General features: G+C 44.7%; 1 protein-coding gene across 1 annotated transcript; it reads right to left on the bottom strand.

Annotated features, from left to right (window-relative positions):
* Positions 1–45,881: 45,881 nt before the first annotated feature.
* LOC142584273 (uncharacterized) lies at positions 45,882–71,830 on the bottom strand. Its single transcript, XM_075694414.1, has 5 exons — positions 71,713–71,830; positions 67,308–67,349; positions 64,325–64,348; positions 56,069–56,458; positions 45,882–46,181 (listed from the first exon to the last, which is right to left on the bottom strand). Exons 2-5 carry the CDS (start codon positions 67,345–67,347, stop codon positions 45,970–45,972), a joined length of 666 nt encoding a protein of 221 aa, XP_075550529.1. The 5' UTR covers positions 67,348–67,349; positions 71,713–71,830; the 3' UTR covers positions 45,882–45,969.
* Positions 71,831–72,089: the final 259 nt, after the last annotated feature.

The raw sequence follows: 72,089 nt of genomic DNA, 5'->3' as shown, positions 1-72,089 counted from the left end.
AACGTCGTTCGTGTAATTCTTATACATTGCTATCACCAATTCTGCTTCGCCTTTTCGATGGAACTGCAGCCCCTAAGTTGTGTCCGACTACAAGCGCTGCTGCGCATGACTGCCAATTGATTCTGATTTCAAGTAAATTCTTTTTGGCCTGACTTCGGTTACTCAATGAATTAGATATATTTATGACCTCTGCGTGAAAGTGGCGATGTTTAATTACATCCATAATGTATGCTGTGAATTATTAAAACAGATTTTTTTTCAGGAGTTGTTAGCACTGCGTTGTGTAAAGCCATACAGAGGAATATAATTCACGTGTAGCGATGGCCACTTGTTGCGTTCTGCACAGCACAAGCCTTCAACACCCTAATCCTGGCCGTCCAGCGCGCCCACGATAGGGCCGGTAGGGTAGACCCATTGGTCCCCACGTAGGAGTAGCCTGGTGGCGTGCGACAACCTAAGCGTCTGCACTGGACTCTAATAAAGTTTTACTCACTCACTCACTCACTCACTCACTCACTCACTCACTCACTCACTCACTCACCCACTCATATTTCACGTGCATTTCACATGCCGTTGATAAAAGATTTTGCCGAAGGAGTCACTGAAGTCTGCAGGTTTTTTTCTGTTTTCAAAGTGATAAAGGCAGGGAAAGTAGTTTGCAGCGAGTCGAACATACACCAACATATTGATGCGGGCTTTATTAAACTAACATATTGCTCGAACTCATTTTCCTGAAGCGCTCTTTAGGCGTCTTCACGCTGCCGGGTTATGTTTGGCCCTTGCTGCAATAATTTGAAAGACAGACATGTCTCTAAACCAACTTCATCCAATCTTTAGAAGTTAAATTTAATGCGAGGCCGCATAAGGCCCGCAGACAAAAATTATTCTATGTACAAGACTGGAAGACCTAGCTGCATCCGAAGCAGCACTGCCTAATCAAACAAGCAATAAGGTCAATGCAGTCCAAATATTTTACATTGTATTGATGCCTACCAGGTTTGAACATTCCTCACGACCATCACTGAGTCTACTTAATCCCTGCTACGGCGGCCGCATTTAGATGGTGACGAAATGTGAAAATACCCGTGCACTTAGATTCATGTGCACGCTAAAGAACCCCACTTGGTACCAAAGTATTACGGAGCCTCCTCTTAGGTCATGCCTCATAATGAGATCGTGGTTTCCGGCATTTAAAATCCCATAATATATTTATGTATATATTTCTTTATTTTCTTTCTATTTCATTGTTACATTGAAAAGAGAGAGCCAGAAAAAAAGAGCAGGCTTTCAGTTGGAACACGCTGAAGTATACCTGATACGCAAGTATTGCTTTTTGTCGGTGGTTGATACATAGCACTGTTGTCGTTGCGCTCCTGCTTTTCTTTTATGCTTTCTGAGTAGTTCGAGGCCAATGACCTCTAAAGCTTGTGTTTTATCCTGTTGTTTCTTTCTTATTTGAGAGGTCCTACCTTGGAAAATTGTTTCTTGGCCCTTGTTTCCGGCCCCTGTGCATACAAATTACGTGTGAGCGTTTATGTGCGGCTTATATCAATGTGAAAAGATTCCCTTTTTTCGCATTTTTTTACACGTGCATCAACACATGTAACACACACTTGTAACACATTGTAACACACACTTTTCAAGAAGGTGAGTTTATAAACAAAGCATGAAAGAAATGCAAAAAATATAACATGCCTACGAAACTTGACGAAGTTCTGCCTTCAAGAATGAAACGCTTCATGAATAAACCTAAAAGTAATCAACTCGCGAACCCTTTAAATTATACCTTACAACTCGGCACCTCCAACGTGTCTACACTTCAGTCAATAACCCATAGAAATCAACACAACACAATACAGTTGTCTCCTAATAAATATTGCAGTAATAAGGATCTAGTACGCGTGAACGCCAAAAAAAAAACCTCAAAGGCCTGCGGCAAATGCCGCACAGTCAGGCGCAAGCTAGATGAGCGGCTCCACAGGAGCTGCATTTTAGGCACCATGCACTACAGGGTCTTCGCGGTGAAGTGTCTTCGCGTCTTGTTCACGGGAACGATCTGAACTGTCCGCTCGGAGTCGACAGCGAGCCGCGCCTTGTGCTGCGGCTTGTCCTGCTCTCTGCACAGCTGTCTGCTGAGCCCGACAGTGCCTGGTTGCAGCCGCGCGCGTAGATTTACGATACGCTTCTTCAGCAGTGGTTCGTACTTTTCCGTAACGCGCCAAAACGTGTACCGAAGACTAAACGCAGATATCTAGACTACATAGGGCACGTGTCCCATTTCTTCACCCGTGGCACGGCACGTTGCTGTTGATCATGATACTGATGATTTATTGGCAACCCCTTTGAAACGGGGTATTGATATATAGTAACCTAACCTGCTTGACTTAACCAGGTCCAGCTGCATGCAGCACGCAAATGCTGTATGCAGCTGCTACATGTCGGAACACCTGCTGGAATATAACGGAACTGCAACGCAAAGTTCGTACGTACCTACGCTGTACGTTCCAACATCCCCCGCCTGTCAAATGGCACGATATGATGCCAGTGATGATGATGATTTAATGCCACTCCCTTTGAAATGGAGAGTGACAAACAGTCACTTATATTGCTTGAATTAATCAGGTATGCCATACATGACTTAAACATAAAATGCTTTTAGCTCCCTTTGTCTGCGACCTTCAAGTGACCTTGAGCCAGAAGCCAATGTCGGTATCCGGGCACTCAAACGACAACATCCCGGTAAGTTGTGAGAAAAAAACGACATTGTCAGGGCAGCCCGTCAAGACATAAGAAAATGCCGTCTCTGGCCCCCCCAACCGTAGGTACAGGACCGCATTACATGCGCTAGTTGCCGCCTAAACATGTTATAGAATATATATTTCTTCCGAGTTCTTCCTAATGTTTGTTCACAATATCACTGAAGCTGTAGCTTCTAGTAGGCTCAAGTTTTACTTGTCATTTCCAATACTGGACGTTCAAAAGGCAGATACGGGGTACCATACACTTGAGTGTCATCTTTCGCACTGAGACAGGATTGCCTGTTCAACGGCAGCGGTCCGTGAGTGCGGCGGCGCGGGTTTTGCGCCGGCTCGAGAGATGGCGCCACGCTACGTGACAAAGCCGGCAGCATCCCGTGCGCCGCGGATGTTTGTATGGCCAAAACGATACTTGCAACGAGGTTGAGTACAAAACAGGTTCATGCGCTGTGGTGTGGTGTGGTGTGCCGTTGCCAACACGCACTATAGCCATTTTAAGATTGTGGCTAGTATCATCTCCAACCAACCTATTTTGAAGATAGCCATTTCACGCTTACGCCTACTCTCGAGTACGTGAGAGCATTATTTTCTTTATTACACCAATACTCATAAATATCCAAAAGCTTCGTTTTCTTCGAGACTCCTTTATGCACCTTGTACCGCTGCCTATGCAACTACTACATTTCGGGCCACCTGGTGTAATAATCTGCAACTGCAATGTAAAGGGTGCACGTACAGACGCTACGCGGCGCGCATCTCAAATGACGAGTGGCACAATACGAAGCTAATGACGATGATGATGATTATTTATTGGCATCCCCTTTGGAACGCGGCATAGTCTCCTAGCCATCTTAATTTAAGGAAGTACGCGATATGTATTCTTGAAATGGGGAAATCAGCATCCACCCGAATTTTAGCACGTAGCTACAAAGGAAACGCATACCAGTTTCTCAGATAGAAAGCCTCACAGTTGAGAAAATTTTTTATTCAATAGCGAAGCTTTTTTTTTTTCTGAGAAACCCGTATGAGTTTTTTTTTGTAACTTCGTGTTCCGATTCGGGCGGATGCCAGTTTTTTTCTTCGTGTACCTTCTTCCACCTTGCGGGCTTCCGAAAAACTGATTTTCAATATACGTTTTTCTACCGTCCTCGTATACATCTCCTTGAATTTCTTTGAACTGCAACTTAAGCCCTCTTTAACTGCCTTGCACCACTACCTGTGCATCTGCTACATGGCGTTCTACCTGAGGTAATTATATCCAACTTAAATGGAAAATCTGCACGTATTGAGGCTGCGTGCTACGCATGTCACATGGCGTGTCTGCTCATGCGCTACGACGCGTTTATAGGGAATTTTTTTGCTGCAAGCTAGCAAGCGCTGGCGTAGCTCAGATGTAAAGTAACTAACTCCCACGCAGTGGTACCGGGTTGGATTTCAGCGGGAACTGTAACTAGAACTAGAATTATAATTTTAAATTGGCAAAGAAAGTCTCAAAAACCAGTAAGGGACGTGACCTGGCGGTGAAATTTTGGTAGTTGGGGTGTATTCTATGAGATCACTGTGCGTAAGTCGACTTTTAGTAAGTGCAGCATCATTATTGATTAAAACTGCCGTCTGTATGTTAACACTCTCGCATTATTCTATGCTTCGCAAATTAAAAACGCACATGTAGCTTCGGCAACAGGCTGAATTACGTATCACGTGTAAGTGCATCCTTTCGATTTCCATCCGATTCGTTTCGTCTTGGCAGGTTAAATACCAAATAAGTTAGACGGGGAACCACGAAAATACGCAGCTATTATCGCAGAAATAATTTAACAATTCAGAAAATATGAACCGCTGGAACATCGGCTTCATAAAGAAAATCATAGTTAGATAGTTAGTTAAAACACGGTCACACTTCTCGGCTGCCTCCCACTAATGCCGACGTATAACCGCTATCGCGCTCACTTATCACCGTTTTCAGCATGCTTTCAGCGAACAACGAGATCCTCGCTGCAGATCGAAAAATTCCAATAAAAAATGTTCCAATGCGTTTTCCGCATTAGCACTTCATCATTAGGCACTCTGACAGGTAAGCTTCTCATTGCGCTAAAAACTGGGTACCATCAACATTGGTTGTCAGTCCCTTTAAGGTCAACAAAAAATGTTAGTCTTGTATATCATCTGCATCCATCAGGTTGACTTCTCTTGCGCATCAGGATAAACTGATTCCGCGGCTAAGCACAGCAAGGTGCCTAAGCGTCAGTTACGACTAATACCTAGATTGGCGTTCACGCGTCAGAAAGAGTGTGAGAAAAGGGGAATTCGCTCTCGGCCAGCTGACATCAAAGTGCAACACGAAGTTCGGTATGTGTAGGGATACTCTACTGTGCATGTGTCGTGCTAACTTAAGCCCATTCCTGAATTCTGTTGTGTGATCATCTTTGGCTAACAACAATATAAGTTCCAACCTTCTTTTTTTTTATGGATATGGGTACAATGTCTCTGTCTTGTAGTATCTAAGCACATGGCCAACTCTATTCTTTACAATGAAGAAATCCTGCGAGATCTAAAAGAAAATATCAGAAGCACTATCATTGAACAGGTTTCTGACAGCCTGAGAGCTTGTTCTAAGGATAATTTAAACAGTATTTGGTTAACAATCGACACTAGATATTGATGGAATGCGGCGTTGATTCAAGTTCCCTCAGGTCGACTTCAGCAATAATAAACGTCAGACTACAATCGATTTGAACTGTTATTTCTATTTAAGGTCATATTTATGTAGGTTTGATTATCTTTCCAGAAATGCAAAACTTTCAGCCAATCAGACACTAGGGACGTAGGAATTTCTAGTGAGTATCTAGAACATTTGCTTTCCCACGGGGTAGAGGCCATGGATGCCTCACTCAATGTCGAGAGATCAGCATTAGGTAACTGCCTAGCACCGCCAGCTTCGAGCGTTGATATCTGTCTACCAGATTACCGCTCATTTTTAGTTGTAAGATTCCTGGGCTTTAGTTTGGCCCAATGCGAAATTCCCAACACTACGTCGAATGTGTCACATGACATGTTGTCACATGACATAACAAAGGGGACAATCAGTGAACGTCAGCTTACACGAAAATCACGCGGACACAGCTAAAATTCAAGGCAAAGCTGTCGTCGAGCCTTTAAACCAACCAGGTCGTAACTTTAACTTGCAATCGAAATACCAGTCAAATTTACGTTCTGGGTGAGACAGAAAATATAGAGAGTGATACCTCCTCTATAAGTTGAAGACATATCAAGCAATGAGCACAAACATTTCAAAGGGAGCTTTAGGATGTATTCCCTGTTCTCAACTTGAAACTATGGGCAACACCACTTAGTTAATGTTAATTGGGTTGCTTAGTTTCTTTTCCTATGTTGTTGTTGTTAATTGGTTCGTCAATCATATTCCAACTTCCCTTTCCTTTCATTCATTTTTTTTCGTTCATATATATATATATATATATATATATATATATATATATATATATATATATATATATATATATATATACTTTTTTTTACAAGCACTATTCTCTAATATAGTTCTCTCTTTCAGACAGACGATAGTTCACTAACCTGCAGCAGAGCACAAATGCCCCATTGCCGTCGCCCAGGCCGCTTCCACTAAAAGGGGAGCTTACAATGACGCATCAACCGGCTGACACACGGGTTCTATAGTTCTATAGCGCATTATTTTTCTTTTCAAGTTTACACCCTCGACGCTAACACAACCTCGGGAACTACATCGCCCACCCACCTTACCCTCTCTTTCCTTTAGAAGAACCGTACCTATATATGCTATTCCGAAGAGAGTATATGTCGCCTTGAAGAAGATAAGTCCACGTGACGAAACGTTGGTTCCTGCTCTCACCTTGTTCTCGTGTTGTTCAATGTCTTGAATTTCTATCTTCTGTATTCCCTGTGTTTGGCCTGTATACGTACTTATAGACGCACGCGCTACACTGCCACACAGTGAACAACTAAGGAGTAGTGTAACAGAACGACGTGCTCTTCTTCGTGTTTGCCGAACATGTCTTCTACATAAAATTTCCGAACAGTTTCTCATCATTTGTGACATTGTTCGATGAAATGCAGAAGGCGGCGATGCCAGTATTGTGAACACCCATTTGAATTTATAGAGTCCGTAGACAGTTGTAAGAAAAGTCCATTCGAGGCCTTCATGATGCAGTGCCGATGCGACATCAGACTTGGAGATGCATGCGGCTCCGCTGAGACTGTGCAATAGGTTGTCACTAGTATGCAACTAAACTGTATATTTGATAACAGCTTTCCTGTTTCAGGAAGATCTACAATAACCAACGCCCATAATGAGGCTCTCAACCCTTCTGGAGAACGACAAATATTCTACGCCACGGAGCTATTCAGATACTTGTTGCTTCTGCCCAAAAAAAAGTTGCCTGAACTTCGATGCTGCGGGTTGAATGGCAGACCACGCATGACATTATATAGATAAATGAAGGAAACACTTGAACAGGGCTAGCTTTCGCACGGACATTTGTGATGAATTCGATGACAGAGACTATGCAATCTTCGACGGCCGCAAAACATGGGACTACCTCGTATAAGTTGCATGTCAGCAGCTTCTGGCACTGCGCCTATAAGTATGAAGCCAACACGTACAGCACACCTTGATAAAGCTTTAATGGTATTATAGCACCGACGTCAAGCCTGAAAGTAACCTGCTAGCCAAGAGTACGAGTATGACTCAGATGTTTATAATAAAGTGGAGCTGGAAGTATCGGTGTGCTCTTATGGTGTTTCTAGAATATTCGAAAAGCTTCTGTCGGAGAGTCCGGTGGAACGATTTGAGCGTGATACTGCTGTGTTGCGTTCCCCGTGAGGATAGACGCCCATGAAGCCAAACACAAGTCACTGCCGATCAAACATGATCACATTCTACAGAAACATACTTTTGCCAGACACGCTAGACAGAGCAAGAAAGTGCTAACAATGTAAACCTTACGATCAGGCGAATATTCCGCCTATACTTTCCCTAACCGCTACGGCGGAAGAACCTTTAGCGCAAGCTGCACACGAAATAAAAAGTGCCTATGGCGTCCACAACATAAACTTTTTTTGTTGTTTATCATATTGCAGCGCGTGAAAGTCATCGTATGCTTTGTTGAACGACAACAAAAGAGTGTGCGGCAAGAAGCAGTGTGCCACAATTGACCTCTCATGAGAGTTGGGCTGGCGTCTGCCGGGCCACCTTTGCCCGTAAGCGCATGAAGCACTTGCGGTGGCGGTGCTCGAAATGGGAGGCTCGCCAGGAAGTTACGGGTCGTTGTTGGTGGCAAGCGGTGTTTTCGTCGCACCGGCGTCTCCGATGGCTTCGCAGATGCATTGACTGCAGAGGTAGCTGACGGCCGAATGTGCTCCGCAAACGCAGTTCTGCATTCCTCGATACCTATAAGCTATGATGTAAGGTCTTGGAGTAATAGGCTACGAAGGTATAATTTGAATGGTTTAGATGCATCTGTATAAGTTCAGTTAGCAAGATGGTTAATGGAAGCTGTATTGTGAGAGTTACTGACGCTGGAGTCAAAGTCTCGATTCAAAGACCATGGAGTATCTCATGGTAGACTTTACACGTACGCATCTCATTAAAAAAAACGAAATAGAATCCTCTCCTCCACTCGGATCTACGAATGTTGTGTAGTGTAAGGAATGCCATGAGGCTGACGTGCACACAGACGCAAAAGAGAGAAAACTGGCATACCAGAACAATCACTGAGCTTAAATTGGGTAAATAATTGAGCATTGTAGATGCGAGAACGTAAAAGCATGCAGTACTGCACTAGGTTTATATTTCACGTTCCACTCTAATCACGAATATTCAAATCGCCTACCTCATTTACGAAGAATGTCTACTCCTCGCCAATCACACTTGGGGCTGCTGGCTACGAGCTACGGTATACTGCAAACTTTTTAAAGTCACTACTATGCAAGTGAAATAAGATAAACGGCCTTCACTACTTCTAAAATACCAATGCTATAGATAAATATGCACGAAAAAGGCGAAAACTAACGAACGCGGTAATTTGAGCAGCCATTAGAAGCAAGATTTCAGTAACGGAGCACGATATTTCCTATAGTCATAAAAGTATACAAAAGGAAAAATTGACGTCTTCCCGTATGTAGCACGCAGATAAAGAGGAAACCATACAAGTAGTTTCCTCTTTAGTTTCGTGCAGAGAAAACAAAGCTTCGTACTTCCATTTTTACTTCCATGAACCTTCGTCCACGTTTCCGAATTTTGGAGAACTTGTATCCTACATCGAAGTACACATTTTATCATAAATTTTTTTTCTGATGTATGGTATAACAAAAAACATCATTATGAATTAATCTGCAGAGTTCAAGTAGCCAAATGCGGAACGCAAGAAATCAATTTTCAAATATTGTCGATTGTTGTTTGATATTCAGTCGGTGACCTTTGCTCACATACAAAATGCCACAATGTCTCTATCAAAAGTGTAAAAGTGAGTGCGTATGATGCACACATACTGCCGGTACTTCATAACCGCTTCTAGTGTTCTTAGCAAATACAGCGCATCAAATTGCAACCCCCCATATGTCTACGTTCTTGGGGTTTTGGAATTGCTAGTGAAGCTGCAGCGCAGCAGCCTGTAAACTTCAGAAATCTGCAAACAATTCTGATTATTTAGAACGGTATGACAATTTATTATTTTATACAAGGCGCGCACATTAATACTTCTGTCAGCAGTTCTAGGCTAACTAATTATTTACCGGTCGGAACCAAATCTTTTGCGTTCTGGTTTTAGTCGCGTCCCACTGAAGAAAGTTCCCTTCCGGTGCCACTCCTGAACGAAAAAAAAGAGATCCGTAACTGTTCCAAACGGTTTTTGTTTCCATGAAAAAAAAAATTTCCAAGCAGAGTAACGATAAAAACAGTATTCATTATTCTTATTAATTGAAATATGAATTTGGAGATCATGCAGAGAGCCTTGAGGCAAGACACTTAGCATGATCTCAAAAACCGCACAACATCAAATGCAGCGAAATGCGAAAACACCCGTGTGCTTAGATTTAGGTGCACGTTAAGAACCCCAGGTGGTCAAAATTTCCGGAGTCCTCCACTACGGCGTGCCTCATAATCAGAAAGTGGTTTTGGCACGTAAAACCCCAAATATTATTATTATTAACATCAAATGCAAGACCGTTGTTCCAATAAAACGAAGCTAAACGAAATATAAATTTCGGTAAAAGCGCTGTACCCGTTGAAACGAAACTACAAGCTCTTCAACGCACAATCATTGGGTTTTGCTTCGATGACGATGTGTTAGTGCACCGAGCGCAGGCTCGTATTAGTGGGGCGCACGACCGGCTATCGCTCGCACTATCCCTGCCTCATATATGGACTAGTGCGGAACTCTGACATAGGCGCTGATTATGACGTTTGATAACGTCGGTTGTTTCGGATAGCCAATGTTCCCACTCGAGAGAAAACCGACAAAAGATATTTCGGTTTCACTCTGAAACAAAATAATGAATAAGGTTTCGGTTACGTCTTCGTTCCGATCAGAAATATCGTTTTTTTTTTATTGCGATTTCAATTATACGTACACTCCGCGGGCATTTCTGTCACGGGTCTTGCTATCGCCTTGATCCGTATAAATTCCAAGGGTGATAAAATCATCACCGCACGCCGTATGCTGTATGCCCAAGTGAAAGCGTGCGAGGGCGAGCCTGCGATCACGGCTCAATCTCGCACATGCAAGCAAGGAAAGCGGGGAGGAAGCGTGCCGTCTTCCGTCGCGAGTATAGCTCCGCGCGGAGCGTAGGGAGGGAGGGCGCGTTCTACTTCTGGCGGCCGGGGCGGCCGCAAGCGCCCGCCCGGGCCACTGTATATTGGAAGCCATCCGCGACAAGCAGAGTCCAGAGGACACTGTGTTTTCGCGCCTTAGTTCGAGTTGATGCGAGAGGCACCACAAATGTCAATTCGCTCACTGCTGCTGCCGCACTTCCTCACTCCTGCATTTTGACAGCCAGTTTCCGCCGTCATCGAGTGATATGAGTTCATATTTGCATGTACGTGCGTGACACAATCCTTCTCAATTTAGTTAGTGTGTCTATGGTTACAAGTTTATATGACCGTTAAATTTAAACTACTGTCCTTATTTCGTATCCGTTGCTGTGCACCAATTTGCTGTCGCAGTTGATGCTTCGCTTTGGGGCAAAACTGCGACATTTCTTTTTCGTTTCTTTTTTTCTTTTTTGTGTTCAATTCCGACACACAGCCATAGAGGCAGCGTTGTGGTTTGCGTGAGTTTCGCGCCGCACACTCAAGCATTTCCGCAGCCTGTGTGAAGCGATATTTTCGCGTTTATTCTCAAACATAAGGAAAATATAAAGGAACACAAGATAACCAGTTCGGGTGAAGTAAATGTGTCTCGAACTTTGCGTCCAGTTGCCGTTTACCCACAGGAGGCTACACGCACTACAACGTACATGCGTTATGTCTCCAGCAACCTTTAGCGATCTTCAGCGATTTCCAGCGTCCACTTCATAGTTTAGGTGGACGCGGGTGCCCAACACGGCGTCGAATTCATGAGCGCTGTCACCTGATCGCTCAACTGAAAAGAAGCGCATCGGCAGAACTTCTGCCACCTACTCGGAGGAAGGCACCTCGTCTGGTTGGAGTACCAGTCCAGCCGCTGGACAAAGTCCACCTTCTGGTACGTGCCGTTGCGCACAAGGCCATAAGCCTCGAAGTGCGCCTCTGGTGTTGTAGTCACGAGTGCCCGCAGGAGCACCTTACCGATCACTTGGCCGCCCAAAGCGGATGCGTCTGTCACCTTCGCCAGCTTCCATCTTGTGCGCGGGCAAGGATGAAAGCGAAGTGCGATCAAATTGAAAATTTACCCACTCAGAATTACTCGGTGAAAATCATCCTCTTTATCAGTCTACCTAATTTCTATCGAAGCACAAAAGTAGACGGGGCAGCCTAAGCGGGTGATGATTTGAAAACCTTTTGTGGCCCAATGAGGCATAACACTGCTTGCTTGATGTATTCCTTCCACCCTAACAAAAAATGTGGATTATCTACACTGACTTTTTGTCAGTTTTTGATATTGAACGCACTAGATACCATGTGCTTTTACTATAGCTATTCTTTTGCGACTCTTTCGTGTGACAGAGATTATGATAGAGGGAACTTAAAATTCGTATAGATTTTAATTTCGAATAAACTCATTCGTAATCTCAGATATCTGTCTTTCTATACGTACTTTAAAAATACGTAAACAGCTTTTATTTTTTACAGAACAAATTGACAAAAGTAGCGCAGATTAAAAGCTACGAAAGTGTGCCTGAAACCAAACATAACTAAATACATGACTGAGCAAAAATGAAACGCCTTCATCAATCCAACAAAAACATACTCCATATACAAAAAATTCCTCTAAACCAAATTGCAATGCAAACAATAAACATCTATAATATACGGCAATAAAATGTTCTAACATCTGAAAACAGTGTCGCAATATTCAAAATTTTTAACTACACGTCGTGAAAAATGAAATATTCCGGCAATTTCTTATGACTAACTGCAACAAAACAGAAATCCCAGTGGAATGTACATTCCAATATATCGCCGACATTCTTGATGTTAAAGTGTAAATACATTCCACTCTTTTCTTTTGCATGTGTTTAGGCTTGGTGGTAGCAGGAATTGTAAAGTTTGATTACAATCATTTGTTCAGCGCTCTTCCACTGCAATGAACTCTTCAGTGCATGTAGTACAAACAAGTTTTTCTTTATACTTATCACAGCAAGAAATTTAAGAAACTCAGCCACTGCAGGGGGTGAATATTGAATGTAACAGAGTAGCGAATATTCCTACGTAGGTGGTAATGCGAATAATCTTATACGAAGGAAAAAATATCCAGTGTGTGCTGTATTGCTCTGCCGGCAATGCACCTCAAGTATTTATTTTGCAGTACCAGCAGTCTGCTAAAATTTGTCCCCTTGATGTCCTGCCCCAGGCCAAATGACAGTAATTACCATGCGATTGAGAAAAGAGTAATAGATTGTGCGCTTTAGTAGCATGGGGAAATCGAATCGACACCTAGAAAAAAAACTCATTGAGTAAATATTTTTTTCTGCATGTGCTGCATGACTGCTCCATCTCAATAAGAAATAAAAACAACTCCGCGTTATTTCAAAATCTGTTATAGCAATTTGGTTAGTGATAAGAGCAAGGTGATTTCTAGGGGTGCGATCACAAGTACACATCCACGGGCAATACGTTTGGTTTCATGGCGTTTATGTTAACTCCATTTGCCATTAACCAGTTTCTCTGGTTTAAGTGTAGCGTTGTCTCTGTCTATATAAGCTTGTCGGGGATGTAGCTGCTCGAAAATATGCTCGCATTGTCGGCTTAGACAAGAAGTGGTGGATCGGTAAAACCAATAATTCAATCATTAACGTAGGCATTAAAAGCAAAAGCGTCGAGAAAGCTACCTTGGCAGACGCCGCATAATATTGATCAAAAAGACAATACATTACGCTCAATAGCCACTGCTTGTTTAGATTGACTTAAGCACGAGCAAAAAACATCAACAGAAGAGCCACGTATACCATACTTTTCCAACTTTTCGTGATTTCAAGAATTGAATGGTACGGTATGGTATGGTATGAGAAACTTAATTGAGGTCCTTCAGGTAGCACTAGTCCTAGCCCGAAGCGGGCCGCTCCCACGTCGGGACCGAAATGCCTAGCCTCTCGGCTGCATCGCGGGCCCGATAGACAACCGGGCCTTCGTAAAATTTATAAGTATATAGCAAGTGGTACGTTTCTATATCAGTATTATTTAAATAGTTTTGTTTTGTTCTAGCAAAGTAGACCCGGTATATTTGTGTTACGAAATTTGAAGTGGGAATAGTTGTGAAAAAGTGTTTATCAAGAACGCTTGCTGCTCTCTGCAGTAACATGTTTTCAAAATCTTTTCAAAATAGGTGAAGAACACAAATTGGAGGATAATTACATGTAAAAATATCTAAAAACATGCCTCATTCACCACCACTTTACGCTAGAATACTAAACTTGTTCAGCTTGCTAATCCCTGTCAATCTTAGTACCAGCTTACATGTATGCATTAGCCTAGTCTCGGTTTGGGACTCTCAAAGTTTGCTGTTCCAGAGAGATATTTCTGTGTCTTAGTTATTCGCCGAAAGTTGCAATGCGTTTCCAACTTTAAACCAAAATAGTGGTGAGAAGTATAGCTACACGCATGCCCTTCCTAAACAAAAGTACGTAATTATTACCAATTACCGTTCATGTTCGGCGTTGCCTATTATACTTTAATAATTAAAGTATATAATTTGGGATATATGAGCAGCCTAAGCGCTATGTACGGAAAAAGGGAGGAGGCTCGCCTTCCGCAACCGAACCACTCACCTGGAATGGCTATCTCAACCAAACAGTTTAAACTCTATGCATACTTTAGTATTTATCAGTCTACTAGTCAAGCATTGGTGGACAGTGGAGCAAAAATAACAAAAAAAACAATAAAAACAGTAATGAACTAAACTAAACAAAAGTGTTTCAAGTACCAGGTCCCGCATAACAATTTGCGGTATTTACCCGTTGTACATCATCGGGATGGCATGCGCATTCATCCTATAACACTTCGGAGTATTGACCGGAGCATAAAGCGCAGAACTCCTCGCAGTGCACAATATGCGATATGTTACTCATGAAAACTCACTTGATGCACAAGCCAGGAAAGTTGGCCTCGTTTCGTGTGTTCAGGAGTTCTACGACGAAGCCGGCGAACGACTGTACCAGCGCTGACCGCTCGTCGAGGTCCACGTGAGTTCCCTGGCACTCGCAAAACTGTGCACTCACAAAGGCGTCCCCGCAGCCCCTTTCGGGAGGTACGCGACCGAACAAGCTGATGCCCCTCTGCGTGGAAAGGGAAGGCTCGAAGGCACCGCGAGGGTATCGAGACAGCGCCAGCAGAGTGGCGTGCAGATCGTACGCTGTCACGAGGCGTCGCTGGTTCACCTGGTGCCAAAGGAAGGTTACCATGAGCCCTCTATATCTATTAATGCGTTAGCACAGCTTGGGCACTTCAGGCACTTTTCGAGGGCTACGTATGTATACCGGGTGTCCAAGCAAACTTTAGCCAGAGTTTTAAAAATGTGCCGATACATTGTAAGACGACGATGCGTGTTGCTGACCATTGTATGGAGTAGCTCACACTATTTTTATTGCGATAGCAATTGCATAAACACTACAAGCGCATTTCTACCGTCAGCATCGACGCCACTGTCGCCGTCGTCGTGAGGCTCCGTATAAAGTCCAACGGCGATAACACCATCACCGCTCACTTTACTTCGTACGTGCGAATGAAAGCGTGCGAGGGGAGCCGACGATCGCGACTCAATCTCGCCCGCACGAGAAGGACTAAAGCGGTGAGGAAGCGCGCCGTCTTCCGTCGCGCGCAAGGTACCGGGGGGGGGGGGGGGGCGGCGTTGTATGCCGGCTGCAACTGCGTATGTGGCCACTGCTCGCGGTCACGCAGCCGTGTCTTGAGAGCAATCTGCGTTGAGGGCAGAGTCTGTGTGCTCGTGCTGTACGTTCTGTCTGTTCTAGGCGCTCACTTTATGTTGAAGCGATCGATAGCATGAATATCGCTGGCTGCTGCCACCGCGTTTCCTCAAGCCAGCGTGTTCTTAGCGAGTGTGATGTGTTCATGTTGGCTATGCCGCTAACACCATGCTCTTTAATTTAGTCAGCAAGCGAATGTCTGCAAGTTGATACGGCCGAAAAAAGTACTATCATTAGCTCGTATGGCTGTCTGCTAATTTGCTATCGCAATTGATGCTTCGCCTTTCCGACGAAACTCTGCCTTTCTTGTATTCATCTTAATTGCCCAATTAGGCAAGATTAATTGACCAACTTTTGAAGCAAAGGTGTTAGGCAATGAAGCCTAGTTAGAAAGTTATAGAGCAGCTTGAAAAACATCTGAATAAACAGTTCCCAACTTTGTATGTACTAAGTAATCGTTTTTTTTAGGTTACTGCAAATGCCGCGAAATACAAAAAAATACGACGTGATACGCCTGCTTGCTCCCCGTGGTTGCAGTTCTCCCAAACGTTCCGCGTACAAACGAACGCAGCATTTAGCACTTTGTGCTGCTGCTCCCACGCACGTGTTCGGAAATGCAGTATAAGTCCTCATTCTTCTAGGCCATTCACCAAGTGCAAATGCCTTATTGAACTAAATAATGTTTAAACGTAAATTTTTTTTCAGAATTATTTTTAAGTAGAACTTACACACACCCTGCAGACATGATAGCATCTTAGTGTTGTTCTAATATACGAGAAATAAGTAAATTTGTTACTCGTAAACTGAAAGACAAAGTAGTTTTCCAGCTGCAGTTTGAAGACTATCTGGGTGGCCGCTTGGTACCGGCACCGTTAGCCCAGCATCAATCCTCATCCCCGCAGACCCTCCGCCTAGTTCAAGTGCGTTATTGAAATAACTGAATTTCTCAAAGTAAAATGTATCAGAAAATTTGTAGAAAGTACGACTTGCATACAACCTGAAGACAGGATACCATGGGATTGTAACTTGAATATTCGAGATAACATAGTTCTTTTACGCAGAGACTCACACACTAACCCCTTTTCTATGTGCCGTCTTTTGGGTGAGCACGTCACGAAAAATCTCGATCAACTAGGGCCTAGCAGCGAAGCTGCTAGCCCCTAGTAGCGGCAACTAGCCGCTAAGCATTAAAACTTAGCGGCTAGTGGCCTTCTTAGACGTACGCACATTTTTCACATGCGCTGGCACGAGTTGAATATTTTGTTCTTTCAAAGGGCACCCAAACTTCTCCAAGCCAATCATTGCGCATTGAAATAAGTGTCTGCTATAGCGTTTTTACGCCAACAAAACGTATTTATCAAGAGAACGTAGCACAGAGTAGCCTATACATATCAAACAATCGGGGTAACTAAAGTGGCAAAGTAGATTACCACGTGATGTCTATTAGCAAATAAAGCAGCAGCAACAAGAAAGGGATCGCTTCATGCTTATGTGAAATGCGCGGACGCACGTTCAGCTGTTTTCCAAGTAGCTAAACTTGCCACGCTCAGAAATTTGAACAAATTCGCGTTTGCTTATTTCAGGCGCCTGCTCAGTGGCATTGAAAAGACTGCAAAAATAGAGGCGATGGCATGGGGCAGAAAAACACACATGTTCTTTTAAGTTTAGAATTATATTAAACCAATATTCCCAACAAGGTCTCTTGTTGATACTTAGACAGCTTGACGATAGTCCTCATAAAGACAATTTTCTGTGTATTTTCTTCTAGCTACTTCCGGAGAACCAGAAGGTTTGTTTGCAGGCAGGCGTTTGTTGCATGCATTTTCTTATGAGATTGTTTGCCGAGAGGATCGTGACCTTTTGAATACTAGGGTTCATAAAACTACGTAAAAAGTGTATAATCATTCGTGCATGAATGTGAATGAAGAAAGAGTAGGATGCATGCAGATATCCGAGAAAAGATATAGGTGGATGTTTCCCTATAGTCTTCGTACTCATCCTTTCGTTGAAGTAAATGAACATTAATATTTGCGTTTGACAATAAATAACAACCTAACATGGGATTGTCAGATATCTAATGTATATGCTGCCTCATTTAACAAGCTCCGTATTCTGCGACATAATGTAAAGCAAGGGCCCCCTGAAACTAAACTCCATGCGTAACCATCTCTCATTAGGCCGAAAATGGTATACGCATGTATCGTCTGGGATGTACACAATAAACAAGCTGTTAATGCACGAAAAATGATTCAGTCGAAAGCAATTAAGTTTATTTTTTCTAAGTACCCTGTAACCGACTCATCAACAAGTATCATGCACAATCAAGGTTTGCAGATATTACGACTTCGGCGGAAAATTCTAAGGCTTAAATATGTTTCTCTCCTCAAAAAATAACAAGAATTTCGCTCCATCCTGCCCTATACGCGAGTCCATTAACTGCGAGACTAACCAGACACCACCACTCTGAATCTTTAACTCCCTATGAAACAGTGACTACCGCTTTCAAATTTACCCTTCTTCCCCCGTGCTATCGAATAATGGAACGCACTACCATCGTTATTGTTAAACAGCACTCACTCAACTCATCTGCTAAATGTTAATAAGCTAAGTGCTCAACAGAGATGAGAGTGTTTTGTTGGTTTTCTTCTTAGTGTTTGTGTCATTATTTTCTTGTAATTCTACAACTCCTGCTTGGGCCCGCTTGGAGCCTGCAGTATTTTGCACATAAGTAAAATAAACTTTCACACAGAGACTTAGGTAGCTTGTTGGCGTATTATGTACCATGTTGAAAACCATATATACTACGTGCACACAGCCGCTCACATGGTGTAGTTTGCGCAGCAGTCCTTGAATGTTAGCTCCAATTAGTGAACGAGAATAAATTTGGTGGTATCTACAAAGGCTCTTTACAATAGAAAGTCCACCCCACTGCTGTTACGCGTGCGGATCATGTCGCTCTCTGTTTTATCATTTCGTCAAAAAACGCTTGGCAAAGAATCTCCGCTTGCTTATGTGGACGACGCCAAACAAGAAATGAATTTCCACAGCTCCAATTTCATTGTGTTAGGCAAAATGGTAGTTCGCGCTAGCCTTCTGTGAGTCTTGGTGCGGGTTATATTGCAATGTCAACGAAGCCAGGTGAGACCTGTAAAGCAAATGCCACTTGCCAGCGGTGTAGCCGAATTTAGTTGCCTAAAAATGTTCTCTCTTATAGAATAGTTTATACACATTATTTTCCTCTCGGGCGTCCTTTAGGACGTATTGCCGCACAACAGGTGAAAGTCCGAAACCTTTAGGGACTTTCACTGCGCCTACGATTCCGCGCTCCACGCAACCACGAGAAGTGCTTCAGGTACGAAGATACACATGACTTTTTTCGCGTCAAATGTATTTATACAAAGCCAGTAAACACCTGGATGTCTTAACTGAAGGTGCTCTTTATCATACCTTGCGTATTTCGCGGACACGAATGAATAAAATAATTTTAATGCAAGAAAAAAGATTTAGAATATTCAACCTCACTGAATGAGTTCATTCGTAAGGGTCATAAACTATTAGGAAATACCTCCAAAATGTTTGTTTACCGTTCTAATTCTTATTGCGGGGTACAATTTTAGTCCTTACGATTGCGCATTCAGCAAGTGCAATGAGCGGCATGCACTCTATAGGCGTATGCACAGCAACCCAAGTTGGCATCAAACAAATTCATTGAAGAGCGACACATGCCGAGTGCACCATATCCCCTTACTTAAGTTGGTCCGACGGTTGGTTTAGAAGCGGGTTCTCTCACCACAGCATCCCAACGCTATGTCCATTAAACCACGGTCTACCCGTGCACCCATGTTGGCGAAAAAACGTTCAGCGACTCAGTCAGATTGCCCGAAATTTACACAGCAGCAACTGCATGAAGTGTTCTAGGAATGCTAATGACATTAACATAGAAACACCACAGAAAGCTCGTAAAGCACCCTCAGAGTGCAAAACGCATTAAATACGAGCCACCAACCTCGAGGTTTGCTGCCACTGTGGGATGCCTCCGCAGAAACCTTTGCGGCAACACCATAAACGCGAACGGGGTCTTGTCCTCGTGGCGGCCAATCTGGGAAGCCCTGGCCGAGCCGAAGCGGGCTCCGTGGTCACTGAGGAGAAGAACCGCTGTGTCGTCGAAGGCACCACGCTTCTGCATGTCTCGCAGCAGTGCGTGCACTGGCTCGTCCAGTACCAGCAAGGCGTGTTCATTGCTATGAGGCACATCAGAGAGCCACACGTACGCGAAGAGCGGATGGTCGTCGAGGGCGTTGAGCTGGAGTACGTCACCGAGGTAGTCGAGAAAAACCTGCGATAGGGCACTTCACAACGTGAAAATTCTGTTTGCTTTAAAGTTACAAATGCACCATTTGCCTGGTTATCTAGACCCCGTCGCCTTTTCGCCTTTCTATGAAAATTATTGCACACGTCTGTCGGCTGTCCTTGGCATCTAACGACGTGCCAGTATTCAAGTAAATGCTAGAAGGAGCTAAACGGGGCTTCACATAAATAATTTATGTTTAGACGCCTTGTAGCTGCCGCCAGTCTTAGTCGTGACCCAGACAAAAGGTGCATAGTTCAAGATGTTAAGCTTTCTTGTTCACCTAAATATATCTGGAGCTTCTTGAGGTGCGGTTCCTATTTTACTGGCTTCCCAAGCCTTCTCTTGTGGTGACCAGCTTCTCAGCCGGACATGTAAGATCATGCAGCGTGGGGATTTTCTTCATCGCTAATCATACATGAGCACCTCCTTAAAATCCCCACACCGTCAGAGAAGCTTCGCCAGAGATAAAGATAGGTACGGGCGGATAGAGTAGCGTCTGTGAAGGACTTCGTTTTAGATTTTTTGCATGCATTGCATTGCATGGCATTGTTGGCCAGTTTTAACAATGTCTTGTATGCTTATGGCAACTTGGAGGACAAAGAGAACGCAATTCAGTGATGTTGCCGACGGCATGACATATTCGGAGTGAATATGCGGGCTACCACAGCCCGTCCAATTTGTGCGCCTTAAACTTTTCTGCGTACACTATCGAGCGATGAATACTTTACAAGTACTCTTGTTCTGTTTCCTAGTTCATTTGCCACTCAGTCACTACTTAAGCTTTGATGTTCTATATTGCAACGGAGAAACCACACCGACCTATGCACCGTACACCTAATTTACCGCACTCCTCACCAACTTTCTGCTTCTATAACTGTCTTCATTATCCTCTCCCCGCACCGTACCCCACTCCAAAGACTAACTGTCCAAATCAGCAAAGAGCGTGAGTGAAGGCTTGCTGAAACTGTCGTCCACTTCACTTGTGAGCTTCAGCCTGCTCTTGCTTTCGTGCCGATTGTTCGGCTTGACGGCTTGCTTCGATAACGATGTCTTTCTTGGGTGCTTGTCTCTTGATAACCTTTTCGTACAGAATGAGTCAGTTCTAAGAAACGCTTTCCTGTGACCTCCATGTGTGGTTACGCTGCAGCCTGTGCTTTCCAGCAACTTCCCACATGTTATCGTCGACAGGCTGTGTAGAGTCACGAACCTCAGACACATTCTCGTCCTCTCGTCAGTGACTTGGCGGAAACCCTCCTTACGGTGCCGAGCTCTTCTCTGGAAGGTAACCATTGTACAGGATTTCTTCTTCCTCCTGCTTGTTTCATCAACTCCGGCCCAACATCAGAAGAGTAAATATTATGATGACGCCATGTCTGGTGTCTGCTCTTCAGGCTTCTCATTCTCTTGACTATCTCAAGTCTTTACCTGCATGTGTGCGCTGCATGTTAGATTTGAGAAAGCGCCGGCCTGGCAGGAACATTAACTGCCGGCAGCCACTGAGGCTGATATCACCGATGTCATGAAAGCTGAAGGTTTGTCACACAATGCTTGTTGCTGGGGAACAGTTGGCGCACAAGTGAGATTCCGTCGCGGTACACCGGTACGCAGTACTTAGGACCGGGCCATCGTATTTCATATGCCCTTCGCACTGGCCTTTCATCCATGCCAGGCAATCTTTCAGTGAAAAGTCCGCTGTTGCTTTCTCTTTTCCGCTCTTTTCATTCTTCTTTTTGTCCTTACCTTGTTTTTCGGCGGCGTTGACGTCTGCACCAATGTTATTTTGTGAAATAAATGCCACAGCCGTTGTCTTAAGCCAGCGTCACCGGCTACAAGACGCCTTGCACGTCCTTGAGCATTGACCCGCTACCTTGGTCCTTGGTCGCTTTTGTATCTCAAAGCTTTCTTTTTTTGCCATGAATGGTCATGTGTAATATAGAAATGATTTGCTCCATAGCTCTGCTCTCTAACTTAGGTTAACTGCAGCGAAGTACAGTGCCTTCCTTGCCGTGAATTCGTAAAGCACCTCTTCGAGTATAGTTTGTTGCGGTCAGTCAAATGCTTCCACTATCTCCTCCAGGGCCTTCAACGTTTCATTCTTCCGTTGATTCCATCGCTTACCACCAAATGCAACGTATACACCAGGACGGGTTGAACGCTGCAGATTTTAGTTGTCGCCCTCCTGGCATACTGGCGCATGATGACACGGCGCATGGCAGCGCGCTGGCGGAGCATTTTCGAACAGAACATCGTTACTGCATGCAACTTTTTTCAGGTGATTGGCTAGAACAGATTCTCGCTTTTACCTTACCGTAAATCTCGCGTATAGGACACACTGGTGACATGAAATACCGTTGCAACCGATACTACTCCGAAACAGCCATGTCTACTTCGATCGTAAGGGCAACGTAAGTGGTACAATAGGTAGTGAAATCTACGCTAGGACTATTAACTTTTTCGTTATGTGCGACGGCACGTGCACGAATAACCTGCGGACTTATCGCTCAAATTTCAATTTCAGAATCGCCAACCACTGCCGTTTCTAGCACCTGAACTAAAAAGTTCTGCTGACAAAACACTTTTTTGGCCTAATTGAACATCTAAACCCAACAATTCCTAAAATATATTACAATGTGACATAACCTCCGATAAGTTCTTTTTTATGGTACTTACTTCTAAGAGCAAGATTCGGCTTGATTATGCAGCAAGTGAATGATGCATGCAAATATCATACATTTGCTCGCTGCGTTTGTGCGACAACTGCGGCAGGCGTGCGAGAGCACAGCCGCAAATATGTAGGCAATATTGGTTTTTCTTATACTTTCCAGAGCCCTGTCATAATACCCACAACCTAATTTATACACGTCATGAGCAAATTATCCTCTGTGCCATAACGTTGGTTACAGCAGGTACTTTATTCCGAGCCCATCATCTGTAAAAAAAAATTCTTACAAGCGGTTCGCGAACTTTCGCAGTTCGCGTGCGTCATCTTTTTTACGTGTGATTAGTGTGACGCACATCGTCAACAACAACGAAAGTACGTGTCTGCATTCCTTTAGGTGCTCCTCTGTTTAGTGGGCACTGCTCGGTCGCTAAACTGTTTTTACTCATTTTCACAGGCGGCATTTCGCCATCTTGACTGTCATTAGTGTGAACGCCACTGCTCACTTACTTGAGTCTTAAGACGCGAGCCGGCGCAGTAGTCGTCGAGTCCTCTTTGAACTCCCATGGCATACACGGCAGGAAGAGGGTAGTAGTCGGTAGGCGGATTCCGGAATCCTCGGAGGTCGGGGTACACGAACAATCCGTAGTCTGGCATTTCTTCCAGAAAGAGCGTGGTGTACCCGCACTCCTTGTAGACGCTCCACAGATGTGGCAGCTCGTCAAAAGGGTGGTTGCGAAAAAGCCTCTCCACGTCGTCGCCCGCCAGCCCCGTAAGCAGAGGAATCTGGTTGCCGAAAGAACTCTCGCCCACCTACAACCAGCAGAAGGCTTGTGAATACCAAAGTTTACACCGCCGGCGCACGTATTACAAGTATCAATATAAGGCACAGACAGTTGGTGAACACGCTAGAAGAACAAAAAAAAATATTTATATCACATGCACTTTGAAAATCAATGTTACACGAAGCCATTTGTAGGTTGCTTTCGATTCACCATTGCTTGGACTTCTGCAAAGTGTTAATAGATGTACAAACATGTTTTTGCGTATGTTTGATGCGAACGTGTGTATGTCGTCGGAAACCAGGCCACAAACTTTGTATGACTGGGTACTACGACGGTGTGACAAATGTTTATTGGAGCGTAGAAGCACAAGAATCCATTAAATCGCTACGTGGACCCATCCCGAAGATAATACAATACATGAGAAAGTGGCGTGCTCTCCCTTTTTTGAGTAACTCGTTGCTATGCGACACCACGGACACGAAAGAGAATGAAAATGGTTTAAAATTATTCCCGCAAATGCACTACTCATGTGCGGTGTACGCGCCAGTGCTTTAGAATTTTAAGGAAATTACCGTCATGTTGCGTGACGGGTGCGCCAAACGTCTCAAAGCGCTAACCGGCATTGGCACGAGAGCAGTATGCGTGCACAACTGACCTGTAAGCATCAGGCCTCTCTGTAGAGAGATCAGCATTTGAATGCACCATCGGGCATCAAATTAACTTTTTATTGCGAAGCAATTTTTGCGTAGTTCCAGAGTACACATTGCGGTGGGTTTCTGTCTGGGTCCGTTTCCGTCCTCTTCAATCGAAAAAAATGGCTGACTACCGACGATGCGATCCAACGTCTTCCTTCAAGCACAGAAGCCCACTGCTAAATTCACTTGTCGCGATTGTTTTTTAACGCGATTAGCATTCTTGTCATATTGACGCACTTCCCGGTGCCTTTATCTTTGAACCCTGTGCCCGCCAACTTTGGTAACAAGATAGTCTATGCTATAACGGGTAGAGAACAACGGTGCTGCTGCGCCAGAGAACAAGGTTGAAAACCAACCGTGTAACCAACTTAGATCACTTGGCATGTGTATCTTGGTATGTGCCGTTCTTCAATAGAGAGGTTTAGCTTTTCCGTTATTTTTCTTTAATTATGGGGTTTTACGTGTCAAAACCACTTTCTGATTATGAGGCACGCCGTAGTGGAGGACCACGGAAATTTTGACCACCTGGGGTTCTTTAACGTGCACCTAAATTTAAGTACACGGGTGTTTTCGCATTTCACCCCCATCGAAATGCGGCTGCCGTGACCGGGACTCGATCCCGCGACCTCTTGCTCAGCAGCCTAACACCATAGCTGTCCGGTATTCGGGTAAACGCAGGCGGACAATATGGCGGAGACGTAAAGGGGAGCGTCCTGCATGGTGCCGCCACCTGGTGGCGCAGAGTTCAAACAGAGAAAACAGCTAATAATGCACATACCATGTGCATTTTACTTTGCTCAGGGTGTAAATTTTTGGCAGCAACACGATTACACCAGCGCAGAAAATTTATGCCAGCAGCGAAGTAGAATACACTTGACTAAGGCAATATTAGCTGTTTTTGTTTGTTTGAGCTCCGCATCACCATCTGGATGAACCATGCAGGCCGCTCTAATTTACGCCTCCACCCCAACGCCCCAACCCCTGCGTTTCCCCGAATACCGGACAAGCTAAACCTCTCTAATGACTCTTTCTAACCCAACTTTGGTCACTCGATATGTGCCACTGTGACACTCCTCTGTGAGCCTTTTTGATGCCAGCTTGCGTCACTGGGTAAGTCTCAAAGGGCATGCGCCGCCTTTCGTATTATTGCGAAAGCATTATATGGCGCATGAATCGGAAATTCCGGTGGCGCGGCCGGAAATCGTACGAAACGTCACGTGGTCACAAAAACATGCTTGTGCCACTGCTCGTACGTTCATTGTCTTCTTCTTTTAGAGCTGGCTCCGATGCCACTCATCATGCCAGCGTCCCCACACTACCCCTCCCTCTGCGAAGGTGCTGACGGCACTGGCCCACTGCGAGTCAGCCTACTGCCAGTCAGTGTGGTGGTTGCGGTTAGTCCAGTCGTGGGCTACGATGGGCGAACCTTCAACGGAGGTGGTACAAAAAGTCACGTCGTCACAGAGATATACCGCGCTAGTGGCCGGTCTATATATAGCGCCGCGAGTCGCGCCGCTACCCGTCGGTAGGTTTATTTCGGTGAGTTCTGTCATGCGCACCGATGGACGAACCTTCGAGTTCAACCTCCCAGTCAGTTGTTCCGCCCGGTTTGTTTGTTCGCCCGCGCAATTAAGCGAAAGAGCTCGAGCCACGTGATCCGAGAAATGGTACGAGGCAACGGGAAAACAGTGCCATTACCTTTCGTAAACTCAGTCGTCATCGGGTCTCAATGATTTTGCATACATCGAGTAGCGATACCTAAGTGCCATTGACTCTTATTCATTACATAAAACATACAACCAAGCTCACACGAATCATAAGAATACGCTCCCAAGAGCTTTGAAATCGCCATCATCTCTAAAGAATTAAGAAGCCACTAATTTTATTTTACGTCTCTCTCCATTTTCTTTCGGCCAGCTTGGGTCACTGGTTATTCCGTGGTCTAATCGCGCTGTCATCTCGAATAAGACTGCCTCGGTGTCCCGAAGGCCTTCCTATCCGGGAAGTGCACCGTTCACGCGGCTTGTCGCGGTCGTCCTGGGCCCATTCGCTGCGAAACCGCCGAGGCCGAAAAAACGACCTGGGCCAAATACACAATTCACCGACGTCGCATCTGAAATACTCGACGTCTCCCATCTGTCTGTCTAATCCCATCTAATCAGTAGAGCATTGGGGTGCTGTTCTCAGAAAACCGTGCTCGAAACCAACCGTTTAAACAGCACGGGTTACTGAGTAGACAAAGCTAGCTATGTATCGCTCCTCAATTAAACTCTTCGACGCCAGCTTCCGTCATTGTGTAAGTGCTGTAGGGGCTTGCGAATATTCGAACCTTTCGAACAACGAATCGAATACTGCCCTATTTAACTCGGTCTTCGAATGAAGTTGTCGCTATTAGTAATGGCGAATATTTTCTAATACCTTACGAATATTTTGAAATGTCAACTGCAACCAAATAAACGTAAAATTGGAGCGAGAGCACGGTAAATTTTTACCCCCGTAGGCATAGTACAAATATAAAACATGAGAACTTGCGGAAAGGAGCAGCCTGCGTCGCTCAGGTAGCTATACTATACAGGCTGTACAGCAATCATTTCCACTCTCATATGAGCTCCGTGCATGCTAAAAAGCTATTTGTGTGCTTGTAATGCTCCGTTTGCGCTTCAATTAAAGAACGCTTAACGTACTATTTAATGACAGAAACTTGCTAACATTAAGAATAATATAGTGGCAACATCATTTTATAATAATTGATTTAATGGCTGTTCATTATTGGAAAACTGCTCCAAAAGTATTGAATATTTGATTCGCTTCTGGCACTACTCGATTCGTGTTCGATTCGATCTCAAAAATCACTATTCGGACACTCCTAAAATGCTGCTCTTCACTCAATCTATTTGACGCCAACTAGAGACACTGTGTAAGCGAAGCACTTCAGCGAACCTCTTTTATTCCAACTTTGGCCACTGGGTATGTGTGACTAGGTATGTGCCACTGACTGTGTGAAGCTCTCGAAGAGCAAGAAGCATCTTTAAAATTTCTCCTCTCCAGGGCAGGATTGAACCCGCCTCATATATATCCAAACAACCTTGCCTGATTATATTTAGACTCGAGACACGAGTCATTTCATGGCCACCCCGGTAGATGGCGCAGCATGTTCGAAGGGATGCGCAAGGGCCTGAGTCCAGGTACGCTTCACACACGACACATTTCGGTGGTGACAATATGGTCTGTCGTTACGTTGCTTCAGTGCTAATCGCTTTAACGTCGGCATAGTTCGTGAGATTGCATCTGCGGGAATTATGGTTCAATGTTTACTTGTATGCGCAATAACACAATGAAAACGCTCACATGCCGCGGTTCATGGGTTCTGCTTGCAGATAAGTGCTTCTTGAATGGACTCATCGTGGTGGCTTAATTAGTTTCTATGGCCATGCCCAGCTAAGCACGAGGTCACGAGTTCAGTTTCCAGCCACCGCGGCCGCAGCTCGATAGATGCCAAATGCGAAAACACTAGTCTACTGCGCGTCGGCTTCCCGTTATAGAACGCCAGCTGGTAAAAATGTACCATTAGTTGCCTACCAAAGCATGCTTCTTTCTAGGATCGTGGTTTTAGCACGTAAAGCCCCAGAAATATAGGTACTTCTCGAATGTGACGAAATTGTGAAGAACGTCCACCCACATAGGTGGTTCTCGCTGACCTTGGTAAGTTTCTCGTACGCAAAGAGAACTCTGAATAGAGATTTGTTAGTTATACGGGTGTTTACAACGACTTTCATGAAGCCACCTTGGTGTTCGACATACTTTGCAGGCTCGAGAAATGGCCAAGCAACTCGAAACGTTTCCATAGGTTTCTTCTAGTAAATACTGAAATTCCAGTGCTCCTTATTGGCGCATGAATTTGGGTATTTATCTTTAAATGTTTTTTTTATAGCTCTTTTAATAAAGACTCCGTCAAAATAGGGTCTCAGCAGCCTGTGAACGTATTATCAAATGTCGCAGGCTTATTGCATAAATAAAGTTTACAATTCACGGTTAAAAATATACCTTTTTTTGCCTAATAACACTACCTTTACCAGAATTCGCCCTAATACACTTGGAGCTTCTGAAACAGAACTCTGTTGAATAGCCACCATAGCTCCAAAGTGATGATAAGAGAAATTAACTTCAGTAAATCGAAGCGAATAATTAGCTGCAGCATTATATTTTTGCAGGACGTGGGTGATGTGAATCATTCGATAGCCTTCGATCTTTAGAGCACTGTCTCTTCTCGTTTTCTCAACCAATTCGCATGGATGTCTTCTGCAGACCTTGAACGTGACCACCTTTAACTAAACGTTCGGAAGCGCTCACTGCCACAAAAATCGCTTCCGGCTGAAACAGTCGGTAGAAGCAGATGGTGTACTATATGCTTTATAATAGCTCAGCGAAGTTCTATATTGAAGTAGACTACCTTGTCCCATTTTTACTTCTGAAAAAGGCTTTTGGCTAGCGTCATTTTTTGCGAGCGAAGTCTATGTCATATTCTGTTAATAATACGATGAAGTCCAAGAGAAAGCATTTAGCTTGTTTTACACTTTCCCATTTATGGAAAGGCGTCGTTTATCCCGACAGCCATCTGTGACGAGACAAATATTTAGCTTAGAGCGAAAAAAATGGAAGTCATACAGAGTGCTCCTGAGCTCTACGGGACACTGTATGACTCGCAAATAAACCTGGGACAAGTGAGATAGCATTGCATTTATCAGTACGCGCACGTAAGTTCTTGCTACAGTAATCTTGGAAGAAAATAGATTTGGTGCCGAAAAATGAATATGAACAGGGCAAGAATAGTGACATAAAGTGATCAAGAGTGTTCATACAAGCAATGAGTTTGCAGAATATTATTCAAGTAAGAAATTAAAGTTTCCGAAATGAGTCTTGAATACATCGGGTGAAGGCAATTCCCGCGTTGAGGAGTTGGCTACAGCCTGACACCTCTCTTTGACCACCATTAATCACTTGAATAGCAAAAAGGGACAGAATGTGAGAGGGGTTGGGTGTACCCCACCTGCACCACAGCAAAAAGGGACAGTCGTTATTCTCTCTCTCTCTCTCTCTTTGCATCTAGTTTATCAAGCCTGGGCGGAAATTTTCATTCACGTCATACCTTGTTGTAGCCGAGAAACTCGAACGCAAACAGCTCTTCCGTCAGGAGTCGCCGCGTTCGTTTCATGTGGCGGTCGAAGTTCATTCGCGACGTTGAGTCAATTCCTAGGACGAGTACACTAATAGGGCGTTCTCCTCGGATTACGTGCTTCTTCAGCGTTGGGCTCTTCCGCTGCGGAAGTAGAAAGTAGTCGGTGAAGAGCGTCCGTCTACCCACCGCGCACGTCACCGCGACGAACTCTTCAGACAAGGTCGTTCCGAAAACAAGCGCTCTCGTAGGCCCCAACGAGAAGCCCCAGTCATGGCTGACACCAGAGCTCTCGTTTCTCATCACCTCTCGGAAGGTACAGACAGAGTTCGTCGCTTTGGTGACACCGTAGTAACTGGCCAGGCGAGTCATATTCATGTAGAGGACGCGGCCGCGGCGATAGATGACAGTGGCTCGGCGACCTGGGCAGCGCCATTGGAGGCTGGTGTCGGTCTCGTTCGCACGCCGAATGGTACGGTGGAAGGAAGGGTACAGCGGCATTGCGCAGCCAGGAGTGTCGAACAGGCGGCCGATAGGTTGCACCCAGTTCAGATAAGCCAAGATGAATCTTACCTCGAAGAACAGAAGGAGGCACACGAAAGCTGGATAGGCTATAAAGAGGACTTTCAGGCTCCTTGTTGGCAGGTTTTGCAAGTAGTGCATGCCAGTCCAGTGCGATGCTGTGTGTTTGTGCCGCGGAAGTCTTGTTCTTGTTGTTCCGTGATGGCTCATACCCGCTACCATTTCGTTTATTTGCGTAATCGTACAGGTTTACTGTCCCAATACTGGTGGCGCAGAATGTCTATGCAAAATTGGGCAAGTGTATAATAGGAATATAAAAAGGCTATGAAGATGTTTCTAATGTGATTTCTAATGGTCTTTGTACTTTTGTGATTTACTTGACGTTTCTAGGTTTCTCCCGTGAAAACAAGTTGCGCATAGCGCCCTATTAGTGTGGATACCTTATAGAAACTCTAATGCTAGTTCTTGGCCTGTTTATAAACTGCGCGAATATTTTCTGAATGTTCGTTTTCCCAATCCCATGCGGTTCACGTGCTTCATAGTGCCTTTCTCCGGTGTTATCCGTGAATTAAACGAGGCACTGATGCGATGTGTAGACGAAGCATGAAGGGTGGGGGGGGGGGGATTAACTATTGGCTTGCATTAAATTTTCTATTTAAGTGTTCAATGAGCTGAATATCCAACCATATATCTGAGCCGAAAAGCGGAAAAGACGTTATTTTCGCTCGAACCAAAGCTGAACCGGAACGTTGCAATTTTTTTCACTCGATAACGAAATCGAAAAGAAGAAACAATAATTTTTGATTCAGGCTCGCCATCGGGAGATTCTCATCCAATGCATTGCCTTTTGTACTTGCGGGTCGGCCATGCTGCCTCATGGCTTTCAACATATTGGGTCGAGCTTATTCATAACAAACCAGGCTGCGCGTCGAACACAGCAATCTTAGCTTCTGCTTTACTCTACTTTGGCAATATTATTGCAAAGAAGATTTGTGTTTTTTTTATATAGGGCTTGGCACGCGGTGAGTGCGTCCTACGATACTACACACGAGAACAAAACGCTGCATACGTGGAGGTCTGTTTACGGTGGCTGCTGTGAATCGTGCCCATGAGACACCCACGTGTTGCATCTCGCGTCTCCCGATTAGCTAGGCAGTCGCGCCACACGTCGCTCCGTTTGCAACGGGGCGCCCGAGTCTGATTGTCCACGCGACCCGAACTATCGCGAAAGAAAAACACGTATAAAGCGGCGCTCAAATTTCTTATGAGGTAGCATCGTAATCTTCGGTGAATTTTTAATATTTTTTCTCTATGCTGTACTTCGCGTCGGATTCTCGTGTTTATTGAGCAGCCTTATTTGCCTGAATTGTGACTCCTTTTGTTATTCTCTTTACCACCCCCCCCCCAACCCTGCAATGCCCTAAGGCGCATTGATATCCAAATAAATAAAATGAATAAATATACTTATGGACAGCAAAATTGACAACGAGGCAATCTTGCCCAGTCAAGGTGTAATTCTATTCCACCTTGCTCAATGAACGACTGGCCTAGGCAATGGCAATCTCGGAGTCACCAAAACGCTGGACGACGCCGGGGCCGAGGCCGATTCCACTGGCGTCAGTGTAAAATACTGTTGCGGCAGAGGGGTAAAAATGACGAAATGTGGGTTCGAAAGGGAGTAGGAACATCAGTTGACCAAACGAGTAATCGCAATCCACTGTCAACGTGACAGGCTTATACTTGCGCAGCAATGAAGTCAGAGAGTAGGCAGTGTCGGCAAAGTTGGACACAAAACGGTGGAAGTACGAGCACAGACCCAAGAAACTCGTCCGCTCGTTTTGTGACTGCGGTAGTTTAAAGCCGCTAACTGCAGTGACCTTCTGTGGGTGTGGTCGCCCACCGTGCTTGTCCACTAGATGTCCAAGTTCTACTGCCTCTCGTTGGCGAGACTGACGTTTCTTTGAGTTGACTGTAACGGGGGGTTCTTCAAAGCATGTGAAAACAACACCGATTCGATGGTTGTATTCTGCCAAACTGTGGCAAAAAATGACGACATCATCACGGTAACATAAAAAAAATCTCCTATTTAGGCCGCTCAGTACCATGTCCATAAACCTTTAAAATGTCGCAGGTGCGTTGCACAAACCAAAGGCGATGATGTTGAACTCAAGCAACCCATCAGGTGTCACATAAGCGGTTTTCTCTTTTTCGGCTGAATGCATGGGTATCTCGAGCGATCGGAGGTCCACAGATGTAAAGTAGGATGCGGAATTAAAACAGTCGATAACGTCATCGCTACGGGGAAGTGAATACACATTCTTTTTCGTTACACAGTTGAGACGCCGGAAATTGACGCAATACCTCCGGGGCCTGTCTTTCTTTTTCACGATGATGACCGGCCACCATAGGCCTAGAGCAATGGACAGCATATCGCCGACCTGTTGAGCAATGATCTTGCGCTCTGGTGTGAACACGCAGTAAGGCCTGATCGGATGCGCAGATCCGGTGTCGATCCTGTCGTGCTCCCCCGTAATTGGAACGCGAACTTTCGTTGACTTCTGGGTGAAATCAGACAACGAAGCATGCTTACTAAGGACGCTGACCAGGGCTTGGCACTGGTCATGAAGACAGTGACTTGCTGATCATTTTTAGAAATGGCAACGAGTGTTCAGGAACACCGGGGCCAGCCCCGTTCACTCGGGCTTCGTGAGGCATGTCATAAGGTAAAGCGTCTATTTTAAAGCCTATATTTGCTTCAAAAGAGGCAAGTTGCATACCGCTTGGTTCCAGATAGACCGGGGGGATACATTTGGCACCCATAGTGATGTTGTTCCGCAGGTCACAAAGACGACGCCTCGAGGTACGAGCACACTTTTCTTCACGACAATCGAAGGTAGGTAATACTGGCGAATGTGCCGGTAATACGGTGTCTTCACTGATGGCGAGAGTGCGTGAGCAAGTAGCTGGTTTGTTGGTAGTAGGAGAGATGAAAAACTCGTCGGTAGCACAGTGTACAGTCGCACCGAACTGTTGCAGGAAATCGAGGTCAGGAATTACGTTGTGAGTGGATTTCGCCAATGCTTCGAATTCGTCTTGATACACGTTATCGGGGAAATAAACGTTCGAGGTGCATACACCAATAGGTCGGAGCAACGCTCCACTCACAACACGGAATGTATGAGCGTTATCTCACCGAGATATCATCTTGCGGCCTAGTCGGGTGTTGAAATCTAGGCTGATAAGGGAGACACTCGCTTCTGTTTTCACTAAGACCAATGTAGCAATATTGGCAATTAAAACACGAATTTCGATATGACACATGCTGACTAGAAACCTAGGGGCCTAAACCTGGAGATTACTCGCGACCTAACCTTTATTGGTCGCGCCGCCTAGATCCTCGCCTGCGGCGATGGAGATCTGCGTTGGCGTAAACGCGGCGGCCCCAAGCTCCGCACAGAAGCTGGTGAATGGCTACAGTAATTTGCCTGGTGGTTCGTATTGCTTTCCGAGTCAGAGAGTCGGCGTGTCTCGTAACCATGTCGATTGCTGCACCGATAAAAACTACGCTGTCGCTCATAGGATGGTGGTGATGAGTGAAGGTAATAAGGACAAAATCGAGCAGCATGTCCGCGAATGCCGCATTAGAAGCAGATGAGGCCCTTACTGGACACACTGAAATTGTCAGCAGGAGGCTAACTGGCACGGTCGCTTCAGTCTTCAAAAACTGTAGGCGCTCTGCGTGGGTAACCGTCGTGGAACAAGTAACTAGGTAGCGGTCTCATAGCAGGGTTTCGCACTCTTGGAATAGGCGCGAAGTTGTAGGCATCTACGGAGGCGGCGGCCATGAACGTCTCAATCAATTTACATGGTGAAAAGGGTTCTCTAACCCAAGGAGTGCAGAGGGAGACCGAGTCACGTCGGACAAGCTCTTCGCGCACCACTTCCCGAATCACTGACACGGGGTCGAATGGAGCTGAGAGCACGTCAACACTGTCGGCATTAGTTACGTTGACCAGGTGGTCAGACCGGTGTGACACGTCGAGCTTTCCGAGCTTTAAATAAGCGGCAGTGGTGAAAGAGGTCATTTACGGACTACAGACTGTCTTTTCCAATCAGGAACTGGTACACTTCCTCGGCGATCCCTTTCAGATGATGACCAACTTTGGCTTCTTCTGTGATCTGATAATCCAGGTTTGGTTTGGTTTGGTTTGGTGCTTGTACTTATAGCACAACCCACTACGGGGGATTGGACATGAATCGGGCGGCAGTGGGTTGAAAAAGAATGAATACCTAAATAGGATTTTTTTTACTGAAAAGGAGATAATAAATGAATTCTAATCGTTAATAATAATTTTCATGCTATAGTTTCTTAAAATTAGAAGTTAATATTTTTGGTTTCTTGTTGTGGAAAATGAAACATTAAAATGAACATGGAAGTCTCCTTGTTTCCATTATAAAATTATATATGGCATCACATACGTTCCTATTACAGTGTCCTAGTGCCGACGCCCCCAGAGACAGAATGATAGGTAGCGCAATGGCTAATCCAAGTTGGTGGAAGGGACCTTCTAGAAGTCATTTTCTATGCACGTTGAACCTACGAGACTCTATAAAGAAATTATCCATAGTTTCGGTTTCATTGCAGTAAAAAATTTAGGAGAAGGTTCCAAACTAGACCTATGGGAATATAAATTAAGCCGTGGTATTCAGCAACGCATACGCTTAAATGAAACTTCAAGTTTTCTTATTGCACACCATCCGCTGCCTCGCACAACTGTAGCCCTTCTTCTACGTTGATGTCGTGCAGGTTTCGCCGGGAAGTTAATTTCAATACGTTGGCGTTTGCACTGCACGCTTCTTTTTAGCTGCCAGATAATAATAATAATAATAATAATAATAATAATAATAATAATAATAATAATAATAATAATAATAATAATAATAATAATAATAATAATAATAAGCTTTATTTCCATCAAAACAATGCAGGGGTCGGAGGTAAAAGCTGCTGAACAGCTTGACTGGAGCCCACGGTCCCCTCTACAAGGCAGTACAGGAGCATACATGGAACATACGGGAATTTAACAAAAGACAAAAGCAAAATTCATTCGATTTAATACATTACAAGGAAATCAATATTAAAATTGTTCAAGGACATAACATATGGTGTGGCGTAGTCCGCGAACTGTAGCACGACCTAAATCAAACCCACATTTATTCAAATTATTAATGAATGAATAGAATTTATTGATAAGAAAGACAGAGAGGTCGACGTGAGCTAGTGCGCCCTAGTCTGCTACTCTGCACTGGGGAAGAGGGAAGGGGAGTGAAAGTATTGGGATGGATGATGATGATAAGAGAGAAGTGGCGAGTGCTTATGTACATGAGACAGTTGCCTCGCTAGAGCCGCTCGTCGAGCTTGGTTTCCTGCAGGAACTTCAACAATACTTTTGTTGCACGCATTGAAATTGCAGTGTCAGGCCATGGGCCGAGGATAGCTTCCTCCGACAGTAGTTGTCTGCCAACGCTGGCTAGGAAACTGTCTAACGTCCTTCGCTCCAGCATATATGCTGCGCAGTCGCACAGTACGTGTTGCAGTGTTTCGGGCATCTTGCACGCATTGAAATTGCAGTGTCAGGCCCTGGGCCGAGAATAGCTTCCTCCGACAGTAGTTGTCTGCCAACGCTGGCTAGGAAACTGTCTAACGTCCTTCGCTCCAGCATATATGCTGGGCAGTCGCACAGTACGTGTTGCAGTGTTTCGGGCATCTGGCACGGGGAGTGACCAACTTCCAGTATTCAGACTGACGTATAGTATAGGACGTCGGCTTTATATCCAGTTTGGCTAGGTTGCGAAAAAAATTTCGATTTTCCCCGAAGCACACCTATATTTCTTCTACGAACTTCTCCCACATTGCGTGGGAGAAGTTCGTAGAAGTTCGTCTGCGTGGTTTCCAAGCCACACGGACGCGGTTCCTTCGAGGAAGAAGGCAAAGTTGTTGAGCTGAGCGATGGTATTCCACACATTGAAACGACCTGCTTTTTGGTAAAATCCGAGCCATCCACGCACGTCTTCCCCTACTTTTTCGCCGAAGGTTTGAGGCTCGACGTAGAGCTGCCATGGGACGCTGGAAGAGGATGGTGGGTTGTCGTTGTCGGACGCCATTTCTGGTAGCAGACCGGCAATTTCGCGCTTTCGGCGAAGCAGCTCCACGGATTGCGCCTCTGCGGTCGGTTCGTCGTTGTCCTTCGGGGGCGCCGTTGTTTTATCCCGCGCGCCTACAAAAACCGTCGCGATTGGGTGTGTTTATATTGATACATGCATATTGCGTGTTTCTTGCGGCCGATGCACCCGGGAGCCCCGACGAAGACGACGAACGCTCTCTCGCTCTCGAGCTGTCGGCTGAATTGGCCAGCGCTGCAGTTATACTTTGTAAGTATACCCTGTAAATAGTATCCAGTCTTAATTCTTCGTTCGCGTAACATTTTGGTGGAGGGTGCCTTTCCGCGTCCTCGCCACGTAGATCCGCAGCGGCTGCGCCGTCTTGCTTTCCGACATGGCTCCCGGTGGTGACACCTCGTCTCCTTATAATCCTGCGACCCCGACAACAACGTACATTATGGTTTCCAATCCCCGCGATACTGGCATAATCTCTAGCCAAGATATTGTCGAAGGTGAGGCGTGGCTCAGCCTGTGTGAGCGTGTTAACAGAAAAAACCGCTGGGACCCTACCATTATGCTAGCGAATGTCCTATTCTACTTGGGCGGACCTCATTGTGTCTGGTTCCGGACACACGAGATCTCTAGCTGGGACGCTTTCCAGGAGAAGCTCAACGACCTCTTTGGAAATCCCACCGGTCGGCAGCTGGCTGCTAGAAAAGAGCTTGCTGCCAGAGTTCTGTCTTCTACTGAGTCGTATATCTCATACCTGCAAGATGCGCTCGCACTTTGCCGGAAAGTCGAAGAGAGGACAGCCGAGGTTGGCAAAGTCGCCCACGTACCCAAAGGGATCGCGCACGACGCGTTGAACTTGTTGGTCTTCAACAGTGTGTCGACCATTGGCGTCATTGTCAAGGAATGCCAACATTTTGAGATCGCAAAAAGCCGCCGCGTCATTCCACAGTTCTCCCGGCTCCCTAACATGGCTGCGACGTCGTCTTGCGTCGACCTTACGGCTTCACCACTCTTAAATGAGCACGTCAAACGTACTGTTCGCCGCGAGCTCGAGGCTACAAGTCCTGCGCCGTTCCATCCAGGCCCACTTGAACTGACCATTGGCCAACCAGCCCCAGCGATCTCTCTCCTTCAGGCCATTGTGCGGCAAGAATTTGCAAACCTAGCTTTTTCTGCTGCCTGCTCCGTCTCCCGACCTGACGCCCGACCGGTGCCGACTGCGTCACGACGATCTGTATTCCCCTCCCAGCTACCGCAACCCTACCGAGTGGAGAAGTACGGACGACAATCCCATTTGCTTCCGTTGCCTCCGCATTGACCACGTCGCTCGCCACTGCCGCACTTCCTGGACGTCGCCGTATCCACGCTCCCTTTCCCCGTCTCCTCGCTCATATGCAACATCCCGCCGTTACTCGCCTCGCCGTATGCCTGCTACCTCTGACATATCCTTCTGTGTCAGTCGTCCCGCTCGCTCGCCGTCACCTCAGCGCACTCGGTCTCCATTGCCCGAGCCACGCCGCTATTCGTCGCCCACCAAGTATGGACCCTCCCGGACGAAAAACTAGACCATGCACCTCCTGGAGGTAGTGCCGTATTACCTTAGTCATGTCTAAATCCTCCATTGACGCTCGCAACGAACCAGAACTAATTTGATGTTCACGTCGACGGTGTCCCTTTGACGGCGTTAATACATAGTGGAGCCCAGGTGTCCATAATGAGTTGTGACCTTTGTCATTGACTGAGGAAGGTCCTCACACCTGCTACTACACGAGCCATACGCGTGGCCGATGGCAGCACTGTAGACGTCACTGGAATGTGTACTTCCCGTATAAGTATCACCGGCCAGCACGTTCCTGTTTTTCTTACAGTGCTGACCAGTTGCACTCATGACCTAATCCTCGGACTAGACTTTCTGACGGCGCATTCAGCTTTGATCGACAGTTCTGCCGGTACCCTTTTCCTCGAACTTTCTCGACTCGCGCATATTCGTACCTAACTGCCGAACAACTTTAGTACGACTGTTTTCATTCGCCTAACGCCTAAAGCCTTGACTTTCCTCGATTTGCTATCACCTTTTCCTGTGCCCTATGGTGATTACGTCGCCACATCTGTTCTTGATGTACTTTTGATGCGCAATATCACTATGCCCCACCCCGCCGTTACCATCCCAGATAACCGGACCTGCCTCCCCGTCGTCAATTTTGGCCTGACAAAGGAAGGTCTACCCCAAGGCATATCGGCTACAACGCTGCCTGCTATCGGAGATGACCACGTCACGACGTTTTTCGTAGACGTCTGCTCAGATTCTTCATCATGTCCACAGGATGCTATTTGTCCTGACGCAGCATTTTGTCCCATGATTGATGTGGATCTATTGCCTTAATAATCGGAAACTCTGTGTCGCCATCTGGTTTCCTACCACGACATCTTCGACCTCAGTCATCGTCGATTGGGCCAGACTTCAATTGTTAAGCTTCACATAAATACTGGTGAAGCCAGGCCTATTTATCGCCGGCCATATCGAGTTTCTGCTTCGGAGCGTAGGGTTATTCAAGATGAAGTAAACAATATGCTTGCCAAAGGCATTGTTGAACCTTCGTCGATTCCTTGGGCATCGCCCATAGTGCTTCTTAAAAAGAAAGATGCCACATGGCGTTTCTGCGTAGATTATCGTCACCAAAACCGAATTACAAAGAAAGACGTCTACCGCTTGCTTCGCATTGACGACGGCATCGATTATCTCGACGGCGCGTCAACTACTTTTCATCAACAGACCAGCGGTCTGATTATTGGTAAATTTCTGTTGATGAAAAGGACCAAGATAAGAGCGTTCCTCGCCCCTGATGGTATATCAATTCAAAGTTATGCACTTCGGCCTATGCAACGCCTCAGCAACGTTTGAACGTATGATGGATTCTTTGCTTCAAGGGTTCAAATGGCGAACATGTCTCTGCTACTTAGACCACCGTTCCCGTATTTTCGCCTACATTTGAGACACGCCTTGAGCGCTTATCAGCTGTTCAAGTCTTCCACGAGGCTGGGCTCCAACTAAGTTCCTCGAAGTGTCACTTCGGTCGACGGCAGAGTACAGCGCTCGGCCACCTCGTCAACGCTTCAGGTATTCAACGAGACCTGCAGAAAAATCGTGCTGTCACGTCTTCTCCGGTACTTCAGTCTGTAAAAGGCGTCGGAAGTTTTGTAGGACTCTGCTCCTACTTCCGCCGCTTCGTTAAAGACTTCGCAGCCATTGCCTGATCACTTGCTGATCTGAAGAACGACGCGCCGTTTTTGTGGGGCCCTGCTCAAACTGTCGCGTTTTTCCATCTCACCAACATTCTCACCACGCCACCTATACTGGCCCATTTTGACCCATGCTCTCCTACAGAGGTGCGCACCGATGCCAGTGGTGATGGTATCGGAGCCGTCTTAGCCCAGCTCCAACAGGTTCAAGATCATGTTATCGCATACGCTAGCCGCCTCCTCACAGCATCGGAGCGCCACTATTCTATATGAGGTCGTGAATGCCTGGGTCTCATCAGCGCGGTTTCCAAATTCCGCCCGTACTTGTATGGCCCGCACTTCTCGGTAATCATGAACCAGCACGTGCTCTGCTGGCTTTGCTCACTCAAGGATCCTACCGGCCGGCTTGGTCACTGGGCTCTGCGGCAGCAAGAATATTCCTATGTAGTAGTGTACAAGTCGGGCCGATTACATCCAGACAGAGACTGTTTACCACGCTGTCCAGTGGACGAAACACCCGTCGACCCTGACCCCAATGCCGACGCTTGCGTTTTCTCCGTTTCTCAGCTGCTACATGTTGCCGACGAGCAAGCGGCGATGCCAATTTGCGTAACATCACTGATGGCCTAGAAAATTTGCCTTCTGCTTCGTCTCTTCACCCGTTTATTCTCCGCGATGGTGTATTATATTGCCACAGTGTACGCCCCAACGGTCCTGCCGTAGTCCTCGTCATTTCTAAACACCTCCGCTCAGCTGTTCTCCAAGAACTTCACGAGTATCTTCACGAGAACGAGTGGAATGTCGTGACGCAACGAGGACTAATTAACGAGCGGCGTTCAGCCGCAAGGACACGTCATCAATTTTGTTTGTACTTTGAGGACGACATAGCAATTGAAGGATGTAGCTAGCTCGATAAAATAAAATATTGGCTTGTATACAAAACTTGGACATTAAACTTCCAGTACTACCTGCGAGTTTCCGAGAGCTGGTGGTTTGATTTCCAAGAGCTGGTGGTCAACCTTTAACAGCCGAAATAGTTGAGGAGGCTAGTTTAGCAGAACTCTGAATTATCAGACATTGTTTGGGATATCATCGGCATTAGTGAGATTATAATGTTTGAGGCCCATAGATTGCTGAATTACTGAAATTACAGGGATTGCTGAAAGGGTAAAAGCAGACAAATTCAAGCTGGTGCTTGCAAACAAATATGCAGCCTTAGAACAGAGAGATGCAGATGACATAGAGATTATGAATCAAACCGTAACTAGGCTGGCTTCACAGGCTGCAGTTGAAGTGGGAGGCAAGGCACCAAAGCAACCAGTTAGCATGCTCTCCCAAGTAACAAATGACTTAATAAAGAAACGACAAAGAATGAAAGTGTCCAACTGAAGAAGTAAGATAAATTTCGCGGAGCTGTCCAAACTGATCAACAGGGCGAAAATTAGTTGTATTCGAAATTATAACGTAACAAAGACTGTCGAACCCGTAAGATATGGACGCAGCCTGAAATCAGTGAGAAGGAAATTTCGCATAGGCCAAAGCAAGATGTATGCACTGAAAGATAAGCAGGGTGGTATCATCAGCGATCTCGAAGGTATAGTAAAAGCAGCGGAAGAATTCTACACTGACCTGTACAGTTCCCAGAGGACTCAGGATCTAACTTCATTCGAAAGAGCAATGAACAGGATACAGAAAATTCTCCTATAACTAACGATGAGGTCCGAAGGACCTTGCAAGACATCAAACGGGGAAGAGCGGCAGGCGAAGATGGACTAACAGTCTATTTAATCAAAGAATAAGGAGACGTAACGCTTAGAAAACTGGCCACTCGCTATATGAAGTGTCTATTGACTGCAACGGTCCCAGAAAACTGGATGAATGCAAATATTTTACTGATCTACAGAAAAGGAGACGCCAAAGAATTGAAAAGTTATATGCCCATTAGCTTACTCCAAGTATTAAATAAAATATTCAGCAAGATAATCTCCGATAAATTAAGGGTAACACTGGACCTTATTCAAACAATGTAACATGCAGGATTCAGGAAGGGGTACTCTACAATAGATCACATCCATGTCATAAATCAGGTAATCGAGAAATCTGCCGAGAACAATCAGCCTCTATGTATGGCTTTCATAGATTACGAAAAAGCATTTGATTCAGTAGAGATACTAGCAGTCATAGAGTCATTGCGTAATCAAGGAGTACAGACCGCTTACGTAAATATTCTGGAAAACATCTACGGAGATTCCACAGCTACCCGAATCCTCTACAAGAAAAGTAGGAAGATACCTATAAAGAAAGGGGTCAGACAAGAAGGCGCAATCTCTTTAACACTATTCACTGCGTGTTTGGAAGAAATATTCAAGCTTTAAACTGGGAAGGCTGAGCAGTAAGGATCGACGGCGATTACCTCAGCAACCTTCGGTTTGCCGATGATATTGTTCTATTCAGCAACACTGCAGACGAGCTACAACAAATGATTGAGGACCTTATCAGAGAGAGTGTAAGGGTAAGGTTGAAGATTAATATGGGGAAGACAAAGATAATGATAATAAGCCGGCAAATGAACAATAATTCAAAATCTCCGGTCAGCCTCTAGAGTCTGTGAAAGAGTATGATTACCTAGGTCAATTAATCACAGGGAACCCTGATTATGAGAAGGAAATTCATAAAAGAATAAAAATTGATTGGATCACATACGGCACGCAATGTCAGCTCTTGGCTGGACGCTTACCATTATTATTAAAGAGAAAGGGGTACAATCAATGCATTCTACCGGCGCTGATATATTGGGCAGGAACTTTGACACTGAAAAAAAAGCTCGAAAAGAAGTTAAGGATCGCACAAAGAGCGAGGAACGAAGAATGATAGCCATAATCTTGAGAGACAGAAGCAGAGCTTTTTGTACCAGAGGGCAAACGGCGATAGCTGACATCCCGTAATTGAGATTAAGAGAAAAAATTGGCGCTGGCCATGTCATGTATAGTGCAGGTTAGATAACTGTTGAACCATTAGGGATACAGAATGGGTACCAAGAGAAGGGAAGCGCAGTAGAGGCAGGCAGAAGACTAGGTGGTACGACGAGAATAGGAAATTCGCGGCTGCTAGGTGGAATCAGTTGGCGCAGGACACAGGCAATTGGAGCTCGCGGGCAAAGGTTTTCGTCCTGCAGGGGACATAATATAGGCTGATGATGACGATGCTGATGTTTTTTCTTCTTTTATTGTCCCTAGGTGGCGCCCCAGATGAAGCAATCAGAGCGGTTATCTGGGCTTAGACGCCGGCTCCAATAGGATTTCGTTGCACTGGGGCTGAGCTTACTAGGGCGATGAGAGTTCCTCCCACATATCCCACAACTTTGAGAATCTTGCCGTCGTCAAGGAAGCGTTCTTGACTGCGGGTTTCTTCTGCACTGTGAGACGAATCTCATCCCTCCTTTTCTTTTTCCTCAACTGTAATGGCCCGAGCGACAGCGGTCATAATGCGACTGGTTAAGGGTTACGAAAACCCAATAGCGTCTACGTTCCAGACGCATTGCCGAAAAAAATCATGACAAAATGAAAAAAGAAAGCCGCAGCGCGCACAGGACTTACGTCGTTGGGTCAACGCTATGAAATCTTGTGGTCTGAGAAGTTATAGTTCATCGCAGATACATCCCATGCACTGTACTTTCGGAGAGCCTAAAATGCCTTCGGAACTCTCCTTCTCTCATGTAGAACGCGCTTCGTCGTTCCCTGCCACTACATAATTGCCTTTAGCCAATGCTCGCTAAAAACACAACGAAAGAATCCTCCATGAGCGTCTCTTTTGTCGCGTCGGTCAGCGCAAGACTATTAACGCCATGCAGGAAAGAAAAAGTTAGGAAAGACCATTACGTCACGCAGCCAGCCTTGGAAAGCGAAAGCTCCGTGAAGTCCATACATTTGCTGGGTGGCGGCCACACATGTGACCCCTTGCGTTGAGATCATGGAGAAAGAATCTAGATTCGTGAGATGCTGGTTTCCTAGTAGCTCCAGTAGTTTTTACTCGGTAAGCGCTTGTTCGGCTTCCCTGTCGTGTCTCTCGCTGCCGAGCGGGAGCACTAAAACTAACCGCGCACTTTGATGTGTCATCGCGTGTCGGGCCACCAGGTTTGGCTTCAATCGCAGTGTGCGATGCTCCCTCCTAACGTTCACCTTCCTGTATGAATATAGCAGACGGCCACGGTTGCCTTAGCAACCCTCGAGATCACGCTCGCGTTCGCGCGCGACCCTTGAGAGTAACAGTTTTCCGCGGTTCTGCTCGTAGCAGACCATGCGTTAGCTTTCCAGATGATTGACAACCTATGTGACGAGAACAAAATTTGCTGTCACGCCCACCAGTGATGACGATAACGATGCGCCGATCAATGGCGTTCCTGAGAGCGAACCGGTCGAAAGCGAACCATTACAGAATACGGGCCTAGTTCTGCGGCTGAAGATCGTCGGCTGTTCAAGAACCAGCTTATTCTCTGGTTGTTCAATGGCCGATTCACTGGTTCTGGCGTAATTTTTATGCACACCACTGTTCGCGATGTGTACGCTGTCCGATTACACAATGTTCAGCGACAACATAAGCAACCGATAAAATAGGCAGCAAAATTAGGGAATCTTACGATACTGAAAGCCGCGGTTACGGTAATGGATAACTTTTAACACTTCTTAGCCGCTGAAAGCAGTCACAAGAAAAGGAATTAGCAATTGATCAACAACGAATGCGTGTCAATGTATACCGTGGCTTCTCAGCGACACTGTAGTAAGCGCACCTCTGTTCTATGCAACATCCTTCAAAAACATAGAGTGGAACATCCTTCATCCTTCAACATCCTTCAAAAAATAGACTTGAATAGAGCAAGTTGTACTTGCGGGTAGATTACTGAAAAAAAAAATGGTATGAAAGGAGAACACGGATAGGTTATGTGTGTATCCAACCATCCGCATCTTGCTTTCGGAGTATTGTTCTACGGCACATATTCTGTCGGCTCACAGGTATATCTAAAGCCCACTGTCAATTATTTCAGCAACCCAGAAATGCACAAAGACGGACAGCAGGAAAGGTAAATAAATTTCTCCCAAGAAACAATTTTAGCCCAACGCAAATTGACAGCAAAGTAAGCTGACAATGCATAAATCCTATACCCAGAAGAGAAGTTTATAAATCTAAAAATGTACACAAAACTAAACTAGCCCACGGTATTATATTGTTCCGCTGTTCAACTAAGCAAGTAAGGAGAAGTCACGAGAAATGGAACGTTCTGAGCTTCGCCAGTCGTGTCTGGCTCCGGCCCAGCGTGGCATATGATGTTGGCCTGCGTGGCTCCGACGCGACGTTGGCGTCGACCTCCGCTATGAATGACGGGCTTGTGCTCCTCTTCATAGACACTCGTGGCACAGGACCTGGACTGGCTCAGTCGAGCGGGAGGCCGCTGATGTGGTAAGGCGATTTCCTCCGTGGCACTGGACAGTGGCCAGCTACGGCAACGTGGGGCTGGAGCGGGACCATGGAGCACTGCCGCAGCCAAGTCGTCGGGGCTGAGGAGCTAGAGCTCTCACCGGCCAACTCTCAGACGTCGCCTCTGCAGTCCGTGGTGCCCGAAGCTTCCGCTTCGAGTCTCCAGAGCACAGCTGAAGATATGTCAGCCGCGCTCATCGTCCGCGTCCGCAATCCCAACTCTGCCACCTTCGTTTCATTTTTGTTTTCATTCTTTCTCTCGCACTCCGCACGCTTCACTTGCTTCTCGCATCACGTGTGCTCTGTCCGTTACGACGACCGACGTCGTCGTCTTCATATATTCACACGTGCTTTTTCGGTGAGCCAAGAAACTCAGAGACGTGTTATGGTAATGCAGTGCGTATTGTTCAAGGAATTGTCCGATTTGCCTGTTATTTCCTTTAATTGGGCAATACGACGTGTGTCCCATAGTGTGTGCCCGTGCTTCGAGAATTCTTCAGAATGGACAAATGCGACAAAGGTAGAAGAGGTACAGAATCTTGAAATGCAGTCTAAACGTACGGCGTCTTCTCTACACCTGCCATCGCCATTCTTTGCTTGATAAGCTTCATACTTCCACTTCTCTCGCACTTGGCAACAGCTTGATTTTATATTTTCAGTTCAACATAGCGTGCGAATTCTGCAGGATATAGACGAAAAAATTACGCGACCATAAAGTTGTCACGTTCGCGGTGGAAAGGCACAAGCGTTGCACGAGGTTGCACGCTGCATTCTATGAAAGAAACCAAAACTGTCCACTTTGCCATTAGTTCCATTATGTTTAATGCACTCGCTTTTACGAAAGCTTCGCTTCAAATGAATCACTTCTTTAGTGCTGGGTCTGGATAAGTTTTGCACTTGCCTTTTGATGTCTATGTCTGCACGGGTACTCCCCCTACACACACACACACACACATATGTTTATTGTGTTGACGTTGAAGGCAGAAAGCGTTGTTTCTGTCATGGGAAAGGCCGGTCTGCGGCCGAAGCGTCGACACTATGCACCATTACATTTAGGAAGTTCACCACATTTTCAAATAAAGCCTTGCAACAACTTCAGATACCTGTCTTATATTCACATCGCTTATATATATATATATATATATATATATATATATATATATGTATATATATATATATATATATATATATATATATATATATATATATATATATATATATATATATATATATATACGCAGGAAAGAGACGACTGCGTATGTTACGTCGGGTCCTGCGTGCTGAACGTTGAAGAAAACTCATATATATATATATATATATATATATATATATATATATATATATATATATATATATATATATATACGTATTGCTATCTTTCTTGAGCACTATAAGCTAAATTTCGTAATTGTAAAGAACGCAAGAAACTGTGAGAGTGGCAGTGGGGCCTTTATTATTTGTTTACTCCCCCTACTTGTTACGCGTGTTTTTTATCAGATTTATAGCTGCAGAGCGATTGCACATCAAGGATTATGGAAGAACTGCACTTTTTACACTTTTTTCATACAGTTTCTCGATAAGCTGAGTAAGGTAGGGTTCCATTTGCTTCAAGACGCCCTCAGTGAAGAGCTTCCACAGTCTATATATAATACCCTTGTATGCATCAAAACTGGTGAAGTGTTTCGGTTGGGGATAACTTCTTATTTTGATCGCAAAACTTCTAACGAATATACCGATATGATCTGAAAAAAAAGTTCAAAAGTAAGAAGCACTATACTTTTGGTTCGTTCAACAAAACTTCTAACGAATATACCGATATGATCTGAAAGAAAAGTTGAAAAGTAACAAGCACTATATTTTTGGTTCGTTCAACGAAAAGAAGACAAACACAACAAAAAATAAACGTAAGTAGTTAGGCGTTTCCCTCCTATTGCTCGCTCGGGAGCCCCATTTAGGGTAGCGTTAAAGCATGCAGCAGTTCCCATCACGTAAGAACTCGCCTGAAATGTTTCTAGTGTGCAAGTGATGCACAAAACTAAGATTGCAACGCTGAAAATGTGTGGAGCGTTTGATCTTGGCAGAACGGTGTCCACCTCATTATTGAGCACTTGTGCTTAACATTTAACAAACTTGAGGAGACGGCGGCTAGTTCGCCGTGTTGCTCTCGGCGCTCTAAGACGTTTAAGAGCATTACGAAAACTTGCACGTGCTCCGTAATGTTTCTAGAATGCCCAGAGCCACAATAGACTTGTTCGTTCATGCAACGGATGAAAGCTGTTGGTGTGTTGGGCTGACTGGTGACATTGATAGACTCAGCGCGACAAATGAAGTAAACGCGTTGAGCGCGGATGACAGGGCGGACGCAGCGCCATTGTGGTGCCGACAGGTATAGGCTGCGACTTGTCATAACGCTCAACAGAACAGCAGGTGGAGCATGCCAAGAACAATGACACTGACATGTTGCATTAGCTGATAGAGTCGTTAGACTGGCAGAGCACGTCACCAGGAAATGTCTAAATGAGGAAAGAATCTAATCCGTCAGAAGACAAAGTGGAAGACCACGAACGGCCACCACGTCAAAACGGCGGGTTGTATGATACTGATCGCAAGCTTCACAACGTGCTTTAATATTGGTTGCTTAGCACAGTGTGCTTCAACAAGCAAGTTGGGGTTTTTAGTTAACCCGTCCTATTTCCGTAATACTGAATATCTTTCAATACTGAGCCAATTTGTTCGTGGCTGGGAGGGGGGGGTGTATGGAGTGCTTACAACTGGTGTAAAGGGTTAAGAAAAGCGCCTACAAAACGAGGAATGCTTTGCAAATGCACAAGTCGATGACAACATGTTGCCAAATAATTTACAGCAGCTGATGTATGAATGCATGCCTCTGTTTGTGCTGAGGTCCACTGGTGTCAACTGGTGTCACTGTCGGAACAGCAAAATGCTTCATGAAAAAATTACCATGTTGACAGTCAAGTGATCTCTCCTCACTCACTCTCTTTCTTTTACAAAGTGTCTATCATATAAGTTAATGCTGTCTCCAAAAGCCGCTCATGCACCAGGCAACACATCCCAAATCGATGGCCTGAAAAGTGCTATAAGTACGAGGTCTACGTTTAGCAATGCAGAAAACCACAAGTACTTTTGGCCCTCAAAGAGTGCCAACAACAAGCAACACATCAAAAGCTCGTACTGATCAGATGAAATTCTTCTGTTGATACATGTCGTTCAGGTAAACAATAATTTGTCTCAGGCAAGTGCCCAAAGGGGGTTCAGCCCCCTCCCACCCCCCTCCCAGAAATTAAGCGGCATACCTCCCCCATCCACACCCGCGCCACCACTCCTACACACATTCCTACACGCCGCCAAATCAATTTTGCGACTTGACAGCTATTTCGCGTCAGAAGAACTTCAGTTTGGCGTAGTTGGTGTTTACTGCATATTATATTGACCGCTGATATATACGAGGACAGGGGACGAGAACACACAAGAAAACCGCCCATGTCGTCATTTTGTGTTCTCTTCCCCGGTCCTCGTATATTTTAGTGGTCAATATGATATGCAGTAATTTGACGGCCAACATTTTGCTGTCTTTTTCCCTCCTTTTGGATGACGGTAGTTATCGGCATTTCCTGGGGTGGGAAGGCCAGTTTTCTCATCGATTCGTTGCCCACATGATCAACTCAGGAGGCACTCAGTCGTCAACATCTGAACAGTCACACGCCTTGCTCCGTTAGTTCGACCTTCTTTGTTTAGACTGATCCAAACACTACAAAAGGAATTCGGTTCGTAGACAGCTGGTCTCTATGCTCGGGAAAAGAGTTGCGGCTGGAGAAAACGCCAGTTGCGTTTAACTTTTTCTTTTAGTTCATTATTTCTTCCAGTAACAGCTCGCCGCGACGCTGGCAAATGCTCGTAACCATATAACCACGATATGGGTTAAATAAGATGGAAAATAAAATATTGCGACACAGCGTCCATCATCAAACCCTGAAGTAACCCTTAAACTGACTGTTGTGACGGTTACGCGCTACCTCGTCTGGTTTTGCCATAATTGTACAACAGTTTTCGTGCAAAATTGGCAACTGGAAACAAGAGTCGCAAGGAGTTGAAAATTTAAGCTATCTACTACGGGAGAGAGCCAAAGCAACAGCCAAACGGGAAGGAAAACCGAAAATTAGCAAATTGACCCGTTTAGTTTTTTATTTAGAGAGGAAGTAGAGAAAACGCCCTTGGAAGTGGAGAACAATTCCTTGTGTTTTGAATGATGCTTTTACGTCGCTATTTCTCTATTGTGCTTACTTGGGTGTTTTTCTAACATTCTGCGGTGGGCGTAGTACGTCTAGAACCGCAGCGTCCTGCGTTCTACGCGGTTGTACGGGACTGGAGGCCACGCATCGTTACGCAACTTCCTAAACAACAATACGAGTCGGTTTTGGCACATAACATGGCATAGCAGTAAACAAAGGATTTTAAAAAAATGTGACAGTTCCGCAATTATATCTTTCTCTATAAATCTTCCACAGCCAATTCAGAAAACACAACTAGAAATTTTTAGTTTACAGTTTAGCTTGTTTAATTGTTCTTGACAGTGTTGTTCCTGCGCTTCATTCCTGCGTGAGTCCATTTGATGTCGTTTCATGTCTGCCAAGTAAAGGAAAGGGGTATCTCACAGGCGCATATGTGTGAGATACATCTTATTTCATCTATTTGCGGGTTTACGCGTCTTTATGGTGAATGGTGGGCAACATTCGAATTTTTACTAGTAAAGGTTACCCCCCCTCATTTGCATAGAAAAGTTACCTTGGGTTGGGCCTACCCCCTCCGGAAAAAAAAATCCTAGGTGCGAACCTAGTTTGGCTATAACGAAAATTACAAAAAATTCATGGTGGAGGATTTAGGTAGTCTATCGTACGCGTCTTGCTTAAACTGCGCACACCATTTAAGCAAATAAGCATTATATGGCATGTCGTATTTATGCACTGCAATTAAATATCTATTTAGGAGCACCTAACTACCAAAGAATACCCTTAACCAGCCCTATTTGGAAACTTACCTGCCGTGGTTGCTTAGTGGATATGGTGTTGGGCTGCTGAGCACGAGATCGCGGGATCGAATTCCGCCCCCATTTCGATGGGGGCTGAATTCGAAAACACCCGGGTACTTAGATTTAGGTGCACGTTAACGAAACCCAGGTGGTCCAAATTTCCGGAGTCCCCAACTACGGCGTGTCTCATAAAATCATAAATTGCTTTTGGCACGCAAAACCCCCATATTTTAATTTCAATTTTATTTGGAAACATACTCAACCCATTACTAATACACAAGTCATCACTATCTCGAAGATCACAGTTTAACACTGAAATTCCAGCGCGGCTTCAGTAAAGGCTGCTGTTGTGGCACGCAGCTCGATGAGTTTTCTCATCACTTGTTTTCATCTACTGACGCCAGATTACAGGCCGACGCCGTGTTCTCATACAGCTCGAAATCTTTCAGTCGTGTGCGTCATATCAGATTCCTGGCTAAGTTTTCAGAACTAAGTATCCATTCCTTCGTTCTACAGTCAATAACTGATTCTAAACCTCTTGGCCACAGCGCACTTCTGCTAACAACTCTTACTGCACCTTTAGTTACTTCACGTCTGGTCTTCCTCAGAGAAGAGTGCTCGGGCTATTGCGATTTTTTGTGTATATCAATTACTTCGTACCCAGCTGTGTTTCATCTTGCATTTGACTTTTTGCCAATGATTGTGTACTTTATTGTAGCATTTCTTGTGATAACGATCGTGAAACTCTCCAAAACGATTTAGACGCAATTAATCTATCACGTAATTCTTAGTTGATGCCCCAAACTTTGCATTATATACATGTATGTCCGTTACGAACTGAGCCAACCGGGTTCCCACTTCGTATCATTTTTTATGTAATAGCGTTAAACTCGTTTCAACCGATAAGTATCTATGCGTTCATTTGCATGAAGACTTAACGTAGAACCATCACATTTAATTCACCCCTGCCGTTGCTAATCGCTCCTTTGCCATCGCGAGACGCAACGTATATCATGTTATATGGATACGGGTGAAGCATATATTGTCTACAACGTTCAATTTGCGCAAAAGTGGGCGTCTCGCTTCATCTTTTCGGATTATTCATCTTACACTAGCGTTTCATCAAGAAAAGCACAAGCCGATTTAGAAGAGCGATTTCTTTGCCGTAAATCAACGCGTCCTTACCTGTTTCACAAACTTTATCATCATGCATCTCTTCATGGTTATTTATGCCTGTAACCATCCACCAGCTTTCCACGCTAGGATTACCGTTTCAACATCAAGTGCATACCGTGCAAGACGTTACAGAATGCGCGCTTTTTCTACCCTGCACTATTATGTGCCTTCCGATGTTGCCTTCCCATGTTACCACTGAGCCCAAACCCTGTAAAGTTTCATGTAATGTTAGGCACTTTTAATTAGTTGCCTTTCTTATTATTTCTTGTTTGCTTATTTGTTAAGACTTCTTTTGAAATGCTTCATTTTTAACATAGTGTATGTGAGCGTGCGTATGTGAGCGTGCCTCTTTTCCCCCTACAACCGTGCTTTGTGCCTCACTTTTCATTGTTACACTTATTGTTTCTTACTAGCTGCCGTCTGTTAGCATTCTCTTATTCTGCACTTCTTCGTATTATTTCATGAAAATTTTACCTGGTAATCACTTCTTTGTTTGTACTGCACATCCCCCGCTTTATGTAATACCATCAACTAAGGGTATCTAAGGGTACTGTGAATAAATAAACAAATGAATAAGTAAATAAATGAATAGGTAAATATACAACCAATTGCATGGTACATGCAGATTCAAAGTAAACTATTTCTTCATGCACATTTTCTTCTGCACCTCTTAAAACAATATCTTATCTGTACACCTTATGAAGCAATGCTCTATAATTTCAGGTACATCGCGAAGACGAAAATTCGCCGAAAATAAAACATAGCTTTCTGAACAGTGATGTTTTCCAGGTAACGTTTCACTGTGCAATTTAAACAAAAACATTTTTAAGCGCAGGGATAAAGGCATCTGGCAACCCACTGAAGTACTTCCTCCTCTGAGAAATGAACTAACACCGAGCTGTAAAAAACTGAGTGGATGATACATATTTTTGTGGTCGCTTTCTGGAGACTGTGTACAGATATTTTGTAGAAAACAGAACCAAAATTAAGCGCGCAGCGATATATACTTGATACAGAAATCCCCACAACCAATGATGTTCAGAATGTCCGGATGAAACCACAAGGCTGCGTAGAGTATGGGCTAGCGGACTTGGTCTGGTATGGAAACAAGATAATTGTACGGGCACAACAGGCCATGGTTACCTACTGCAACTGCCCAACTATCATGCTTTTTGGGAGAGCGGATCAAGTACGCATGATTGCGTCGGGTGACGGACTAATAGTAGCTATGACTTTAGTCGTCGTACGCAGCCCCTGCCCTGCACTGTGTGCAGGGCAGGGGCTGCGTACGACGACTTTACAAAGGCTTTCAACCAATGTGGGCTGCCAATGCCGAAACCCAACATTGTATTGATGATTCAAGCCCAACTGTACCAAGCAGTCAAAGCACTACAAAGTTTCTTGATGAAATTGTGGAGGTATTTCCATCGTCACTTGAAAAGTACACCAGCCCCTAGTGACATTCCAACTCAAGGAACACGTAACACCTCCTTTCTGCAAAGCATGTTCCCTACTTTATGGACAAGGCTTCAGAGACGCTGGATCAAATTGTGGCGGACGGAGTCTTATCACCAATAACGATTGCGGAACGGCTCACCCCTGTAGTTTCTGTTATGAAGCCGGATGGATCCATCAGAATTTGTGGAGGTTTCCTTCTGACAGGGAACACCACTGCAGTTACGGAACAATATGCCCTACTACGGATAAAATACATTTTTGCATGACTAAACGGCAACCAAGTAATCACCACAATGGACTTGGCACAATGCTGCAATCAACTACCTTTGGATGACAAGGCTACAAGTTCACAGTGCTCAACAAATACAAAGGTCCATTCTTCTTCAACCAGATTCCTTGTGGAGTAAGTTCAGTGCCAGCTATCTGTCAAGTACAAATGGGCTCGCTCTTTAGTTAACTTCCGGGTGTACAAGTTTAATTTGAAGACATCATGGTAGCGAAGAAAAATACCAATCTCACAATGCTAAGACAAGTGTTGCAACGATTGCGGAAGAATTAATTTAAGCTGAATCGCAAGAACTGTACATTTATTAAAAGGGAAGTCGTCTTTCTTGGTTACCGCATGGATTCTTCTGGCCTGAAGCCCAAGGATTGTTTTATAGCAGCTGTGATAAGGGCCCCTACACCGACTTCGGTGACCAAGCTCAATACATTTCTGGGATTAATTAATTACTATGACAAGCTTTTGCCTAATTTGTTCGCGCGCCATGCTATACTGTACGACTTCCTAGAGAAGGGCGCCACATGAAGTGGCAGAACAAACTAGTGAAAGAGTTCCAGCAGGTAAGAGAAGCAATCCACGTTTCAAAGTTTTTAGTCAGCTTCAACCTGAGAAAAACCCTTGACATTTGAATACGAAGCATCATCAGTAAGAATGGGTGTGGCTCTTTCCCATCGGGTAAATAGAATAGACTACCCCGTAGGATTTGTTCCAGAACACTAAATCAAGTCGGACGAAACTACTCCCAACTGGAAATGCATGCTTTCGGACTTCTTTTTGGGCTGAGCAGATTTAAAATTTATTTGTATGGAAACAAAATCGCCATGGTGACTGGTCATAAACCATTAACGGGTCTCTTCAATCCGAACAACGCCATTCCTCCCATGGAGGTGGTCAGGATACACAGATAGGCTTTCCTGCTGGACAATTATTTGAATACCTGAGTACCGTAAGGGTAGGAGAACACCAATTCTGATGCACTGAGCCGACTGCCACTTCCAACCATGCAAGAACCTAAGTGCGTGCTGCACACTTACTTCTTAGCAAGCAAGACCTTCACAGCACGGGAACTAGTACAGCTGCCAGACATGCATGCTACGGTGCAGCAAGTCAAACAGTGGATTATTAAAGGTTTGGCCCAACATCTTAGTGGAATATTGAGAGCAATACCGGGCGTACTTCGACAAATGACGCGAACAATTGCGCAGAATTTGATTTTCTGGAGACATCTTATCGTCATATCCGCTGCTGCTGTCAAGCCCGTTTTGAGCTATTACATGATAAGCACTCGGGCGTGGCTGCTGTGAAAACTACGGCCATATCGCTGTTCTTGTTTCCAAACGTCCATGCAGAAATCTAACGCATGATACGAGCATGTTCAGTCTGTATAGAAGGTACATCAATGCCAGTTACAAATTAAAGGTGCAGCGGCCTGCAGCTAGATTTCGCCAGATCATTGGATGGGCGCATGATATCAGTTTCAGTAGATGCAGAGACTAAATTGATCGAAGCACTTCCTATGAAGACAGCCACGTCGCAAACCACTGTGGACGCTCCACGAGTCATCTTTAATAGTTTCGGTTTTCCCAAAACCATAGTAACCTAAAATGGGCCTCAGTTTACCAGCAAAACCTTCCGGGTCTTTATGAATCAGAACCACACACATCATCTCGCTACGACTCCATGTCATCCACAGACCAATGGCACGGCATCAGTGGTCTGTTCACACAGTCAAGGTTTGAGGGAAACGGGACAGGTGAAACTAGACGCACGGCTCGGCAGATTATTATGCACGTACCGACGAACTCCTGTCAAAGAAGGAAAGTCTCTGGCAGAGCCACTACTGGAGTACCAAATAAGGACCAATACAGACTGTATCACACCTTACAATCGAACGACATCAAGCTTCCGAAGACGAATGCATAGAAATAGGTACAGGGCTAAAGCGTGTAGACACGAAGCTAGAGGAGATCGACATGGATACGTGCGACAGTGAGGGAACAACAGGGAGCAAGGATGGTCGCCGTAGGTGCAGAACAGAAGGTTAATAGAAGACATTTTGATCACATACGACGAGGAGAAGTACGAGCCGAAACAGTTAGTGATCAACCGATGGAACAAAATTGGCAGACAAGCTATAGCGCGGTGCCAGGACTTTCCGGTGTTGTAGCGCAAACACATGACACCGCATAGTTGACCAGCATGATACTCTGGCGGTGAAATCCCCAACCTACGAGACTTCACTTCGAAAGTCAACTCGACAACGCAGAGCCCCTGCGCGCCTCGATCTGTAGAGGGAAAAGGACGATTTGTCTTCCGCTGGCAACATAGCTGCCACTCTGAGAATTCAACCGGGACTTCAGGCACGTGACGTGTGCGTCACGGGCCTGAAGTAGTTATCTTGTGTGTAGGTCACGACATATCAACAGACCTATAAACAACACCTGTCGCTCTCTATGTTTTCATATGTCTCCCTTTTTTAAGGGCTAATGAGGTTTCCAGTTTGACAGATAAACTGGTGAAGTAAGATAGGCAGGCGGAGGAAGAAAGCCGAATTCGTTGGCTTCACCATTTGGCACAACTTCCGCAATCGAATACGAGGCACAGTTCTTGCATTGTAGTAGCAATTATATGGGCACTCGAGGCACATTGCCGCCGTCGGCGGCCCCGTGAGGTTTCGTTTAAAGTCTAAGGGCGTTAAAATAATCGCCGTGCGCTCTGCACTTGATGTGCGAGTGAAATTGTGCAAGGGGAAGCCAGATATCACGGATTAATTTCGCGCCCGCAAGGGAGGAAAGCAGGAAGGAATCGCCCCGTCTTTCGTCGCACGAGGCTTTGGGGAATGGCAGGGAAGGTGGGGCGTGGTTTACTCCGACCGGTCAGGACAGCCTCGCACGCCCGCCCGGGCTGTTAGGTCTTTAGAGCCACCTGCGACGCGGACAGAATCTACAGGAACCGTGTTTTCGCAGCTTAGTTCACGCTGACGCGAGAAGCAGCACGGAGGTCAATTCATTTGCTGCTGCTGCCGTGCTTCCTCACTGCAGTGTTTTCGCTGCTAGTATTCGCAGTGATCTAATGTGGTGTGTTTATGTTGCTCGTGCGCATATGACACCGTGATTGGTAATTTAGTCAATATGCCTATGTTTACAAGCTTATACAGCCGATAAAACTATCCTTATACTTCTTATAGCTGTCTACTAATTTGCTTTCGCGACTGACGTTTCGCCTTTCGGACAAAACTGTGACTTTTATTTTTCGAAAGATTCCCGCCTCGCACCTGCGAACGTTCAATCTAACAATCACAGCCCAAAACAGTCTAAGGCTGACAACGCACTGTATTTCTCCATCTATGCTGCCACTGCTTCGCGTTACGGGGCCTGTCTTAAAACAAAGCCACAAAACTATAATATCTTGACAGACGCATCTCGCAATTCAGCAAGTATGAAAGTAAATAGGAACCTATTCATTTATGAACCGAAAAGGTATCACACGATACACTTCGGCATTATGTGGGATAGCAAATTTAAGCCATGCGGTTTGAAAGACTGAACATTTTAAATCCAATTGTGAATGAGAACGAAGGGAAACTTCGTTAATTGCGGGCTTATACCAACGTATCTACATAATAAATCATACACTCAATTTAGGTACATTCAAGCGCAGCTTACCTGAAATGGCCTTGTTTGAAATATAGACGCTTAAATAAGCAGGGTTCTTCTTATTGTAGTTGGTAAAAAAGAAATATAGCTTGAAGCTCTGGCTGGTATTGAATCCATCGTCAACAACAACGTTGTACCTGGCGTATGAGCCTGCCATATACAGGTAGCAGATACTGGCATAAAATGGGTGATTGCATTTGAAATTACAGCATATAGTGCTTTCTCCTGTACCATTGGGACATTTTATAGTCAGCATTCCTTCGGTCATGTTGAACTGAAACCGGATTTGGCTGCCGTTGACGGAAAGCCGCAAGTTTACAATTACGGGTTTAAGCTTAACTTCTTGAGCTGCTGGTACGTAGTGCGCCATCATTTCATGGTAATAACAGTTCCGACGCCCTGTAAAATTAAGAAAAAAATTTTGAAATGCCATGACCTCACTATAGCGCACAAATACAGAAGCACGAATTTCCACACCCTCAGTAGGGCCTCTGAATTCAATCATTCTTATACCGTTTTACTGTTGTGTTGGGTGTGAGAGCAACGTCAAGACTCGGTAGTGCAGCGTTTCTTTACCTTCTTCTCAATTACGTACATTTTTTTTACCAATAACCTTCAATTCGTTAGGAATTACCCGAGTTAGTAACTAGAACATTACTTTCCAGAAAAAGTAATGTTGTTTCTTATGTGTAGCTAATTCCGCCAATTATTTTATTTACCTATTACATCCGCAGGGCCTGACCGCATTGAAGAGGGAGGCGGGTAGGCTGCGCTATGCAAATTAGTACTTACAATAGGGTAAAATTTTTGAAATAAAGACAACAGAATAAAACAGAAGTTCATGAAGAGTGTACAAAATACATTTGTACAAGTATTTTTTTGTTCAAGGGGATGTCGAAGTGAATGGTAATTATTGTCAAAAATCGAAGCGAATAGTTCCAGTTGTTGTGGGGTTTGCGTGAAACCATTATGTATTAGCCAGACGTTGACAAATATAAAAAAGTTGGTTCTTTGTTGCAAATTGAAAACATGTTCATGTATCAAGGGAGTTTATTTTCAAACTGTCATTATGCAGATAGTTACATGACAAGTGAAAGTTCTACATTTCTTAGAACTCTAGCAGCACAGAAAAATAAAATTAAAGGCAGTCTACATAAAATGTTGGGGGCGTTAAGGCAGTATGATTATTTCGTGTTTGCCCTTCGTGTGTCGTCTCGGTGCTTTGAAGTGCGACCATGACACCGCGATGCCGGCATATTATACATCATCATAATCAGCAGCAGCAACAGCATGGTTACGCCCACTGCAGGGCGAAGCCCTCTCCTATACTTCTCCAACTACCCCGGTCATGTACTAATTGTGGCCATGCTGCCCCTGCAAACTCCTTAATCTCATCCGCCCAACTGACTTTCTGCCGCCCCCTGCTACGCTTCCTTTCTCTTGGAATCCACTCAGTAACCTTTAATGACCATCAGTTATCTTCCCTCATGATTACATGCCCTGCCATGCAGATTTCCTTTTCTTGATTTCAACTAAGATGTCATTAACTCGCGTTTGTTCCCTCACCCAATGTGCGCATTTCTTATCCCTTAACGTTACACCTATCATTCTTTCCATAGCTCGTTGCGTCGTCGTCAATTTAAGCAGAACCCTTTTCGTAAGCCCCCAGGTTTCTGCCCGTACGTGAGTACTGGTAAAACACAGCTCTTATACACTTTTCTCTTGAGAGACAATGGCAACCTGCTGTTCATGATCTGAGAATGCCTGCCAAACGCACCCCAGCCCATTCTTATTCTGATCATTTCAGTCTCATGATCCGGATCTGCGGTCACTACCTGTCCTAAGTAGATGTATTCTTTACCACTTCCAGTGCCTCGCTAACTATCGTAAACTGCTGTTCTCTTCCGAGACTGCTAAAAATTACTTTAGTTTTCTGCAGATTATCTTTTTAGACCCACCCTTCTGCTTTGCCTCTCCAGGTCAGTGAGCATGCATTGCAATTGATCCCCTCAGTAACTAAGCAAGGCAATATCATCAGCGAATCGCAAGTTACTAAGGTATTCTCCATTACCTCTTATCCCCAATTCTTCCCAATCGAGGTGTCTGAAAACCTCCTGTAAACACGGTGTGAATACCATTGCAGAGGTCGTATCTCCCTGCCTGACGTCTTTCTTTATTGGGATTTTGTTGCTTTCTTTATGAAGGACTACGGTGGTTGTGGAGCCGCTATAGATATCTTTCAGTATTTTTACATACGGCTCATCTACACCCTGACTCCGTAATGCCTCCACGACTGCTGAAGTTTCGACGGAATCAAACGCTTTCTCGTAATCAATGTAAGCTTTATATAAGGGTTGGTTATATTCCACACATTTCTCTATCACCTGATTGATAGTGTGGATATGGTCTATTGTTGAGTAGCCTTTACGGAATCCTGTCTGGTCCTTTGGTTGACAGAAGTCTACAGTGTTTCTGATTCTATTTGTGATTACCTTAGTAAATACTTTGTAGGTAACGAACAGTAAGCTGATCGGTCTATAATTTTTCAAGTCTTTGGCGTCCCCTTTCATATTGATTAGGATTATGTTAGCGTTCTTCCAAGATTCCGGTCGCTCGAAGTGATGAGACATTGAGTATACAGGGTGACCAGTTTTTCTAGAACAATTTTCCCACCATCCTTCAACAAATCTGCTGTTACCTGATCCTCCCCAGCTGCCTTCCCCCTTTGCATAGCTCCCAAGGCTTTCTTTACTTCTTCTGGCGTTACTTGTGGGATTTCAAATTCCTCTGGGCTATTCTCTCTTCCATTATCGTCGTGGGTGTCACTGGTACTGTATAAATCTCTATAGAACTCCTCAGCCACTTGAACTATCTCATCCATATTAGTAATGCTATTGCCGGCTTTGTCTCTTAACGCGTACATCTGATTCTTGCCTATTCCTAGTTTCTTCTTCACCACTTTTAGGCTCCCTCTGTTCCTGAGAGCATGTTCAATTCTATCCATATTATACTTACTTATGTCAGCTGTCTTACACTTGTTGATTAACTTGGAAAGTTCCTTCAGTTCTATTCTGGCTGTAGAGTTAGAGGCTTTCATACATTGGCGTTTCTTATTCAGATCTTTCGTATCCTGCGATAGCTTACTGGTATCCTGTCTAACGAAGTTACCACCGACTTCTATTGCACACTCCTTAATGATGCCCATAAGACTGTCGTTCATTGCTTCAACACTAAGATCCTCCTCCTGAGGTAAAGCCGAATATCTGTTCTGTAGCTTGATACGGAAATTCTCTATTTTTATATAGAGGTATATATTTCATTTATATAGATATATTTCATATATAAATATATTTTCCATTTTCCGTCGACGGCAATGCGATTACTACAGAGCAAAATTGAGCAATGAGCCGACAGACCGTATTTATGATGTCAAGTTTCTGCAGCAACCTGTGGTTGTCATTTTAAGACTTCCGTTAGTTCTGCTTGTTGTGACATAATCTAGTATTTTCCCATAATGCTATGCACCCGCTAGCAAAACTAACGCTGTAGCAAGGTGTCATGATCATATCTGTACGACGCCGACGCACAAAACACTGGAATGAAAAGGAAGGAAAACTTCGATGGAACGAACAAGTCGGCATGACGACAATGGCGTCACGACGCTGACATGAGGACAATTGCATGATTACGACTATGTGACAACAACCGAATGACAAAGCTGCAATGACAATTGCACGAAGCGGACGGCATGGTTACTGTGCATAATCTTAAGAACAGCGCAAAAGACAAGGATAGGAAAGAAGACCGGACTGACGTTGTCGCCTCATCCTGTGCTATTGTCCTGTAGTCTTCATTTCTGTCCTTGTTATTTTTGCGCTCTTGTTAAGATGAAGCTTACGTAACCAACTTGCCGAAATGTCTGTTCTCCTAAATTATTCCTATGACATGACAAAAGACGCATGATAGCGATTGTCTTAGGACGACGCCATAACGACCATAACATCACAATGACGGCATTCTCAATGAAGACAACATAATTAAGATATTGTGACGAAGGATTGACGTCTATAGAATGACGAGGGCAGTATGATAACAATGGCTGGACGGCAATGGGATAACGTTACTGAAGTAATGGCAGTGGGAATAAGACAGCGTGACAATATGCGGTTGATGAAGCTGGAATGACAATGATGCAACAACCACGCTGACGTCACCATCGTGAACACATACCTGGAAGTAGAAGGAATTAAAGCTGGCCATATGGCCGGCGCGGACGGTGTGACGACGACGGCACGACTAGAGACAAATGAAAAGCTGAAATGAGAACTCTGGAACGACTATGAGGTCATTACGACCTCGAGCAGATATGAAAATTGAGCAATGCAGCGACAGACCGTACTTATTAAGTCAAGTTTCTTCGGCAACCTGTAGTTGTCGTTCTAAGACGTCCGTTGATTTGGCTTGTTGTGAGATAATCCAGTATCCTCCCATATTACTGTACATCCGCTTTTAGACCTATTAGATAACTTGACCCACTGGGTCGCCTACGAGGCATGACGACGGCGGCATGACGAGAGTCAGATGACAAAGCTGGAATGACGACGATGGAATGGACGGACGGACTCAAGACCCCTCAAGTAAACAAATAATGGTAAATGCATTAAAGGAATGACAGTCTTCAATGTTGCTTCCGTTCTGAACTCATTCATTGCGACCACTGCAAGCTCTCTCCGAAGAAAATGGCATTTCATGCAAGCGACACTTCTTTCGATGTGGACAACGTGATCTTCCACTGGTATGCTAATGCATGCTTTATGCATACTGTTTAGTACATGCACAGACTCCACCACCCTTACAATCTAAATAGCACATGAAATCCCTTGCAACTTGCCAAATTGAAAGTTTGAAGGAAACCTGGAGCAGTTTGCTTGGAAAAGTAGTTGAACTGAACTTGCCCAGTTCGTGATCTACGGTTTGTAAGCTATTTAAACGAACGCATTTATCCACATGGTTGCTTTAATGCGAACGGATGCACCAGCGGGGACTGCGTTGGGCGAGAAATCGCCTGCACTTCGAGCATTTTGGTAACGCAATTTCCCAGCGCTATCATCTGCTTTGCGGAAAGTGTGACCTGTTCAATGGTGTCTGAGTAATCAACCTACAATGTCACACAGGTCCACTAGGAAATTTTTAGCGTAGTTTAGGTGTGTAAATTTTCGCAAAATAAATAACCACACAGTCTGTCACAACTGCGACGATGGCAGTGAAAACACCTAAAAATTATCTGTAGTATTGATGTACCTGATACAACCTAATCAAATATAAAATTTTATCGATGCAGTAAAAATCAACTTTTTTGGTTTCATGCATAATTACACTTTCCACGTGCGTTCCACTGGTCACTTCCGCAAGTATGTCAACGACTGGAACGCCATACTAGCAAGTCACGCTATGACACGTCAGCACTGCATTGGTCACTTCTTTGTTAGCTACTTAATCGCTTGACAATGGCGACTTCTGCGGGGGAGAAGGAGGTGAAGGAAAAATATTTATTGAAAAAAAAGGACAAGCAGGTGCCTTTATACTTGTGCGGGGAGGAGTCCTCAGTCCAGGGCTCCTGCCGCTTTTGGTGTCTTCCGGTCCACCGCACCAGTTGCTGCTGGTCGCGAGGGTCCGAGCTAGTCAGCATGGCCTGCCAGTGCTTGGGTGTGGGGTTGGGTATTTGCGGCGCTGCCTTTACACTACTACATGTGGTGTTCTACAGGGAGGCTACAGGAAGTGTATAACAGCTGTGTCTTACCAGTACTCACGTACGGGGTAGAAACCTGGAAGCTTACGAAAAGGGTTCTACCTAAATTGAGGACGACGCAACGAGCTATGGAACGAAGAATGATAGGTGTAACATGAAGGGATAAAAAAGAGCAGATTGGGTGAGGGAACAAACGCGAATTAATGACATCTTAGTTGAAATCATGAAAAAGAAATGGGGGGGGGGGGCATGGGCAGGACATGTAATGAGGAGGGAAGATAACCGATGGTCATTAAGGGTTACGGACTCGATTCCAAGGGAAGGGAAGAGTAGCAGGGGACGGCAGAAAGTTAGGTGAGCGGATAAGATTAAGAAGTTTGCAGGGACAACATGGCCACATGACCAATGTATTTGGAGGAGTACGGGAGAGACATGTGCTCAAGTGAAACTCTTGCTTGGGCTAGTTGGTTCATGCTTGAAGTAGTAAAGGCAAGGCACAGAAGACCAGGACTCAGGAAGAAGAACTCAGACGCCGGTCTCAGGCACCGGTCCTGTTGTTTATGTTCTTCTTCCTGAGTCCTGGTCTTCTGCGCCTTGCCTTTACTACTTCAAATGGGAGAGACCTTTGCCCTGCAGTGGGCGTAACCAAGCTGGTGATGATGACGCTGATTATTATGACGTTGCATTGTAAAGGTACGTGCGCCATAGATGAGGCCGTGTCCCCCTTTTGTGGCGTCCGGGAGACATTAGCTCAGGCTATAGCTTGTGCACCCTGATTTCCACGGAAAGACTGGTGTTCTAGAGCCCATACTATTTGAAAGTCTGGGAATTGGGAGGCTTGTTTGAGGGGTCGGTAGGCGATGGCACTTATTCTGCCTACGGCAAAGCTATGGCAAAGCTTCCTAGGAGTCAGTAAAAATTGTTACGTGCTCATTGGTTAGACCAGTGTTCAAAGCGATGGTTGTCTCCTGCGCTTCGAGGGCGCTGGCAGTGCGTGCCGTCATCGAGACCACCTCTTGCAGGTTATGGTCGATAAGCCATGCCGGCATGGCTGTTTTTTGGGGATACTGCGCGGCATCTGTGTGTAGTGTGATGGGGAGACTACCATATTTTGTCTGGAGGGTGTTTGCGCGAGCTTGGCGACGACTGGCGCAATGTTCCAGGTGCATACTTCTGAAGAATGCGGCTACCTTGATGTGCTCCCGGATTTGTGGCCATTGCCGTGCGTAGGGTAGCCTTGGCGCTTGGACTGTTCTTGTTGGTGTGAGGGCTAGGCGTTCTCTTTGGCTTGTGAGGAGGGCGTCTGTGATTTCTTTTAATGTTATGGACTTCTAAGGCTTGGAGCTTGAATGTAGCTTTTTCCGGTTGCAGGGCGAGCGCTTGCTTGTATGCTTTCCACAGAAGCACGTCTAATTGATCTTTCTCTTTGGGAGTGACAGGTAGGTACGGGGCAGTGTAGGCGATGCGACCGATTATCAGGGCATGGACGAGATGTGTTATGTCGCCTTCTTTCAGCCTGTGTTGTTTGGTGGTGATACGGCTGACCATTCACATGATTTGGAAAGTGGTCTGCTTGAAACGTTGGATGGTGTATTCGCCTCCGCCGCCTTCTTTTATGTGGAGGCCTAGGATTCCGACGTGGTTTACTGTTGGTATTTCTTTGCTGACGAGAATGAGCGTGATGTGGGGTATTTCGATGAGTTTTATTCGTGATTTCTGCCGAACGACTAATAATAGGGGGAAGACAAAAGCTTGTATAACGTATTATCGCGTTAGTCACCATTTCACCCTTTCGGCAATGACAAAGGAGGACGAAAGGCCACCTACGGCTCCTAATCCCCATATTTTCAAAATTTCTGTCGTGACTTTCCGTAGCCATCCATGAGAGCGCTCGTGGTTCATTTATTATTGGCAGTTATAGCCTAACACTGACTGATGGCTGTGAGACTCCTCTGATTTTACTAATGAATCCTGGATCTTCCACGTCGTTTTGGTGGGACAAATGCATGTCCTCAACCTTCGGAAAACTACATAGACAAATATCCATCCACGTCGAATAAACGCTTCGTAAATGACCTAATGTCGTCGCATTCCTGTATTATGCTATCTACGGAGTTTAATCCGAAGTAGATGAGCGTGTTTATTTATGTGGTTTGTCGTCGCAGTTTGTATTACGTCATTACATTTTTATGCATCAAGTGCATCTCAGGACCTAAACAATTTTGCATGAGTGCTACTTCGCACCGTAGATGACCAAAGGCCTGCGCATTTCTTCGTTATGCTATCACTGGAGCTTTATCGGAAGTGCATGAGCATGTTGGTTGTCGGGGCTGGCCCCGACAACCAACATGCTCATGCACTTCCGATAAAGTTTATTTTACTTCATTACATTTTTATACATCGTGAATCTCAGGACGTGAACAGTGTCGCAGGCGTGCTATTTGAAATAAAGTACTACTGGAGAAAACAACAGTATGGACTTAAGGTTTAGAAATACCGTATTAGGGCGTTCTTACCGGTGCTGTCGGCCAGAGATATATCTAGGGGACATGGTAAAAGAAAAAAGAACGTGTCAATCAGTCAATATTTCCTGATAAGGAGAAACAAGGAATTAATGTGCACTTAAATGTTAGAAATTAATGTTTTAATCAGAGAACCGCTTTTCTTTTTTTAACTTGCATTGTACTGGATGTGGTTGGAAACGAATCTATGTTTTCCTGTTATTTGGAGATTCTTGCTTATTTATTTATTTATTTATTTATTTATTTTTGCAATACTACCCTCTGCCTTTCGGCAGCCAGGTCAGCAGTGGTTAATAATGAACTACAAGCGTTACATTAGGTTCAGATGCTTACGTTTAAGAAAAAAAGAGCACAAAGTCATAGAGAGAAGAGCAAATGGCTTTCGGGCACAAAGTAAATATGACTTTCAAAAACCAAAGTGAAGACACTTGCGCGAAGGTAAAATATTCAATGATTACTGAACATTGCGTCGATGAATTAGCTACATGATTTACGGACAAGTGTGGTCATTAAAAGAAGGAACAAAAATATGTATGGCAGTAGTATTACCACAGAGTGTGCACCGCTGATACGGCAACTTAAAGAGAATGCAGCAACTCTGGTGTATTTTCATTTCATTTCTTTAGGAGCACATTTTTTTGTAAATGCACTTTCGGTGTGAGTTACAGTAAAGGTATAAAGCCGAGCCTAACTGTTATTTTATTCCAAAGCGTCTTTGCTTGATTCCCTTATTCATATGTGCAATTACCACAGGGTACATCGCAGGCCAAATTAATCGCAGGCTAACTCAAATGCTTAAGTTAGCCTGCTTGAGGTATATTCGCGACGTATTAGCAATGCGATAAGTTTCCACATTTCTTCATAGGAAACACTGAAATTAAGGGAGAGACAAACACTGTAATAAATTTTCAAGGGCGCACAAGTATGTTTGTAAGCGAGTACTTAATTACTATGTGAATGTCAAATTCTAATGCGAAGAATGGTGACATTTTCGTTTACATATATATATTTACATTCCGGTGACATGGAAAACACCTGAGGGAAATTTTGATCCTCTTCTTCACGGCTCATATTTTGGCTTCGACGCCGTTCGCCTGTGGGTTACCTAAATACAATGCGCAACCCTGGAAGCACGAATGATGTAGCACGCATGTTCGAACGAAAGATAGAAATGAAGGCCCCCATCTCAGTGGGAGCACTGTCTTCTCATTTATGCCTAATTAAAATCTCACATGAAGCTGGTATGCGAGACAGTGTACACGAGGGTCTTTCGTTTGAAGCTAAAGCGCTGAAACTGCCTGAAAGTGTACATGTATTTTAACACTAAAGCGACTCACTGAGCCGAGGAAAGCGCATGTTTTCTACACATAGACTTCGTCAAGATGGCGACATCTATAACAGTGTTGTGTTTATTGGTGCAGAACTCGCACAACAACAAAAAAGGCTAAGTCAAACCTTAGTACTTGTCCAGACCGAGTCAGTGGAGTGGCTGCACCAAAAAGACCTCTGGATAACTATTGGCGTGCATGACAGCGTAAACCTTCCTCACGAGTTTCAGCTCTCCTTTGGCCACCTCTTGACCTCTCGTGCAGCTCTGCCGCCTGAGTGGTTGGGAATGGTTAAAGAAGAGCTGCTCTCCAGAGATTTCGTAAATTAATTAAATATAATGCCTCTTGTGGCATTCAAGAGCATTTAGGTTCTTGCACTGGAGCTTCTCTGAAATTCAGAACGTCTTCAGCTCCTGTGGTTGACGCGAGAGTTTTGGAATTCATGTTAGGTTTCCTAGCGTTTGCAACAAGACCAGGGTGTCTGGTCCTTCAATATCTTGATACAATGTTTAATTATCATTCCTGCTTAAACGCTCACGAGCCTTCTGACAAGGACAATAGAGATAGTGCAGAGAGTTCTCTCATTTCATTTCTGTAGGCGTCATTGGCTACCAGACTTGGCCAAATAGTGTCCTTTCGGGCGTCTGTTTCGAAATTGAAACAGCTTTGAGAAAATAAGCCTCCTTGGCCGCTGTCTCTTCAAGCTTCTTTATAAGAGAAGACAACTCTGCAATTATTACAACGCAGGTTGCCCCTTAACGTGGGAACTCAGCGTGCATCACCTAACGCACCTGTGTTTTTACAGCACGCAACGAGGCTGCTGACATCGTCTACCACACAGCAATGAAGTTCAGCGCAATGAAGAGCTCTGCTCGAACCGTATGGGAATTCGTGAAACTGGTAGTCTTCATCGAGAATTCTACCAATGTCTACACAGGACTACTCTTGTGTGAGCCTGATAGACTTTGTGTAGGGACGCCACGAACCTTAACTAATCCTCACGGGGTTAGTGCAAGTTTGGTTGACGTGGCATGGTGATGCAAGCCATAGACTTAACGAGTCATCATCATAATCGCGTGTATTGTCAAGCTTTTGCGAAAATTAAAGGTTACGTGTTACAGGACCCTGAATTTTATAGCAGACGCAAAGCCTTAGCAGATCTACTGAAGCTCAGGTGGACCCCACACGGAAACGCTAGGGATATTGTGTGCTATCGAGCAGACTGAATTTTTCTAGGGAAAGTTTGTCAGCTCGCCAGGAAATTCTTCCACACTGTGTATAATACCTGCAATCTGATTCATGAGTCCTGTCGGCGCACTCGTAAAGCGAGGGGTATAGTTAATAAGCAGCCTCAGGCGTCTACATCAACGACGCGTTTTCCACGTCAATCTTGCCTCTATGCGATGTAACGGGCTGCTGACGATTTCAAAAAATATAAATGGGTTTTGGGTGGAGCCAACGCCACCATTTTTTATAAGTCTTTCTCCACCCCTAGCTAGAAGCAGCTTTCGGGCTGGTTCTCCTTAGTGTCATCAACAGCGAGATACAATTCATGAAGGCTTGTATTGGAAGTGTGGTACTCCCGTTAACGCATAAAACCTCAAGGGGAGCTTGAATGCGTGCTCTTGCAGAAAAACATATTTCCTTACCTGCAATAACCATTAGTATGACACCAATCAGGAAGTGCATATCTGAAAGCAATGTATTTTATCTTTACACAGCGGAAGGCACCTCCATTACTATTAAAAGATTATTCACAACAAAAATTTTCTCGTAAGAGATCCACCAGCAGAAACGCATGCAGAGTTCATATAGCTGAGACAATAACGGGACCTTCAAATTATTTATGCTTGTTATCATATAGTGGTAAGTATGTGACACAAATTGTTCCGTTACGCCGAGGACAACTTGTTTTTCTGACATAACGGAAAGCCGCACTGGTAATAGTTATCACTCAGATTTTTATCACTTATTCAGTCAAGATTATTGGTCAAATACTTATAAACAAATTGCATTAAGAAAAGTGCGCGTAATGACACGAGCTGATCTCCCTCAGAGTGGGGATAAAGAAGTAGAAAACTGCTGAAAATGTGCTAACATGGTGGATAACAGCTTAGACAATGGCACTAAACAGATTATCAATACAGGAAGAGGACAACAGTAGGCGAAGTGCACTAAAAGTCAGCTATGCAACTTTACCGAGGGATCTGTTTTACGAAACGAATTCTTATTAAAGGCATCTTATAGTAGATATCGCCGTTCTCTGACATCACATGGATTAGTACTTACAGAGGCGACTACTATTTGCGTGAGGAATAGCAGAGTGATGCTTGGTAAGTAATATTTGACAGTGCTGCTAAGTGTTAGGTGACAGATCATGCTAATGACTTTTTCACAAAATCCGTGCCAAGCACAAGATTTCTGCTATACAGACGTTACTTGTTTTCTGTCCTTCATTACCGCGGTAGAGGCAATTAAGTGCTCATGCAATGATAACATACAATGGCACGCATTGAAATTTCTCTAATTAGCTAGCACTACCCTACAGTGCATCCTGCAACTGGTATGCGCCGCCCGAGTTATCTATCTAATGTGATGGGCTTGCGAGATCGACCACATATGTACATTTAATAGCTCTGTTTTTCATTAAGTAACACAATTTATCTAATAGAAAAGAAATAAGAGTAAATGGAAACCTTTCGTAATAGTTCTCGGTGTTCGAAACCAGATGAGGGTTTATGCAGACGCGTAGTTTTAGAAACTATTTCGATTATTGTTTCAGAAAGACAAAGCGTAATTGTATACGGGGAGTTTAGCCTAGCGGCAGGCATGGCAGGCTACTGCAAGTGAGGTAGTAAGGAATGAAAGAAAGCGAGCGAGAAGACAAAACATTCACAAGAACATGTGAATGCTTTGCGCATCGTATGGAGTAATGGCACTGAAATTATTAAGCATGCTCCGGTTGCCTGTTACGGTATCGCTACCCACAGAGCAACGAACGTTTAATGTGGGAGACCACCATTTCGAACTTTTCAGATTCTTTCGATTGCCGCTTTGCGCACACGTAATCGCTTGCGATGCATACTCTAAAAGCGTCACGTGAACTTGCTCCCTTCTCACTGAATTCCCTCTGCTTTTTGTCGCCTCTGCAGAGCGGTTCGAAAATGGCCGGCGTAGTTTCTTTCCACGAGTAAAATAGTAATTGCACAGAGAGTTTTTTTTTGTAACACGCTGCACAGCCCACTCCGGCTGGACTTGACGCATTCGACTTGTTCCGACGTATTCGTCTGTATTTGCTTTCTTCAGTATTCGTACGTTTTTGTTATTGTTTTCATAGTTTAACACACCGCACCTCTCTTGCGAACGACAATGAACAACAACCTGACATTTAGAAGTGGCAGTCGCGTTCTTGTTCGTTTGGTTCACGTAGACTGCGGCTGACTGCCTTCGCCCGTGTCTTTTCTTTCTTTATTTATTCTTCTGTGTTTCTTTTTTGCTTTGCGGGGACAATAAAAAATGACGCGGTTTCTAACAAACACGGCAAAATTTCTCGAGTCAGCAAGGCTGGGAAAAATCCAACCAGTATTGGCGTGGGCGCAACTTCACGGCTGTCTTTCCTGCTCTGAATGCATACTTTCTAACGACACTAAAGAGAGAAAAAAATATTTTGTTTTGTGTCCGTAAACTACTATCCTATAATTTCAAAGAGACCACTCTTACCGCGATACGACGCTCGGTAAGCGAGAAGAAACGCATTACTGAATGACGGGGCGGCGACGCCTCCGTGAAGTTCCAGCGCCAGCTGGCTGCAAAAGTCACAGATTTGGACAGCGCTTGCAAGACCCCAATGAATTCTGTATCGGTAAAGAAAGAATGCATTCTGTTCTAAAGGAGCCAAAAAATTTAGCACAGCGAGTTTCGGGAACTTTTGCTGAGCCAACGCGCGGCCTAAATACGAAGTAACACTTCGGAATTCGTCACGTCACAGTGATATACCGCCATTGGAAATTCGGAGCGAAATAAAAAAACAAAACACGGATACATTGAGCTTAATTTTCTCTTGTAGTAACCAACCTATTATTTCGAATTTGGCGCCAACGGAGATTTGAAACAACGCATTATCCCTCTGAAGTGATTAAGTGTTTTGCTTTAGTGGCCCTTTATGCAAATAAACGGAGATATAGAAGGTGAGTTCTCTCAGCAAGGCATACACTGAGTCACCGTTGTTTGTTGCTAAAACCAGCCAGTCATGTACGGGGTGCATAAAAGTGCGCATTACACACCTGCTGCGCACGAAGCTTGACTGAAGCGCCAAGCTTCTTAGTATTCTTGAAAATAGCAGGCGGCAATAACACGTATATTTTTTTATTTGCAATACTGCCGCTCTCAGTGAGACCAAAGCATGGGGGCGCAGTAAAACAAAGAAAGAAAGAAGGAGAAAGCTTCCTTAACTAACACAGAAATCACCAATGATACAATACATTTGTTTGGTGTAACAATATGGCTATAACAATATAACAATGTAGTTCGCATAACAATATAACAATATTGTATTACCAGAATTTATATAAAATATAGCCAGTCAATGAGCCCTGTAAGATTAGGGAGGATCATTCGTTCTTTTCTTGTATTTTTAAAAGAGAACATTAAACACGTGGTTACGCCGAGGCATGGCGACTCTCAACCCACGAACGAGCGGCTAAAAGTTGTGCTCTAAAATTGTTCATAGCTGATTTCTTGGCACCCACTTACGAAGTGGTCATCGCTATCGAGCCATCAAAGCCCCGCTTCAATTTGCGGTCATCATCTTGCGGATGTGCTGTCGGCGCCCTTCAGCCGTTAGCCATTTGCACTTAAACGACTAATCGCAATAAACGACCGCGAACGTTCACGTTTCTTGGAAAAGGGGGTCAAATATGTGACGTAATTTAATAGAACGCTGAATGCAATTCAGCCATACAAATATGCTGGTCCGGTGTTAAAGAACTGTGTCTATACGGTACGCAATATCAAACACATAGATACGCATGAATTTAAGCGTCAAAAGCTTTCTCTGCATATCGGAGAAGTCTTCGACTCCCCTAAGCGATGAAGAAGTGAGCAGCACTTCCTAGCGCTTATATGGAGGCCGCCTGTAGAAACTTCCCGGAGAGAGAGGGAGAAAATTAATTACAAGGTAAATGCTCAGCGGTCGGACTTCCAAGAGAAGTTTGCAAATCTGAAAGCCTGCCAAGTTTATGTAATTCACGCGTAGCTGCGGGATGCTGAATTGTGGGAACTAGGCAACCCATGAACATGCTTTCATGACTTTGTAGCCTGCAGTTCCTGCCAAATTGAGGTACTCAAAGCTGTGTCGCCTGTCGGAGATTGTTCTGTCAACAGTGTTACTGCTTACATGCAATTGGTTGCTGAAAACAGTGAAATTGAATTACAGTGAGCATTACCGAGTAAACAAAATAATCTTTCGAGGTTACCATAAGACGCAATTGATCAAAAAGTAATTTATGACGTGTAATTCGTTACCCAAAACTATGTTGCCCAGATAGTTCTAAGTGGGCTCCTAGGTAGCTTGGCGGGTAGGTCATTTTCGGTCATCTCGCTGCCCGCCTAAATACTTATTCACCATGACGTACCCGATGGCCGGATAGAAGCGTTATAGACAGGTCCCTATACAATATACTATATTAGTGTCTGTGTATTTATCATTTCTGCCTACCATGTATTTGGTTGGCAGCAATACATTTAGCACCTCTTAGGCATGTAGGGCCCTCTGGATTGTACTTTTCGGCGATAAGGTAGCCTCGCTGCCTGCACGATTATGTGAGTGAGCTATGTCAAATGCTCGGTTGCGATTGTCGAAAGCTTGAATCCTCACCGTTTTTTTTTCATCTAACGATGGTGTGTCTAATTCGACCTCCTCCAGTGCACTACATCTGCAGGCTTGTAGTGACGACTAAGACCGGCAAAAGATACTGAGAGTGGGTGGTGCTATATTAATCCAGGTACAACCAAATTAGGAAGACCCACTAAGCTTAAGCAAAGACACTCCCTCACCAGAACAGGAATTGGCCTTCCTGGTGCAGTATTCTGCCACTGATGATTCCTACCAATAGACCATGGCCCTCAGTCCCCAGCAGCTGAAGAGCACCCGACCAAGGCGGCGGTGAGACCTGTAACGCAGCAGAGGGTGCTAAGAATCTCTGGGTCCAGACAGGGCGCCTATGGAAACAGACCCTGTCAACTTTTAACAAGCGAACTCTGTCGAGTGAGGCTAGCTTAGCAGGACTCTTTGAGCAGCTGTCAAACATGGTTTCGGATATCATCGTTCTTAGTGAGATTAGAAGAACTGGTGAAACTGATTTACTGCTGAATAACGGCCATGTCCTCTGCTATAGAGATGTCCCAGATAAGAAGCAATACGGGCTGGGATT

The sequence above is a fragment of the Dermacentor variabilis genome, chromosome 6 (genome assembly GCF_050947875.1).
Source record: "Dermacentor variabilis isolate Ectoservices chromosome 6, ASM5094787v1, whole genome shotgun sequence".
NCBI classification, from domain to species: domain Eukaryota; kingdom Metazoa; phylum Arthropoda; class Arachnida; order Ixodida; family Ixodidae; genus Dermacentor; species Dermacentor variabilis.
Note: the sequence above shows the minus strand (reverse complement) of the source record. Positions and strands in the feature narration are given on the sequence as shown.

Excerpts from the sequence above, each read along its gene's own strand:
- LOC142584273 (XM_075694414.1), bottom strand. The coding sequence starts at position 67,347 with ATGCACTTCCTGATTGGTGTCATACTAATGGTTATTGCAG. Across the intron at positions 56,459-64,324 it reads ATCTCTGGCCGACAGCACCG|GGCGTCGGAACTGTTATTAC; the intron begins GTAAGAACGCCC and ends TTAATTTTACAG. Across the intron at positions 46,182-56,068 it reads TTCAAACAAGGCCATTTCAG|ATCATATCGGTATATTCGTT; the intron begins GTAAGCTGCGCT and ends CTTTTTTTTCAG.